This window comes from Vigna unguiculata, chromosome 11, assembly GCF_004118075.2.
Source record: "Vigna unguiculata cultivar IT97K-499-35 chromosome 11, ASM411807v1, whole genome shotgun sequence".
NCBI lineage: Eukaryota > Viridiplantae > Streptophyta > Magnoliopsida > Fabales > Fabaceae > Vigna > Vigna unguiculata.
In genome coordinates this window covers 2,007,941-2,080,029 of record NC_040289.1, presented here as the reverse complement: position 1 = coordinate 2,080,029, position 72,089 = coordinate 2,007,941, and the positions used below count along the sequence as shown (strand labels likewise).

The 72,089-nt window shown below is 31.1% G+C and overlaps 5 protein-coding genes and 1 pseudogene across 5 annotated transcripts; 2 read left to right on the top strand and 4 right to left on the bottom strand.

Moving 5' to 3' along the window:
• The first annotated feature begins 1,173 nt into the window (after positions 1-1,173).
• Positions 1,174-2,183, top strand: LOC114170486 (annotated as a pseudogene).
• A 3,055-nt stretch (positions 2,184-5,238) lies between these two features.
• LOC114170488 (cytosolic sulfotransferase 15-like) lies at positions 5,239-6,355 on the bottom strand. Its single transcript, XM_028055975.1, has one exon. It carries the CDS (start codon positions 6,351-6,353, stop codon positions 5,373-5,375), a length of 981 nt encoding a protein of 326 aa, XP_027911776.1. The 5' UTR covers positions 6,354-6,355; the 3' UTR covers positions 5,239-5,372.
• A 16,033-nt stretch (positions 6,356-22,388) lies between these two features.
• LOC114169407 lies at positions 22,389-40,160 on the bottom strand. The gene is made up of 7 exons (XM_028054549.1): positions 39,963-40,160; positions 39,561-39,872; positions 39,203-39,449; positions 31,579-31,696; positions 29,796-29,830; positions 29,443-29,488; positions 22,389-23,358 (listed from the first exon to the last, which is right to left on the bottom strand). The coding sequence occupies exons 1-7, from the start codon at positions 40,158-40,160 to the stop codon at positions 22,389-22,391; spliced, it is 1,926 nt and encodes a 641-aa protein (XP_027910350.1).
• Positions 40,161-50,547: 10,387 nt separating this feature from the next.
• Positions 50,548-51,661, top strand: LOC114170619 (cytosolic sulfotransferase 15-like). Its single transcript, XM_028056134.1, has one exon. It carries the CDS (start codon positions 50,605-50,607, stop codon positions 51,577-51,579), a length of 975 nt encoding a protein of 324 aa, XP_027911935.1. The 5' UTR covers positions 50,548-50,604; the 3' UTR covers positions 51,580-51,661.
• A 3,247-nt stretch (positions 51,662-54,908) lies between these two features.
• Positions 54,909-55,952, bottom strand: LOC114168119 (cytosolic sulfotransferase 15-like). The gene is made up of 2 exons (XM_028052841.1): positions 55,746-55,952; positions 54,909-55,337 (listed from the first exon to the last, which is right to left on the bottom strand). The coding sequence occupies exons 1-2, from the start codon at positions 55,948-55,950 to the stop codon at positions 54,970-54,972; spliced, it is 573 nt and encodes a 190-aa protein (XP_027908642.1). The 5' UTR covers positions 55,951-55,952; the 3' UTR covers positions 54,909-54,969.
• Positions 55,953-64,741: 8,789 nt separating this feature from the next.
• LOC114169403 (protein FAR1-RELATED SEQUENCE 5-like) lies at positions 64,742-67,239 on the bottom strand. Its single transcript, XM_028054546.1, has 3 exons — positions 65,044-67,239; positions 64,912-64,971; positions 64,742-64,834 (listed from the first exon to the last, which is right to left on the bottom strand). Exons 1-3 carry the CDS (start codon positions 67,237-67,239, stop codon positions 64,742-64,744), a joined length of 2,349 nt encoding a protein of 782 aa, XP_027910347.1.
• Positions 67,240-72,089: the final 4,850 nt, after the last annotated feature.

Below are 72,089 nucleotides of genomic sequence, written 5' to 3'. Positions count from 1 at the left end.
TAAATGATATTTATACTGTGAACTGTATGATTTTCCCTTATTTCAGTTAGCTTACCCTTCTTGTTTATGTTTGTTTTTCTCGTGTGTTCTCCTTTGCAATGATCACCTACGGTTGGTGTGAGCAGAGCCGAATCCAAATGAAGACACCCCTCTCCTGGACAGGAGCTGATCTTGGCTTGGAAATTCAGTAGTGACTTTTTGAGTTAGGTTCCTTGGATTTTAAGTTGTATGAACTGACTTCTCCTTGTATAGACTGTATTTTTGTTGATAGGGACTTATATGGTTATTTTGGATGACTGTATCAGCACTCTATAACTGTTTATCCATACTATCTGCTTTATTTGATCATGGTGTTAATATTTTATTTAGTAGGGTGAAAACTATTAAATGAGATGTTACAATATGTTTATATTTAATTTTTTTATTAATCGAATAATATGATTTTTTTTTCATATGATATTGTGTAATTGTTTTTATGATTTAATAAATATTATGTTTTAATAAATATTATGTTTTTGTAATTAATATGAAATAATACCATGGTTTTATTTATTTTAAAAATTGCAAACGGTCCACTTCAAAACTTTGATTCCATTTGATTCATTTACTTTAAAAAAAAATGTGTTTCATTTCTAATAACGTTAAAGTTTATCATACGTGACAAACTACGTTTCACTTCATGTTACACAAACATAAACACATAAACCAGCAGTTAAAATCCACCGAGTATTATTCAACTAAAGATCTCTCTGTACAAATATATAAAATGAAACTAAAAGCTAACTAAGGCCCAATATAACAAGCAGCCAAACATAGCTGGCTAATAAACCCCTGAAGTGACGATGGGAGAAAGATATTTTCAATGCCCATCTGGGAGAGAATGGAAAGAAAGCTAGATCTAGCTAAGAATTTAGTAAATATGTAAGCCAACTGGCTGTGTTTGTGCACATGAATCACTCAAATCATGCCTTTTTCCACATGCTTCCGAATAGTACTTTGTTCATTTGTACTTCTATTAGTTGAACACATGAGATATCGTAGATTCTGCAAGCAAAAAAGCACATGGATGTGCGTAGAAAAAAAAAACCACTTCATCACTTTGAAACACTGATCAGGCTATAAATATATCCCATATTGAGCTAAATATCATCAAACTTTCACTGGTAAGTTATCATTCACCCAAATTCCTTAGTTATAGCTTCCAATGGTTTCAACAGAAGGCCTGCATGCATACGAAGAAGATAACCTCCTTCTGTCCCTTCCCAAAGAGAAGGGTTGGGCAGTACAACATCTCTATCTCTTTCAACACTTTTGGTGTCCATCAATTATTTTTCAAGGTGTAATCAATTTTCAAAAGCACTTTCAGGCAAAAGACAGTGATGTTATTGTTTCAAGCTTTCCAAAATCAGGTACTACATGGTTGAAAGCCCTAACTTTTGCTATTATCAACAGACAACGTTTCTCATTGTCTCATAATCATCCATTACTCACTTCCAATCTCATGAACTTGTTCCTTTCCTTGAATTCGTCTTTCATGTTGATAACATCCAAGACAAGCTTTCTCATCTCTCCAATATGACTGAACCAAGAGTTTTTGGTACTCACCTTCCATTCCCTTCCCTCCCCAAATCAATTAAGGAATCCAAATGTAAGATAGTTTATATCTGCAGAAATCCATTTGACACTTTTGTTTCACTTTGGATCTTCGCCAATAAAATTCACCCACACTCTATGCATGAACTAACAATCGAGGAAACTCTAGAAAAGTACTGCAAGGGAATAGTCGGGTTTGGTCCGACTTGGGAGCATATGTTAGGTTACTGGAAAGAGAGCATAACAAACCCTAACAAGGTGCTGTTCTTGAAGTATGAAGAACTCAAAGAAGATGTCAATTTTTACGTTAAAAGAGTTGCAGAATTCTTGGATTGTCCCTTCACAGAAGAAGAGGAAAGTAACGGAGTGATTGAAAGCATAATCAATTTATGCAGTTTTGAGAAAATGAAGAACCTAGAAGTCAATAAAGCTGGAACATTTTGTGGGAACTTTGAGAAAAAATACTTTTTTCGGAAGGGTGAAATAGGAGATTGGGTAAACTACTTTTCCCCAGCTATGATAGAAAAATTATTCAAAACAATGGAAGAAAAATTAGGGGATCTGGCCTTTCCTTTAAAACGTCTTCTTAAAATGTGTTTAATTTGTTACCTATGACTGTTACTTCTTCTTCGTGTTCTGATTGTGGGCACCTTTTTATTATTTGGATTTAGCCTCTGTTAAATTTAAGTTTCTTTTCGGTGTCATTAACGTTTGACTTCAATAATATTATTACCCAAATTTGGGAAATTATAAGATAATTCCAGATTCCTATTGTATTATTTGGAAGTGCAAAGCATTTGCTATAGGTCGTGTGCCGAAGAAAAAGGAATACTATATAATGTTTATATTAGGAAAATGATATTTTGATTATTAGATTTGGACAACTTTTTCGTACACCCTTAGATGTCATCTTCTAAGTGATTTTTTATTTTTCATTTTTCTCATTCTCAATTTTCCAAAACAAGTTAAAAGATGATACATTATGTTGTAAGGGAAAGTTGTCAAAATTTAGTAATTAAAATATCATTGTCCTTTATATTAACCCCGTAAGGTTAATAAGTAGGTTTAAAAAGAGTTAAATATGTTTTTAGTCTCTTAATTTTAAGTGAATATTTAAATTAGTTTTTTTTTTAATTTTGGATCAATTTAGACTTTAATATTTAATAATGCGTGAATTTAGTCTTTTTAACTAAATTTTGTTAAACTTATGTGACGCTGAAACACGTTTTTTAACTATATTTGAAATATGTCACACTGTGTAAACAACTTAAATGTTATAGTGAAACGCGTTAAAAATAAAATTTACATATTTTTAAAATTGGAAGACTAAATTAGACCAAAATTTTAAAATTGAATTAATTATAATTTTCATTGAAAATTAATTTAAAAAAGATATTTAACCCTTTATAAGATGAATGATGCATAAATTGTAACTATTTGATGCAATTTACAATTTTTTTTATCTTAAAAAAAAGACCGTGAAGTTAATGCTCACTGATAAAAATATTTGTTATTATTTTGATGAAAGCCAAAATCAGAATAATTTCCTATCGTTGAGATTTAATAACTAATATATATTTTTGTGCTACAAATTAAAAACCAGATGAAAAAATAGCAACAGTAAAATAGATGTGAACTTATAGGAAAGAGTTAGATAAACTATTTTTTTCTTTCATAATTGTTACGAGAACAGAAAATGATTGATAGATGCAATGGGACAGCCTCAAATTACACGGAATTTGTAATTACAAGGTTAACATGAAATAAATAGATTTCTTTTTGGTCAGTTTTTATTTAATTATGTTTTAAATTATTTTTAAATATGTAGTCAACTGGTGGTGTTTGTGCGCATGAATCTCTCGAACGATGCCTTTTTTCCACCTGTTTCTGAATAAAATATGAAAAATGATTTTTTAATGATTAAATTTTTACAAATTTCTCTTATAATTTAATGTGTTATTTTTTAAGTGATTTTTTATTTTTTTATATTTTGAAACTAACACGTCAACCTACGAATTTATCTTTGAAACCAACTGAAGTTGAAGACGAGAAACGTGAACGTTAAATGGTCAACATTCTTCTTCTCTCATTTGTTCAACACCTTCGGTGAATACGACATGTGGCCAATTTTTTAAAGATGGGGAAGAGTATAAAGTTTAACTACAACATGGTTGACGCTAAATTACATTAATAAAAAAATAATTTAAATATTAGTGACGACTTAGTGTAGTAAAAAAGTAATTTAAATATTAGTGAAGAGAGGAATTGGGTGGTCCTCTCAGCAAAGAGAGGAATTGGGTGGTCCTCTCAGCAGTAGATGAGTCAATACAAGCCCAAATGAAAAGGTGAGAGTAATAAAAATGTAGTAAAAAGTTATGTGGAATGTTAAAAATAGAGATGCAAAAAAATAAACTTCTTCATATTCCTATGTAGATTAAGTTGTTGTCCAAGGATATGTTGAGATCTAATATGGAGGTGGAACTTATGAGAAAGGAGTAAAAGTCAAGAAAATCAAGGGCTCTTTGTAACAAGATTTGACTGTGTTAGAAAACTAGCTTGTAAGGTGAGAATTGCACCCACTTATATTGGCCTTATCTCTAGTCAATGTTGGACTTCCAACACACCCCTCAAGAAAGCCTGCTAGGATAGACTCTAATTTGGCTCTGATACCATGTTAGAAGTAGATTTTAAGCCTAACTCAATCCCATAAAACTGGTTTGTAAGGTGAGGATTGCACCTACTTATATATTGTGAATTGGTCTTATCTCTAGTCAATGTGAGACTTCCAATAGACTGCTCTAAAATGTTCTACAAAACTAAAAGTTGGATCAGATATGTAGAGAATATGAAGGTTGAAGGTTATTCTTTTGGGTGATTACATATATGAACTCTTCAAATATATGTGTGGTGGTTTACTAAATTGTAATTGAAAATTTGCATGGTGGTTTTAAGATTTAGTACTCATGTCAACGTAATCTACTACTCATTAATGTTTTTGTCTTCTGATTATCGAGTTACATTATATTACCCAATTATATAGTCTCTTTGTAATCCTCTAAAAGAATTAGAACATCCCAAATGTCACGTTATATTTATTTAATTTTTTGTTATTAATAAAAAAAGTAAACCAACACTATTTAGAGTCAGTCCCAAAAAGTCACTGCTAACAAATTAGCATCTATGATCTTAGAGTGGCATGTACCTGCGACACAAATTTGATACTAAGAATTATTTTGCATCGATTTTTTCTTGGTAATTTGATTGTGATAACGAACAATGTTGCAAAATATTTAATTGATAATCCAATGAATAAATGAAACAATGATTTTACTTTAAGATTTCCAGAGTAATTACACATGACAGATAAAATAGTAATTTAACTGGAATAGTCGGAAAAAGAGATTATTAACACAAGATAAGTAATGAATCAGAAAAGGAGAAAATTATTTTTCATTTCTTATATTCCTATTTTACTCTCTATTGTATTTTCCGATTAATGGATTCTAAACTAGTTTCCAACTCAGGCCAATAGATTGAGTATATACTGGTAGTGGTAAAAGATTTCCTGACGAAGAAAAAAGAAGAAGTAAATCTATTAAGAAATCCAAAGAAAAAAACCTTGTCTTGAAACATTGAGATGCATTTTCCATTCAACTCGGATTGGATGGTTACAGGAAGGTAGCCACATTACATTATGACGACTCTTTATTCAGCAAAAGAAAAAGTGACGACAACATTTGAGCCAAAGACACAGCTACATGTGTTTGGCTCTTGAAGTTTTAAGCATACATTTTAAACGAAAGACCTGATCCACTCAACTTTTCTTCAATAACTTTGGATAATTTTGTTATCATAGATGGAGAAAAGTAATTTACCCAATCACCTATTTCACCCTTCCGAAAGAATAACTTATTGTCAATGAATTTGTCTAACTTTCCTGAAACGTTTACCTCCAAATCTTTCATTTTCTCAAAGCTACATAGCTTCATTATACTTTCAATGTCTCCATCACTTTCTTCTTCAGCACTGAAAGGACATCCCAAAAACTCTGCGATGCTTTTCACGTGAAAATTGACATTCTCCTTAAGATCCTCGTACTTTAAGAACAGAACCTTGTTTGGTCTGGCCAAGCTCTCCTTCCAATACCCTAACATATGACTCCACCAAGGGCCAAAGAGAACTCTTCCATCGCAAAACATTTCAAAAGCTTCCTCTAATTCTAATGCTGGTAAAGGTTTTAACATCAATTTGTTAAAGTAAATCCATGACGAAAGAAAAGTGTCAAATGGGTTCCTACAAATGTATATTATCTTAGCATTAGACTGAATGAGTGATTTAGGCAATGCAGTGAAAGGAGTGTGAGTACTGAAAAGTCTTGGCTCAAGCATATTGGATAGGTGAAGAAGTGGGTCATGGGTTTCATCACCGAAGAAGATCTTAGACTCAAGGGAAGACACAAGTGTATGAGGATTGGAAGTAAGTAATGGATGGTTCTGTGCAGAGAAGTGTTTGCGGTTGACAATGGCAAAAGTAAGGGCTATCAACCAAGTAGTACCTGTTTTTGGAAAGCTTGCAACAACAGCATCACTATCTTTTGCTTCAAAGCACTTTTGAAAACTTTTTACACCTTCTATAAAAAGATCTGGACACCAGAATTCTTGAAATAGGCAGAGATAAGTGGGTGCAAAACCCCTCTCTCTGCGAAGGGAGAAAACTGGCTCGTCTTCTACATTTGCATGTTTTCTATCAGTCGAAGCCATGGAAGTAGTTTACGACAGTAGTGTGTGGTCATTTTACTCACCTTGGAGTAGTATTTTATAGCATAAACCAGTGTGGTTTAAGAGGTTTTTTTATTTTTATTTTGGGGTTTGAAATTTGTATAAATGAGTTTGATAGGGTGGGACGAAATTGCAGATAAGATAAAGTCGTCTTCGATTCAATCGGTTTCTTTTTTTTTTCTTTTACAACCCAATATCGTCCGTATAGAGGACGTTTTGTGTGGGTGAAAAAAGTCAAGTCGTACTTTTATACGACGACTTCACCTTTCAATTTTTTTTAAAATAAATTTTGAAAAACTAAAAAATTTGAAAAAGAATGGAAACCGATAAATCTAAAAAATAATGAAATTTGAAATATTTGAAAAAAAAAGAAAAATAATGAAAAGTGAAAATTTTGAAAAAAAAATTAAAAATAATGAAAATTGAAAATTTTGAAAAAACAAACAAAAGTAAGTGAAAAGTGAAGTCATGTTAGAGGACGATTTTATTTTTCAATTCAACATAAGTCGTCCTCTTCAACAACGACATTATTTAAAAAAAAAACGAAACTCGTCAGGTAGAAGACTACTTCATCCTTAATATCGTCCTCTCCCATAACGACTTGATCCAATTTAAAAAAAAAAAAATCAATAAAATCTATTTTGTAATTTTGTGGCCAAACATATACCGAAATACAAAAAAAACAGTTTAAGATGAAGAAAATAAGTGAACATTTTAGTCCATGTTTTATAATATTATTATTATTATTTTGGCAATGACAACAGTAGCAGACATGTGTTGCGCATGCCACCAACTTTACTATTTTGGTAAGAAACACCTTTTATCTAAGGAGTATGATAACCTTTATCTAATGAAGTGTTTCACATAGAGGAACACGAGAACCCTTGGTCAAGAAGAATTTTCGTTGCCGGAGGGGTATGCAAATTGATTTTTTTTTCCTGTATCTAATAATCGATATAGATGATACCATCATGTACTTTTGATCTTGAATTAAAGAAGAAAGTTTTTATGGACATGTTGTATGAAACTAACAATTTTTTTTTTAAATCCTTTCAAAAGTAAAGATAATAATGAAAGAAAAATGAAACTATGATTCCCATAATAAAATGAGAGCATTCTAATTTTAATATGGTAATTGAATTTCAAAACTTTGTAAGATCAGCTAGATCTTATTAGAGATTTATTGAATGGTTCTAGAACAATAATGGGTGCGTCCGATAACGAATTGAACAATAATGAACTTAACAAATAATAAATTTTGTTGGAATAAGTTCTAGCTCGTGATTTTGATATAAGTATAGAAATGAACTTTAAGTTTAACAAAATACTATAAAATCGTTTTATCTCTAGTCGATGTGAGATCTATAATACACCTGCCTTCATGGCAAGACATTTATATCAAGCATTGGATAATAGGCCCAACAAACAATAAGAAGAAGACTTTAAGCCTAACTCAATTTCACAAAATCGGCTTGTAAGGTTTGGTTTGTAGCTACTTATATAATATGAAATCGTCTTATCTCTATTCGATGTGTGATCTTCAACAATAAAATCATGTTTGGGGTTGCTTAAGGTGATGGGGAGAATGTATTTGAAACTACTAGATTAAAAATAAAATTCAAAAAGCAACTTGAGGTCCTTCAAAATAAAGTATTACAAGTAAAAATGGGATAGGGTTTGATTTTGTGGAAGAGGATGATGGAGTTGGGTTTAGAAGAGAAAGTATTTTTTCAATGACCTTGTGAAGGTAACATACAATTCAATCATTGTGTTAATACGGAATTGAGATTTACAAATAATCATTTCTAAGACCTCATAATTTGTTACTATTTGAGAGCATCATATGAAATGACTCATGATTTATTGATTTGTAGGTCTTTGGAAATAGAACTTGTTAATAAATATGCTGGTTGGAATTTGTAGAGTTGTGCACACTTTTTCCTTGAAGAGGTTGAATGTGTAGTTCTATGATATGCAAAAGAACTTTAGATTTTAACATTGAAATTGTACACCATCTTCACATTCTGTGAATTCACCATCTGAAACAAGTCTTCATGTAAGAATTTGAATAGTTCTCTTCATTGTTAATGACTAAGTTGTTTATGTCAAATAAGTCGATGTATAGAGAGTAGTTCAATTTATTAGGAAGTGGTTGAATTTATTATGTAAAACAAATTGTGATAGGTTAGGAATGAAGCGTTCAAATCTCTATATATTAAAATCTTTTTACTTTTCTGATTATTATAACCTCAATTTTTTAAATAAAATTGTTCAAATCTTTATATTATACATTTATCTTTATAAATTAATTTTATTTTTTTAACTCATTAAGACAACTAATTTCCTAAATGAAAATACATTTAGAAAAAGCTTACCATATATATGTATATATGTATATATTTATTATTTATTTTTCTATTCATATTATTTTATAAAACTATGGAGAAGGTTGTGCTACATGGGAAAATAAAAAACCAAACCGTTATCTCAGAAAAAAAATCTCATTCTGCTCTATATCTTATGCTTTTAACCAAAACGAGGCAGAGTATTACCCCTATAGTTTTTTGCTATGTTTTCAGTTATATTGGTTACTCATCTAATTAACTTTCAATTATCAATATTGGTTTATTTTAAATATAAGACAGTAATACAAATCATCGATTAATATATATATATATATATATAAACTTTTAATTGAAAAAGAACGTAAAATAAAATAATAAATTAAATTTCTCTAGGGAGATATTTTTCTTAAAAAATTATAAAACTAACCTACAAATATAAAATTTTAATATATAATTATGTATATAACTTGTGATGGTGAGTGCTGGAAGTTTTATCGTGACTACTGGACCCTCACCTCTCACCTCCATGAAAGGCTGACCCTGGTCCAAGTTTTGGTCCACTGGCACCACACCAAGATCCTGAAAGTGTTTGTATTAAAAACAGAAATGGCCAAATACGGTTTTGTAAATGCAGATCCAATTCGATAAAGAAATAATAGGGAGAAAACTTTAGAAACTAATTTATAAATTATAAATTAAGATTACTTATATATAAACTTTTAATTTAAAAAGAACGAAAAATAAAATAATTAATTAAATTTATTTAGATAGAGATATTTTTTAAAAAAATTATAAAACTGACTTACAAATAACAAATTTTAATATATAATTATGTATATAAGTAGTGATGGTGTGTATGGGATGTTTTATCGTGACTACTGGACCCTCACCTCCATAAAAGGCTGACCCTGGTCCAGGTTTTGAAATAAAATATTGCTAGTAAACACGAGATAGTGATTGAGTTTGTGGAAGAGGACAATCGAGTTGGGTTTAGGAGAGAAAGTATATTTTCAATGACCTTGTCAAGGTAATATACAATTCAATTATTATATTAATACGAAATTGAGATTTACAAATAATCAGTTCTAAGACTTTACGATTTGCTATTATTGAGAGCATCATACATAATGAGTTATGGTTTATTCATTGTAGGTCTTTGGAAGTAAGACTTGTTGATAAATATGCTAGTTGAAATTGGTATAGTTGTGCACACTTTTTTCTTGAGAAGATTGAATGTGCAGTTGTATGGTATATAAAAAAATTTGGAATTTGGCATTGGAACTACACACCATTTTCACATTTTGTGATTTTCCAACTTGAAAACAAGTCTACCATCTAAGAATTTGAATAGTTCTCTTGGTCGTTAATCACAAAGTTGTCTATGACAAATAAGTCAATATATTAATGTATCTATAATAATATATAAATATATAAAGAGGATTATCTCTTTTGTGTCCACATTTCAAAATACCAATTTTATCCTTTAAAATATAATTATTTATTTAATTTTTGAAAATTGACCGTTATTTTTACAAATTTTTTCAATATTTATCAACAATTATTCTCTCATCTTTTCTTATATATTTCACTTTATTTTTAATAAATATGATTTTATTTAATATTTTCTCATCTTTTCTTATAAGAGGATTCTCTCCGATGTGTCCACATTTCAAAATATCAATTTTACTCTTTAAAATATAATTATTTATTAAATTTTTTAAAATTGACCGTTATTTTTACAAATTTTTTTCTCTATTTATCAACAATTATTCTCTCATTTTTTCTTATATATTTCACTTTATTTTTAATAAATATGATTTTATTTTATATATTAACTTAATAATATTATGTTATCATCACCTATTACAATAGGTTCAGAATAAAATTCTATCTGTGTTTGGTGGTGTGTTGCTTAAGTCTTATTTGGTTTTTGCATGGCAGGATAACGAGAATAATTATATTGACATGACTTATTTTTTTCTTCTGATTTTGGAATCTATAGTAGTGTGTGGTTTTATGCTTATGATTTTTTGCAAGATCTATACTGGCATTAAGAGTGGTAGATCAAGTTCATGTTCTAGTCTCCTTTTTTATTATATTTTTCTTGTAATTTGGTAAACAACAATTATGGAAGGGAAAGATCTATGGTTTAGATTTGTCGTTGTCGATTTTTTTCTTTTCCTTTTTCTTCCTTATTTATTTTTTTGTATTTGGGTTGAGACTACTTTATTGCTCTTATTAATATATTTTTTAGTGTTGATAAATATATATAAATATATATATATATATATATATATATATATATATTATTTATTTTTCTACTCATATTATTTTATAAAACTAGGAAGAAGAGTGTGCTACATGGGAAAATAAAAAAACCAAACCATGTTATGTCAGAAAAAAAAAAAATAATTCTGCTCTATATCTTATGCTTTTAACCAAACGAGGCAGAGTATTACCCCCTGCAAGCTTTTGCTATGTTTTCAGTTATATTGGTTACTCATCTAATTAACTTTCAATTATCAACATTGGTTTATTTTAAATATAAGACACTAGTACAAATTATCGATTAATATATTAATATATACACACTTATGTATAAACTTTTAATTTAAAAAGAACGTAAAATAAAATAATAAATTAAATTTCTCTAGGGAGATATTTTTCTTAAAAAATTATGAAACTAATATATATATATATATATATATATATATATATATATATATATATATATATATATATATATATATATATATATAAAACTTGTGATGGTGACTACCGGACCCTTCACCTCCATGAAAAGGCTGATCCTGATCCAGATTTTGTCCACTGTGATATTAAAATAATTTTTAAATTAATTTCTAAATTAATTATGTGAATTGATTTTTAATTTAATCATTAACATTAATTATCAAAGTTTTAATTATAAAAAAAATATTTTTAATTTGTATCTAAATTGATGATGAAACAAATTTAAAAATTAATTTATTATAATGATCAATTGAAAAACTATTTAAATTGTTAATAATTTTTAATTTATAAACTAATATTTGAATTAGCCATTAAAATAATTAATTATTTTTTATCTTTTAAAATTGGTCAATAATAAAAAAATTTCTTTTACCAAGTTGAAAACACATAATTTTTACGTGAGAAGAGTTACAAAATTCTTGGATTGTCTTTTTACAGAAGAAGAAGAAAGTAACGGAGTCATTGAAAACATAATCAAATGCAGTTTCGAAAAAATGAAGAATCTAGAAGTGAATAGATCCGGAACATTAGGCAGGAACATGGAGAAAAAGTACTTATCGAAAACAACGGAGGAAAAATTAAGTGGATCTAGTCTTTCCTTTAAAACGTGTTTATAAATTTTGTAGCCATTGTGTGGCACATAATGCGTCTGATTCTCACTTATCCTTTTCTTTGTGAAGACGTGTCATGGTTGTTTGTTTCTATCAAAAATCAATTGGATTGAGCATGTGCTTTAAAGTAAAGTTTTTTTTTCTTCTGGTTCTATCTGTGTAGGATGATATGAATGATTTATTTACTCATTCGGAATATCTAAGATAATTCCACCTTCCTATTTTATTATCTATTGTGTGAAACTAATGCTCATTGAAAAAACAAGTTTTTCTAAATTTTTTTTTTGTTTAAGTTTTTGGGCTGATCTTTTAACTATGTGTATAAACAAATCAAATCTAATAGTGTTGAGGCTAATATTTGAAAACTAAATTGATGTTTTCTTAGTGACATGAAATTAGGAATAATCTTAAGAACAGCTATTTTGTTGTTGTGTAGTGTGTAACCTGTGTCCTCTATAAAGAACATGTGTATAATCAACACAACATTTATTATTCGAATCTAGGATGTCAACGGGACTACCCGTACCCTACCCGCTATACCAATATTTGACATCCCTATTCGAATCTAAGGTTTGCATCCTCGTATGGAACCAGTTTTATATAACCAAATTACGTATGGATATTGATTATAGGAGATTACAAGAGATTGTGGTTATATATATATATATATATATATATATATATATATATATATATATATACACACACAAGTCATTTGACATCACCTTAACCCACAACCTAATGGAATTATGATCTTTTATTCTTATATAGTGTTTAACATTGTCTATTTTATCCAATGTGGGACTTTGACTCACACTTGGACTATTCTAACATTTTAGGACTACAAAACTTTAAAGTTTGGATCAGGGTAGAGCTATCAAAATGGATTGGAACCCGCGAGCCAACTCAGCTCACCACGAGTTCGGGTTAGGGTTGGGTTGAAATTTGTTTACAAATTTCAATACGGGTTGATTTTTGACCAAGCTCACCTAGAACCCAGCTCATCCAGGTTGAACCCGTGGTGAGCCGGGTTGGCTCACCAACCCGCAAATAAAGGGTCACACAAATATTTTTTGTTAAGTTGGACTTTGGGTCATGTTAGTTTTTTTTTCAGCCAACACATAAATAATTTGTATTTTTGTAAGTTTGGTTTGCATTTGGATTGTATTAAAGTTTATTTAGATTTTAATTAGAATTATAATCTAGTTTTGACTCAAAAATTAAATAAAAAAATTGTATTTTTTAATTAAGTGAGCCAGTGAGTTAACCTATTTAACCCACCAACTCACGGTGGGTCAGATCAAATTAGAAGTTTTTTGATTCACTAATAAATGAACCAGGTTAGATTGACTTATAAGTGATCAATCCATGGGTTAGATTACCCGTTTTGACATAGCTCTAGATCAGGGTAAAATCAAAATTCATAAAGCAACTTTCTCTTACTTTCATACAAGTGCATCTATGCAAAATATGCATCACAATTTACAAAAGTAATATGTTAGAAGCAATGATTCTAAAGAAAGGTTTATTATAAATATAATCTTTATTATATTTATTATAAATATACGTTTATTATAATATAAGACACTAATACAATATCTAAATATAAAATATTATTTAAATCTCAAATTAAAATATTAAACAACAATTAAATAATTATATAAAAGAATAGACAATTATTATACATAATTAAATTTTTTTGACAATCAAAATATTTACTCGTTTTATAAATATCGACTAATATCACTATCAACTCTGTATAAAAAAAAATAGAAAAGTTAGATATAAGAAATACGAATGAAAAGTTTCGTTATTAGAATATAACATACTTTCATCATAAAATTCATTTTCACTCGTTAAAATATTTTTCTTTCAATTATTTAGAAATTATAAACATCAAAATAGAATAATAAAAATTATAATACATTAATTTAATGAAGTCACACAAACAAAAATTAAATTAATAATAATCAAATTTAGACAATGTTGTTAAAAATATTTATCGTAATAAATTAATATATTTTGGCCAATAAAACATTTTTTTTTTGACGTTTCATTTAATAAAATAACTCTTATAAATAAAATATCACATATCATAATAAAATAGAACAAATAACAAAAAGTATATCAGAATTTAACTATTACAATCATCCCAAAATGTACTTAAAAGAGAAGTATCATAGACACAAAACAACGTTATAAACATGTCTTAAAACATAAAACATAAAACAAATAGGCAAAAGATTGCTCAATAGAGCAATGAATTACATAAGACCAGTTTTTCAAAAGATGCTCAACAAAGCAATAACCAATACACCTAAATTACACAACAGCATCTTCACTGTCGTAATGATCACCAGGGGTCTCCATATCTGCTCACACCAACATTTGGTGATCATTGCAAAAAGGAAAACACAACAAGGAAACAAACACGGAAAGAAAGAAGGGTAGCCTAGTGTATTCAAGCATTCACACATAAATATAGTTACATAAGTACATCACCCAAGAAACACATATATGGAGAAAAGAAACATTAACTCACAAAATTTTCACTCAATTAAACACCACAGTGGCTCTTGACTTGATATCTGGATTATGCGCTTGATATAGAATTCTAAGGAAGTATGCACCTGCATTGATTTCTAAACTGTGCAGAATCTAGCCACAAGGGGTTATCACCCAATCAATCACAAGGTAAATCCCAATATGTCTCAAGCTCAAACACCTCCCAAGACTAGGATATCCAGGCACTCTCTCCACATAATCACTCTACTCTACGTGAGCGTGAGTGATTATTAGAGTTCATAATACCTTCATTATCTAGACATCTCCTATATAAAGGCATACACTAACCACGTTGTCACCAAGAATTTCTCTTCAAACTCTTTTATCATCAACATTTCACATATTATCTCAGAATAATTATCATCCAAAGTTAAACATATCAAGTATAGGTCAAAAAAATGCCACATCATTCATGCATAGCTTCATACATAATGTTTTTAACATTAACTCAAACAATCACAAGTTAAAATAAGGAATTAAAATTCTGCAGCAATTCTCGCTTAAGCAAGACTAATCTCGCTTAAGCTAGAAATTCTCACTTAACCTAAAATTCGAACAGAGAGCAAAGAGGAAATCTGCTATTCTGGATTAAGGTAGATTTTCTCACTTGGGCTAGACTGATCTCGTTTAAGCTAGAAATTCTCACTTAAGCTAAACTGATATCGTTTAGGCTAGAAATTCTCGCTTAAGCTAAAATAGTAGGTTTTCACTGATTTCAGCATTCAAAAATCAAAAATCCCAAACAACACAGAAAAAAAACCAACCACAAACATTAATCCAGCATTTTAAGCACGATTTAAGACAAAAAACATGCAAGACACTTAAAAAAGTTTTAAAGCACTAGTTTCCCTTACCTCAAAACTGAAAGTGAAACTACGGGGAGAGAGTCCTAACGGAACAAGCACTGCAGCTCCAGAAACAAACTAAAGAGCTAAAAAACATGAGCACAAGAACGAAAATGAGACTCTTGTACAAAACTCCAAACTAGAAACAAAGATACGAGACAAGGATTTGAAATTTTCGACTTACATAAAGAGGAAGACGTTCGCTCAATTCTGTGGGAAACTCTACAATGACCATTCTCAACTTCTGTTTCAAGGAGAGAAGAGAGTAAGAAGGGCAAAAGAACAATGGCTTGGAAGAGTGAAGAAAGTTGAGAGAAGAAAATAGAGTGAAAAAACTGAAAGATTTTTCTGAAATGAGTAAATAAGTGGGTTGGCTTGTGCCTTTTTACTAAAGCAGGACCCCTAATCCTGAAATAAAAATGAGCTTTATATTTTTTATACAATTGTATATTGAAATTATACTTATGAAAAAATATTACAAAATTTAAATAATTTAAAAGTGAGTTATATAAAATCATAAACAACTCTATTGTTTTATCAAAAATTAAGAGTACATTTCTATACAAAAAAAAAGTAAATAATAAATTAAAATATCGAAAAATAATTAAAAACATTCAAACATTCTCCCTATAAATCATTTCGTGTATTGTTTGAATGAAATCTCACAAATTAAAAGAAAATATAATAAAGGCTTTGATTAAAGAAAAATTATCTTGGAAATTCAACTTGATAAATACGAGAAATAATGAAAATACTTTTAGTAAAACAAAAAAAAAATTATGTAAAACAAAAGTTAAAGGTAAAGAAAATAAAAAAAAAAATAAGTTTTTACATTAAGAATTTGTACGATTGAACATTGAACTTGATAAAAAAATTAAATAATAAAATAAAAATAATAAATAGGAGTACAAATAATTAAATGTGATTCTTAAACTATTTGATTCAATAATATGTATTTTTTATGCACATAAACTATTTTTCATTATAAATATGTGACAATGAGAATTAATCTTATACCTAATTTTCACTGCTTTAAATCAGCACTATAACAAAAATGGTAACACTGAATTAGAACTCACAACAAATGTAATCTTTATCTTAAAAATTGCAACAGTCAAAACCTGTTTTGAAAATGTGTTGAGAACAAGTCAATTATGCGAGTATACTGATTTATTTCTTTTTCTCATTTATTTATATATTTGTCCTACTCAATTAAATACTAAGTTTTAATTTTGATTTTTCATCTCCGAACCAACGACTGCATCAAGATATCAGTTATTACAAAACATAACACAATTATAACCATTAACTTGTGAACTTTCAACTCTAAAATTGCAAAACGGCTGTTATATAAACTACTCGTTTAAATTTATGCAACAAAACTCTCACGTACAATTAAATGCTTCTTAGCCTATACCCACCCACAGGTAATAACAACAACCATGATAGTTTACAGTTGATGGATGGGAAAAATAAGGAATATATAGTTAAATCAGCATATGATAGTTTACAGTTGATGGAAGGAAAAAATAAGGAATATATAGTTAAATCAGCATATGAAAAGGTGCATGGCATCTGCAATGGAGAACAACTTCCATTCTTTCAAAGCCTATGGAAGGTTAAAGTTATTCCATCAGCAATTTTTTTTTCATGGCGCGTTATGTTAAAGGGAGTAACTACAAAGGTAAACCTTAGACGTAAAAGAGTTTGATTGAATAATTATGGTCACTGGCAGATCTTGACCTATACCTTTGGAGGAACCAAAATAATACATTCAAAATTTGTATTATTAATACAATAAAACATGAGTATAATTGTAACTATAAAAGAAAATTCACACACATACATAAAATATATAAGTATATACATGATTGATTGTTCTTAGTTCCTTAAAATCTTTCACTAATAATTAAGTTTCTTAAAATCTTTCATCAATAATTAAAACAAAACTAAAAGTAATTGAATCAGAGTTAAAATTGTCTACAAGAAATTTATCTTTAATTTTATTTTGCATTATATATATATATATATATATATATATATATATATATATATATATATATATATATATATGTGTGTGTGTGTGTGTGTGTGTGTGTGTGTGTGTGTGTGTATGTAAATTTAAGACTTAAAAATAATTTATCATAATTTAATAAAATATTAAAAGACGTAATTATAAAAAAGAAAATATATAATAATCAAGTCACAATTAAAAATTTGTTATGAAAAAACACATAATACATTACTTTTTTCTTCTATATCATAAACAATGAATATACCAAAGACTTATATTTTTTCAAGTGAGACAAGATGCTTACCTTTTTTTCTTAAAGAATGGAAGAGAACAAAGGAAAGAGATGAGAGTGAAAATAATGAGTTTGTGTATAATTTTCTTTTTTCATAAACAAAAGAAAAAAACACGAGTAAGGAGAGAGATGAAGCAAAAATAATGAGTTTGTGTCTAATTTCATTTATTTTTTCATAAACAAAAGAAAAAAAATACACAAGTGAGTGTGAGAAATCACTACAATATATAAAAAATTAAAAAATAATTGGACAAAAAAATTTAATATTTTTTATTCTTTATTATATTTAATTTATGTTTTATTATTTATTAATATTAATATACTTTATAAAATAAATAAAATTATACTTAATTAAAATTTCATGAATTTTCAAATTTTTTAATATATATAATACATAATTTAAAAAATTTTAAAATAAAATACATAATTAATTTTTTTTTAAATAAAATACATAACTAAAAAATTAAAAAAAAAATTAGGGGGGTCGTGGTCCCTGCTAATAAAACCGCCGCTGATTATGGTTATGCCCTTTGTGGAGAGCAAGAAGAAAGCGTAAGTCATTTGTTCTTTGATTGTAAAGTTGCCTATAAAGTCTGGAACATGTGCAACAAATGGGTAAAGATCTTGAATGTCCACTATAATCAGCCTTACGAAAGCTTTCTACATTTTCATGTATTGGAACTCAACCATAAAGGGAATGAAATTTGGAAGGGGATATGGGTGGCTGTCATGTGGAGTATATGGAAACATAGGAACAATGTTGTGTTTAGGAACGCCATATCTGATGTAGAAGAAATATTTTGTATGGCTCAACTAAGAGTGTGGGCATGGATGAAACATAAAAGCACTAAGGTAAGCTTCTCTTTTTCGGATTGGTGCATAGGTCCTATACACTCCATCAGATCTATAACATAGCAAACCATAGAAATATTAGACTACAACGGTAAGAACATTTGTGGGGTGGGTGGTTAGATGGAAGGCGGGAGGGAGGGGGAGGGGTTGAATTTTAACAAATATATTCCAGGTTTGTTTGGATACAAGTGTGGATATAAAGGGCAGAAGGGACTGGAAGAATGGGCAATCGAAAACTACCCAAAACAAGGAGAAGGCATGCTATTACAATGTCAAAATGTGATTGCTAAAACACTCACAACTGGGATGAACACAGGTCGAAGGCATAATCAGAAAAACAACAAGCAATGAACGAGGGATATTGATGTGACGAAAGAAATATGCAATGTGTTTCCAAGAGCACCATGTGAAATCTCTATATGGAAACAAAGACAGTTGAATAATTTGATCAAAGTCCTGGAATCATAGCTAAGAGAAAGTGATGAATGGTAAACCAACCACAGAAATTATAGGTGTGGAAATATGTAGGGAGTATAGCAACACAATTCTTGTATGCTTTATTGAATATGCTTCCCTAATGCACACATAAATCTATTTTGCTTTATGAGTTATAGATGTGATAGAAAACACCTTTATTTATTTGGTTGGTAGGGATCTTTGATACCAAATGTACATGTCATTAACCTTGATATATAAAGGTAGAATGATTGGGAACACTTTATATATATATATATATATATATATATATATATATATATATATATATATATATATATTTTGTATACGGGTTGGAGTACCCCGAGTACTCCACTATATATATAGACACTTATACTTTGCCGATAAAAAAAAAATCCATGAGCACGTCACCACCCACATTGCACAAATCCTTATTACAATGGATTCTAGTAACACTTTGTAGGGATTATATGCATTATCATGTAGAGTTGTCAAAATGGTCACCATGTTCGGCCCGACCTGATCCACCATGGATTGGCCACTAAGTGGACAAACCCAACCCGACTCACTTATAAGTAAGCCAAAAATTTCGAATCCGACTCGGTCCACCACAGGTTGTTTGATTAAACGGGTTGGCTCACTAGTCCACTTAATTAAAATAAAATATTTTTTTTCTTAAGTCATAAATTATAATTTGGATTAAAATTTAAATAAACTTCAATACAATTTAAATACAATCCAAAATGATGTTAAACTCCAATACAAACCAAAATTAAAAAGAAACAAATTACTATTTAAGATCAAGGTATTCTTGTTACTTATTCAACTATAATATTATAGTCTTGAATGGATAAATCCACAATATTTTCATCTCTTAAACATCTTCTTTATCCCCATCTATTTGGAGTTGAAACTAGGTTTCCATTTGCCAACCCACTAATGTGTTTGGTTAAAAAAACAGTCCAACATTACAAAACCCAACATAATGTATGTGACCATACGGGTTGATGAGCCAATCCAGCTCACCATGTGTTTAACCCGGGTGAGCTGGGTTCTTGGTGAACCGAGTCAAAAATTAACTCGTACTAACATTTATAAAAAAAAAAACTCAACTCAACCCGACCCAGACTTGTGATGAACTGGATTGACCCATAGATTCTGACCCACTTTAATAACTCTACTATCATGGATGTACATAAATTAGAGAGAGGACAAAAATGTAAAGTCAATTTTCATATCAACCCATCCTCTCGCTTTTTCGTTAGTGCATTACAAATTAATACAACCAAAGTGACTTCAAATTCTGTACTTATTTTTTTGGTATTTTGAAATTATTCTCAGTTAAACATTAAAAATATATTATGTTAATATTTTAAATATCTTATTAATATATTTTAAAATGTCAAAATTAATAATAACCAATATATTTTGAAAATACAATAAAAAATAACAAAAAATATCCAACAAAAATATCCAAATCCCAATCAAACAAGACAAATCCGTGCCTTTTATTTTATTTTATTTTCTTGCTGAACAGTGTTTAAGCAGAACCAACCACAACATTAAAGTTTGTGCTTTGTTGCAAAATTTTCATGATTCCACCTCACGGGTCTATGCATGTATTTAAACTGATCATAGGTAATCGAAAAGAATAATTGCTAGAAAATAAAACAAAAGAGTGGTGATGATTTATGTCAGAGACAGGTGATATGTTGCGCAGAGCGTGATGATGGAGTACTATTGTTGAAATTTCTAAGGATCTAATAATGTGTAAAAATTGTTACTATTATTGGTGGAAGAAATTCTATTAGAAATATCTCATTTTTTTAATTTATTTACAGATATGTATGTGTACTTAAAAGTTAAAGATGACACTGGATTGGATGGATCATATCTTTTCACTTATTCCATTTTAACCTCTTTAATTTCTACTTATGTGACCAAATGCCACCAAATGGAAAGTATACATAATTAAAAGTTATAACTTACTTTTGTATCACAATTTTTGTTTTTTTAATATAACAATCTAAATATCATTGGATTGTGACTTTACATACTTTAAATTACATTAAAAAAAAGAAATAAAATAAACATTTTATCTAATAGTCTATATATATATATATATATATATATATATATATATATATATATGATGATATTGTTTAAATATTTAATAGATTCTAAATATTTATAGTTTTTATTTAATTTTTTAAAATAGAATATTTTCCAATGGATATAATTTTAATTTTACTTATAATGATTACACATATAATCCTAATACTAAATGTAATTTTTTAATTAAATGTCATTATTGTATATTGTAAAATTTAGTACATTTTATATGATACAAAATTAACTTAAAAGATTTTTTAAAATTATTACAATATCCAATTTGTAAAACTTTATTGAAACCATATTATTTCATAAAATATTCATCCAATTTCCGATCATAAATAATAAAAAATAATATTTATATAAATATTAAGAATAATATGTTATAAAAAATGATTGTTTAGGTCAAAGTCAATATTTACAAATGTTACGCATTATCTTAGCACGGTTTCAAATTAAGGTACACATTATAGCAAAAAAAAATGTTTCAATAAATCTTATTCATATTATAATTATAACTACTATTTTTATTACCAGCAATAACAAATATAAAACTGAAGAACACTTAGAGTATTCCAACCATTTTACAAAAAGATACATAAAAACTCAACATAAGAGAGATGTCTTGATGCTCAATTAATGATTTTTCTGTGAATTGTGTTTTTTTCCCAATTTCATGTCTTTTTGTTTTTTGTTTTACTGATTATGTATTAATAGAGTTTTTATTTTTATTTTTGACAATTGTTGATTGAAACAATCTATTCACCCATTTAATTATATGATGTCCTTTTCTTTTATCGTTCCCCCTAGCCCTCTTCAATTTGAAATTATGATTTTATCTCACATGGTTTCCGATTAATGTAAGAAGCTGTGTGTAAAATAATTAATACTGGTCCAAACTCACGTTAAAGTATGCACTAAATAACGGAAAATTTGTTTCTTCTCTTTCTATATGGGGACGCTGTAAACGAAGGTATAATATTTACTGAGCAAACTCTTAATACAAAACTAGAGTGATGGTTGAAAGGATAGTAACAGACATGAAATTGGAACATAGATAAACATAGTTCTTATTCATTAAAAGCATCAAAACACAACCTTATTTAGCAAAAGCAAAGATCCCAACATCAATTGTTCAACACAGTACAACATTATGTAGTCACATCATTGAAATCTAGGAATGCACTTTAAATGATAGACCTGATCTACTTAACTTTTCTTCAATGATTGTGGACAACTTTTCTATCATTGAAGGAGAAAAGTAATTTTTCCAATCTCCTATTTTACCCTTCCGAAAGAAATTTTTCTTCTCTGCAATATTGTGTATATATCCTGATTTATTCACTTCCAAATCCTTCATCTTCTCAAATCTGCATAAATTGATTATGTTTTCAATCGCTGTGGTGCCCTCTCCTTCTTGAGTGATAGGAGAGTCCAAGAACTCTACAATTCTTTTCACATGAAACACTGTATCCTCTTTAAGATCTTCATACTTTAAGAACAAAACTTTGTCTGGTTTAGTTATGCTCTCATTCCAGTAACCTAACATATGACTCCACCATGGACCAAACCCTGTTATTCCATTGCAATACTTTTCAAATGCTTCCTCGAATGTTAATGCAGGTGAAGAAGACACTGACTTTATTTTAGTAGAAAATTCCCATGCTGAAACAAAAGTATCAAATGGATTTCTGCATATATAAATGATCTTGCACTTGGACTCTGTCATTGTTTTAGGTAATGCAGAAAATGGTAAGTGAGTAGAAAAAAGTCTTGGGTCACTCATGTTGGAGAGGGAAAGAATTTGGTCATGCAAATCATGAGACAAGATGAATTCAGGGGAAGACACAAGTTCATGAGGATTGGAAGAAAGTAATGGATGGTTCTCAAAAGAGGAAAAACGTTGATGGTTTAAAATGAGAAAAGTAAGGGCTTTCAACCAGGTAGTACCTGATTTTGGAAAGCTGGCAACAAAAACATCACTGTCTTTTGCATGAAAATGTTTTTGAAAGTTGATCACTCCTTGAAAATAAAATGATGGACACCAAAAATCTTGAAAAAGATGGAGATAGGGGCCTGCATTCAAACCCATCTCCTTGGGAAGGGAGAGCATTAGCTCATTCTCTTCATTTGTTTGTTTGTCACTTGCCAAAGCCATTGGAGTAGCTAGAATATGAATGGTGACTTGTGAGTAGAATGGGATGAAACATACGTTACCGCGAGATAGCTTTTATACCAGTGCTTGGTGATGTGTTTGTTTCTGAGGATAAATTATTAATTATGAAAATATAAAGCTAGCAATATAAAAAATTTAATTTAATAGATGTTTTTGCTTGCTTCTTGGTAGAAAGAGATATTTCAAGAGATATTTTATGTTAAAAAAAGTTGTAGGCAATGATGGATCTAAGATCCTAAGTTAGTAGAAACAAGTCAAGCAGTTTATTTGTACACTCTAAACTACACTACACACAAATCTATCATAGTCTATCATAGAGCTTGCGATCAACAGATTCAAATATACCTAGGTCTGCCACTAATTGTAGGCATAAAAGATATAAAGGATATTTTTCTCTTAAAAAAAATTGTTATATAAAATTATATTATTTTAAATAGTAAAGTTAATTATTTCGACATAACATAAGAAAATCAATAATAATTAATTATAACTTATCTCAGAACACTAGTTAATTAGCATTAATAATTATGATGACTATTAATATTATTATTATTATCATAATAATAACTATTATTATTATTAATGTTATAATTATTATAATTATTAATTATTTTAGAACCTTAAAGAATAATTTTATTATTATTATTTTTTAATAGTTTTAATGTTACAATTAATATTATTATTATTGGAATTAAAAAAAAAAAGTTATGGGTTGCTTTAGGATATATTCTTTGAAGATGGATTTGAGTGTTGTAGGTAGTGTTTGGTCCTAGTTGATTTAGGAGGATGAATTTGAACCCAAAGTCTCGTCTCCTCCTTCGCAAGGAGAGAAAGATATCTCATGCGTTTTTACATTTTTATCCGTAACTTTTACATATATATTTTTTTTTTAATTTTATATATGCTTTTACAACTTATATATAATTTTATCCTTTACTATGCTATTGAAAAAAAAATAATTATTATTATTATTAACCATTGTAAATAATTAATAATAATAACAATAGTAATAGTATATATTGATAATATTATTATTATTATTATAATATTAAGAGTTAAATATTTTTTAGTCTATGAACATTAAGTAAAAATTGAAATTAGTCTTTTCTCGAAACTTTGACCAAATTTAATCCTTCAACTGTAGTACTACGTAGATTCAGTCATTCTAATCAAATATTGTTTGGTTTATTTGATGTTCTGAAAATACTTTTTATGATAACATTTGAATTGTTTACACCGTTTACACATTTTTGCTTCAATATTAGTTGAATATTAGTTGAAAAACATATTCGAAACATTAAATAACTTAACAAAATCTGGTTAAAAAGATTAAAGTCATGTATTTCTAAAGTTCGGGAACTAAATTGGGTTAAAGTTTCGAAAAAATAATTTTAATTTTCACTAAAAGTTCACTGACAAAATTTAACCCCAATATTAATAATAATAATAATTACATTTTATTTTATATTAATTTTTTATTAAAATATTTTTTTATTTATTATATTAATCAAATTTTGATAAATTTTATTTTTAAATATCTTCACTTCCATTTTTCAGTACGTACTTAAAGAAACAATTTCATTTTTTCTTTTTAATTCCTTAAATCCATCTACTAGTTCTCCTTAATTTCGTCCGCAAAAGTAGACACGATGAACCAAATAAAGATACGTGTATGCATGCAACATGCATGGTTTTTTGTTTAAATAAGTGCAGAAATCATTAATTTCACTAATTTTCTTTTTCTCTCTTAATTATCTTTTAAGTTTCTAAGTTTTTTTTTTTTGTTATAAATTGGAGAACCTTCAATTGAGTCCCATATAAATCTATAAGGTTTATCGAATACTTAATATATTTAAATTGTAAATTTTTTCAATTAAGTGCCCTTGGTTAACTTTTTTTTTTTAATCTAATAATGTGATTCTTAAGTGGATTATGTAATTATTATTTTGTCATATTAAATTGTTGATATATCGTCACATATGATTTTATTACATTTTTATTTTAAAGTTTTATAAAAGTAAAAATTTATAAACCCTTAAAATTACAAAATTATAAAATAAGAAAATTAGAAAATTCTAAAATTATAAAACTAGAAAATTATAAAACAATTAAACTAGAAAATTGTAAAACTATAAAATCATAAAACCATTAAATTATAAAGTTATAAAGTATACAATTACGAAACTATTAAACTATAAAATTATAAAACTATAAAACTATAAAATTATAAAACTATCTTAACTATATAACAATAAAATTATAAAACTATAAAATTATGTATAATTATAAAATTATAATTCTAGAAGACTATAATACTATAACACTATAAAATTATAAAACTGTAAAACAATTAAACTAAAAAATTATTAAGTTATAAAACTATAAAATTATCAAACTATAAAACTATTAATAAAATTATAAATCTATAAAACTTTTAAAATATTAATAAAATAATAAAACTAACGAATTATCACATTATTAAACTATTAGACTATAAAAATATAAATCTATAAAAGTATTAAATTAAACTACAAAACGATAAAATTATAAAACGATAATATTATAAACATAGAAAACTATAAAACCATAACACTATAAAACTATTTAACTTACAAAAATTATAAAACTCTAAAATTATGAAACAATAAATCTATTAAACTATAAGACTCTTAAATTATTAAAATTTTAATAAAATTTCAAAACAATATAACTATTAAACTATAAAACTACTATAAAAGTAATCAATTATAAAACTATAAAATTAAACTATAAAATTCTACAAATATTAAACTATAAAATTATAAAACTATAAAATTATTAAATAATAAAACTATTAATAAAATTATAAAACTATAAAATTGTAAAACTATAAAACTGTTAAACTATACAACACCAAAACTATTAAATTATTAATAAAATGATAAAACAATAGAACTATTAAATTATTAATTAAACTATAAAAGTATAAAAGTATTCAATTATACTATGAAACGATATTATAAAATTATAAAACTATGTAATTATCAAACTATTAAACTTTTAAATTATTAAATTTTTGAATTATAAAACTATAAAACTATTAATAAAATTATAGAATTATAAAACTATTAAACTATTAAACTATAACACACTACAAAAATAATTGTTTTTAATGGGGTTATATTTGGCGTTTCTGGAGGTTTTAACCCCCACTAATGATTTTACCAAGGGTTTGAAATTTTCCCGGAAGAGCAAGCGTGGCTAACGGATTACTAGGGGTTTTTAGCAACTCCTGAAAGTAGCGCAACTTACTGGGGGTTTCGAAAACCCCCGTTAATACCCGGGGTTTCCGAAAACCTCCATTAATGTCTGGGGTTCCAAAAACCCCCTTAATGCTTGGGGTTCTGAAAACCCTCAGTAATGCATGGGGTTCTGAAAACCCCCAGTAATGCATGGGATTCTGAAAACTCCCAGTAATGCATGGGATTCTGAAAACTCCCGTTAATTACTCGAAAACCCCTATTAATACAAAAAAGTTAGTGCTCATATTATTATGACATTGCTATAATGCTAAAGTTGTACTTTCTTGATAATTGATTTGTTTAGTTAATTATTTGAGTACGAAAAGAACCTTATTCTATGAAATTTCCTATTTATTGTTTAACATTTTGGTACCAATCAATACAAATAAACAAAAACTTCAAGGCCACTTCAAAATAAGCAATTAATACAAATATTCATTCAAATGGTACCAATAGTGGACTAGCAGTCATAATGCTCTTAATATAATAAGTGTTGGAGATGTAGTATTTGAATGATAGTAACATAATAAGCAGTGCACTATCTATCTACAATAAACCAAAATGTGAAAGGAAATTAGAGTTGTTCCCCATTAGCATAATTAACCAAAAGTTTCCTAGAAGCATATTTGTTGACAAATTCCAAAAGTAAACAAAAAATATCATCTAATGCGGTGTTGGATGTTGATCATTTGTTTCTTCGTTAGAAACACTTCCTTGATCAGATACCTAACATATAAAAAATAATGATAATTAATAACTTTCCGAATAATAATATCAAACATATATTATTCTGAATCTTCTTTAGATGACTCATCATCATTTTCTTGATACTCCTGATGTTGATTGAGTTTTTTTACATGAGTGAACAGATTTACTTACAAATTAGGTAAATGAACAAGTAGTGGTCAAGATTCATGACAAGTTAATATCGAAAAAATGACTTTAATGTTAGTGAAAAAAAAGTAAATCCTGCATGAGTCATGGTTTAGTAATTTATGGACAAATATGTTCATGTAAAGAAAGTATATGAGTACTTTTATAGTGAAAGAATTGGACTAAGTTTTTTTTTTATGAAAAATGATCGGTTTTTTCCATTATACCAGTTTCTCTATGATGAAACCTGAGTAACGTAGTGTTATGTGAGAGTTGCAAAAACCACAAATAATGACACTGATACAAATTTTGTTAACTATAAGTCTAACAATATAAATTGTGAAACCTACGAAATATTTAGACAATCTTTTCTTACCAATCTCCTGTTAACATATCCTGTTTGAGGTGCTTCTCTAATGTATTCTTCCATAGTTGCAAGGAAAGAGGGTGGTGGCTGTTCATCATATATAGTAAAAAAAATTGTTACATTTTTCCTTACATAGTATCATATGACTTAAACAAACAAAAGAACTTGTCTCAGTGTTGGAAATTGGAAATTCCTAGCAAGTTCCAAGCCCTTGCAATATTCATAGAAGTCAGCAAAATTCTCAGCCTGCATAATGTTCATAAAAGAACATCAACACCTTATAAACATAAAACTTTATGTCTATTAGACATCAATTATGATGTGTTTGAAAAAATGTCATTGTAAACCTGTTGACCAACTCTTTTATAAATGTTTAGAGCCTTCACTGTGTCATGCCTTGTCATATCAAAGAACTATGATTTTCACTAGTTAGTGGAATTTGAATATCAAATAAAATGATCAAGTGGTAAATTAAATCATGATAATTAAGTTGAATAATTAATTGGTCTTGTAATGGAAAAATGTTGAATAAGAAAAAGGGCCAAGATGTTAAAAATAGTTAATTATAAGAAATTTATCTGCATAACTGATTAATTTACCTTGAGGGCTTGAATCATCTTTGAAATTGGATATTTGGAGAACATGTCCCCTGCATGAGTAATTAAGCATTTCTTCTCTAAAGGTAGGATCACCCTCTCTCAAAGTCCTATGAATCACTATTAATGTCTTTATAGCAACCTGTCATTTTTTAAGACCCGCAAAATTTAATTAATTAAATAATTAATTAATTAATAAATGTGGCTCATGGAAACCTTTATGGCATTTTATAGTGATTGATATGATGTGGAAAATACTAGCTCAAATGGTGGAGAGTACTTTATTGTGTGAAAGGACTTGTGTTCGAGTCTTATGTATGTCAATTGTGTGTTATTTAATTATTAGTATTTTTAGTAATATGCGTGATCATGTTAAGTGATAATGCCAAGGGAGGCTGGCGGGGAAAACTCATGGGAATTATCTTTATTATGAAATAAATTATTTGAAATTTCCTGCATTTTTGGGAAATGAATTTATAATTAATGCGTTTTTATTTTCTTATTTTATTTTTTTTTGTTTAAACCCGTAATATCCTAATGGGATGTTACAATTTTCATTCAATTACATGTGAATTTTATACAATCATAAAAATTTCATAATGATTTGATTCACAACGATTTCAAAAGAAGATGTATATGAATATGAATAAAACATTTACTATCCAGCTTCGTGTTTTGGAAAGTCTCTTAGAATAATATCAACCCAGGTGCTAAATAATCAATTCATTCAATTCAAACCATTCGCCATGGGAATGCCGAATGCATATAAAAAATAAATAAATAAATTCAACTCAACCAAATCCCTAACATCTCTACTCAATTACCTCATCATGCCAGATCTCTCTGTCTCCAATCCAAGAATAATAAGAAAATAGCATTAAGCCCCATGTCAGAAAGAATCACAAGCCAATTATTTCCCATTCCCCATTCACAACCTGGTTGTCTCACCACCATCCTTAGATTCACTACAATCTTGTTTGTCTTATCTCACCAAAGGACTCATAAAGTAGACAAGAATCTTTGGCATCCAGACAGCAGAGATAGATCTGCAAACTTGTTCATTTGACTAGTACAATCACACACAACCACAAACACAGACACATTTTTTTAAAGCAAGCAAGAAACAATAGCCATATCCGTAGTATAACTGCATATTGTGGTGCATTGTTTCAAAATTTAATAGCCTCTTGCCACATCGATTATAACATTCATACTTTCATACAATAAGACTGTAATTAGTCCAAGATCATGCTTGTTTTTCTCTATTGTTATACATTGAAATACTTGCCTACGATCTCCCCCAACTGCAAGTTGTCCTCAATCCTAAAACCGCAAAATTTGACAACCAGACAGAAGCACATGGGGCACTATTAAATTTGTAAATGATGACTGAAACAAACTCATTCCTTCCCCAACTCCACCTAGGAAGTCACATTAATATACTCAGATTGAGCCACATTAATATATTCAAACTCAGATTGTTATATTAATACCTTTATGGTGATACAAACTTGATATCTCTATTGCAGAGAGAGATATAAGGACAAACTTCCTATTTTACAGAATACAACATTCACATACACTCTACTTCTTCATGGGACTGCACCTCCCAAAGACCCAAGGCATATTCTCTTGCAAATTATAAGATATCCCTCCCTCTTCACCTCTCTTCTTATTTACGGGCAACATGCTTAAATGAAACTATCTTACAAAACTAACTAAAACTATAACTAACAAATACATAACTGATGCATCTGCATTGCCTAACATACAAACTTTTAACATACGATCATATGACAAACTTCCAACAGTGTTCTCATCAATTGTACATCCTCAAAAACACAACTTAGTATATTTACACTTTTAGAGCCCTGAAATTTAATAGATAAAAAATATAAGCAAAATAAAAAATAGATATGTAAGTAGAAAACTGGAGAGAAAATTCCAAAATTCATACTCTCAACAAATGCATGAAAAATTCATTTTTCTAGGCTGACATTAAAGGAACTACGTTAATTGGGTACCTTCCCTGAAAGTCATTGATGTTTTCTTAGTATTAATTGTCATGTTCAGTACCTATCCTATAGCAATAAACAATTTACTTGTCAACATATTGACCCCAATCTTAAGTTCAAGCCATCCCTGCAACCACAGATATCCTAATTTGTCAGAATAATGAATCCCCCTTACAATTTTGAAGCTAAAAGATGAAATTGCAGTTTTTAAAGTGCTATAATAAAAATTTTCCTTGGTTTACATTTCATGAAGATTATTCACTCTCCCATTGAATACATGTAATCCCTTACATTATCACTCTTCATAGATATAATTCATATATAAGAGAAACTTTTTGTTTACTTCTTTGAATAAAAATAACCCAGACTACATTACACTTGAGATTTAACAAAATTAATCTCAACTTCCCTCTTCAATTTTTCTTTTCCAGTCATATATACCATTCATATACAAAGGATAAAAGAGAGTAAGCGTAATTTCTGAAGAAAGATGAGAGGTGAGTGTAAATTTGCAAATCTTGGAGGATGTTTAATATTGTGAACATTGTGTGTATCCTAATTTTCCTATATAATATAGAACAAAGCATTTTCAATAGTTTTACGAATAAGCATGCAATTTCAGGATTGATTTATTGTTCAAAGCCTATGAGCAATCAATCTAACAAGTACCTCAGCTACATTGTTGAATTAAGGGAAATAATTTCCACTGTTGTATGTCACTTTGACTAGTTCATCCATGGTGTAACCATATAGTATGGCATCCTTCGCTAACTGTTTATTCAACCCTTCTATAACGTATTATTCCTTTCAACGAATACTACTGTTTAAATTGATTTGAAGAGACGGATTAAAATATAAAAGATGACACCATCAACGCCTCTAGTCATGGCAACGCGACGTGATGATGGCGGTTCAACCTCCAGTGACGACGACGCTCTCACGGCAAATGCGACGACTGGCGGTGGCAAAACTCATCGGAGAAGGAGGAGTGGTGGCTCTATTGGACGTAGCAAGAGTTTCCTATTTTAGGAATTTGGAAGAAGGGGATCAACGAACTTGCGTGTTGGGGACGAAGATGAAGATGGAGAGGCATTGGTGGCACCGAATTCGGAGATGCGTTTCAATGATAACAGTGGGTGGCAGCGAAGGTTCTCTTGTCTTCCATAGCCAAAATCTAGAATTCACATCACAAAAAACTTCATAGCACAGAATGCCAGACAGAAAATGAAAATGAGTTAAGTCACATAGAGACACGAGAGAATGAGAATGAGCTAAGTGGGAAAGAGAAGACGAATATATAAAAAAGTTTAAATCAATAAATTTTACTGGGGTTTGTTGGAAACCCCTGACACTTTCCGAGGGTTTCTTGAAAAACCCTTGACACTTCCCAGAGGTTATTAGAACCTCCATTATGTTTATGTTTACTTGGGTTTTTTATAACCTCCAACAATAAGCCTCCGTTAAAATTAAATATTTTGGTAGTGACACTCGAACAACAAAACTATAAAATTGTAAAACTATTAAAAGTATAGAACTACTCAACTATAAAATTTTAGAACTATAAAAGTATAAAATTATATGTATTATAGGTTGTATATGTAAAATATGTTTTTGAACATATTATAGGGTTTTTTGAACATAATATATGTTTTTTGTTAAGGTTGTGCACGTAATATATGTTCTGTACATATTATAAGGTTGTGTACGTAATATATATTTTTGTACGTACTATAAAGTTGTATTTGTAATATATGTTTTTTTATGTACTATAACTATTTTACGCAGTTTAAGTTTTGGTACATATTGTAAAGTTGTATATGTAATATATGTTTTTGTATGTATTATAAAGTTTTGTACGTAATATATATTTTTATACGTACCATAAGATTGTTTATATGTAATATATGTTTTTGTACGTACTTTAAAGTTGTGTACATAATATATGTTTTTGTGTGTATTATGAGGCTTTATATGAAATATATGTAATATATGTTGTATATTTAATTTATATAATGAATATTGTTTTTATTTTGTTTGTATTATAAATAATGTTGATGTAAATATTTATTTGTTTGAAATTCTTGAAAGATAAAATATAATAGTTTTATGGTTATATGAGTGTAATTGAGTAAGACTTTAGCCCACAAATAAATTTTATGTCATTATATTCATTCATTAATATTAAATTATATATCTCAAAAAATAGCAATTGAGAAAAGGAGATAGTATAATAGTTTTATCATTTAGCTGTATGAGTCTAATTGAATAAGAATTTAACCTACATGTAAGTTTTATGTCACTAGGTTCATTCATTAAGACCTATGTTGGCATCGGTAAAACATAATAGTTTTATCATTTGGTTATATGAATATAATTGAGTAAGACTTTAGCCAATAAACAAGTTTTATGCCACCAAATGTATTGATTAAGAAGTGGTGATGCATGAGTAAAACATAATAGTTTTATCATTTGATTATATAAGTCTAATTAGGTAAGATTTTAGGCCACACGCATGTTTTATGTCACTATATTCCTTCAATAAGACGTTTGTTTGTGTGATTAAAACATGATAGTTATGTGTCTAATTGAGTAAGATTTTAGCTCACAAACAAGTTTTATGTCACTACTTCGTTATTACATTTTTGAATTTGTAAAACTTTGTAAAATATGATGTTTGGTATAGTCTCAATTTATGATAACGAGAATGTATTTTAAAAGTTTGCACTTTCTCAATCTGTGAATGTTTCTAATAACCATTATATTTTGATAACAAAAATTTAAGGGATCTAAATTACATACTCAAAATTTATATATTTAATTATTGTCACTAATATAACAAAAGTATATATAATTTAGTATTGAAATATCTTTCCATATTTTTCTTTACAAAAATGATAGTTTTAAAATTTTATTTGATATGAAACTCATTTTAAATATGTTTTTTAATTTGATCTCTCTTCATCGGATATAGATATCAATTTGATCTCTCCCTCAAAGAAGATGTCAATTTTTACGTTAAAAGAGTTGCAGAATTCCTGGATTGTGCCTTCACATAAGAAGAGGAAAGTAATTGAGTCATAATCAATTTATGCGGTTTGGAGAAAATGAAGAACCTAGAAGTCAATAAAGCTGCAACATTTTGCGGGAACTTTGAGAAAAAAATACTTGTTTCGGAAGGGTGAAATAGGAGATTGGGTAAACTACTTTTCCCCAGCTATGATAGAAAAATTATCCAAAACAATGGAAGAAAAATTAGAGGGATCTGGTCTTTCCTTTCAAACGTCTCCTTAAAATGTAGTGATTGTGGGTACCTTTTTATTATTTGGATTTAGCCTGTGTTAAGTTTCTTTTATGTGTCATTAACGTTTGTCTTCAATAATATTATTTCCCAAATTTTGGGAAATTCTAAGATAATTGCAGATTCCTATTGTATTATTTGGAGGTGCAAAGTATTTGCTTGTTCCGAAGAAAAAGGAATACTATCATGTTTATATTAACACCGTAACGTAAGTTTAAAAAGGGTTAAACTAGTCTTTAGTCTTAATTTTATTTTTAAATGAATATTTGAATTAGTTTCTTTTAAAATTTTCAGATCAATTAAGACTTTCATCTATCAAAATATTGAATTTAATTTTTTAACTAAATTTTATTAAACTTATTTAATGTTTAAACGTGTTTTTTAACTATTTTTGAAACGAATATGTGTCGCATAGTATAAAAAACTTAATCGTGAGTGCCGGATATCTTATGCTTTTAACTCAAGGAGGCAGAGTATTACCCCTATAGCTTTTGCTATATTTTCGTTACTCATCTAATTAACTTTCAATTATCAATATTGGTTTATTTTAAATATAAGACACTAATACAAATTATCGATATATATATATATACACTTTTATGTATAAACTTTTAATTTAAAAAAATGTAAAATAAAATAATAAATTAAATTTCTCTAGAGAGATATCTTTTTCTTAAAAAAATTATAAAACTAATCTACAAATATAAAATTTTAATATATAATTACGTATATAACTTGTGATGGTGAGTGCTGGATGTTTTATGGTGACTACTGGACCATCACCTCCATGAAAGGCTGACCCTGGTCTAGGTTTTGTCCACTGTGACATTAACAAAATAGTCTGCGGCGCAACAAAATACTGACACTAAATTAAAAGGAATTTTTTATACACCTTCAAAATTTGTTAAAATTTTAAAAATACCTTTTAACTATTTGAACGAAATCACGTAGATCATACCTTCATAATTATTTTTGGATATCGACTTTCGGTGAAAAATATTTCTGGAAGTAAAAATATATAACTGGAAGTCGATTTTCGAAAGTCAAAATATACTACCGGAAGCCAACTTTCGAAAGTCAAAATATATTACTGGAAGTCAACTCCTGGAAGTCAAAATATATAACTGAAAATCAACTTCCGAAAGTCAAAATATATCACCGGAAGTCAACTTCTGGAAGTCAAAATTTTACCGGTAAAATAAGTCAACAATTTCATCATCACCTTTACTGACGGCGGTAAAATCAAGAGTATGATCCGTCGACAAATCCATTGGAAAGTGATCATTACCGATGAAAGAAAATTCGTCGGGAAAAGGTCATCGGTAATAAGGCTTTTTCTTGTAGTGATCTGCTAACAACTCTAGTACCATGGACATTCCCTTATTAACTATTTTGCACAAACATTTGATGTGATAAAATTTGATCAAGAAAGAAAGTTTAGAATATTTCTCACACCCTACATATAAACTCTCTTGACCATCTTGCATCAATTAAAAAGAAATCATCAAGATCCTCATTCATATTATGGCTTGACTCTGCACCGTTTCCCTATCATCCATCATGCCATCGTTGTATTGATGATACCCAATGCATCATTAATCATGTAACACATTGGATTATTATTGGGAATTATTTCATCATTTTCTTGCGACATTACATGTATTTCATCTATTATATTTGATCCTTTTCTCTCCTTATCTGGAAGCCACATTATATATCTTTTTAGAAAATGTTTGATAATCAAGTATTCATATACTAGTTCACAATAATATCACTTGTTAAAGTTGCCTTCCAGACATTGACACACTATTTCCCCCATCACACTACTATTAGTAAATGAAAAGTACAAAAATGTGTTCGATCCTTCCATATATGGAGGTGTAATTGTTGGCATCTCTATCAAAGATTTGTTTATTAAGAATGGAGTTTGTTCGAGTCAAGAAATTGATACATCATTTCAAACCAAGAATAACATCCACATTAAAATATATATTTGTTTTTTACGTCACATCTAAATCAAATGATAAAGTGTTCAATTACTTGTAGAGATAAAAGAATTAAATAACAACATATGAATGCATAACCACAAGTTTTAATAATAACATGATGAAAATAATTTAATATGTGTAAATACGCTTTCAACTTAAATATATTTTCTCAATAAAGGAAAATTAATTTATTGGAAATGAATAAACTCATGTTCAAAATGTTGATATTTAACAACCTCAAACCATACACTACTAAAAAAAAAGCCATTTAGCCATTGAATTAAAGTGGTCGCAAATTATGACTGAAATAGCCATCTATTCACATCACTATCAAATTAGTCATCGAAAAAGCCACTGAATGGTTTCTTACTGATATTTGTTCATATAGCAACTGAAATAGTGACAAAAGATATTAGTGGTTAAAATTCAGTTACTAAATCAGTGACTATGAGTTGTAGAATAAATTGTTTGTTTTAGCCTCCGAATTAGTCACCGAATAAAATTTTTTATTAGTGACCGAATTGTTGCGTTGACTAAATAATGATCGAATGTGTTTTGGTGGCTAAACATAAATATAATTTCTCACTTACACAAATTTTGATATTTCTGTAGCGAATGTATTTCGGTGGCTAAATTAATTTAGGTGTTTACCTCCATTATTTTCAACTTATCCCCAAATTAAATAACTTTGAGTTTACCTCCAAATCCCATTTCATTTCACACTTTCGACACTTGCAGGGTTTGAACCACATCACCTACTCACAACTTCCATCACTTGCTGGGTTTGAACCGCAAGTTACTTGCTTCTATTTGAACCACAATGCATTGGGTTTCTTTATATTGCTTACACAAGTTTTTTCTCATTTTTAGCACCCCTGTTTTCATTTCTCTATTGCGATTTAATTTATTTTTTGATGTACACATGAAATTGCTTGTTTTTATAATTGCATAACTTTAGCTCGAGGAGATGTCGAAATGGAGTAGTAGAATGTAAGTTTTTCCTTAACTATATGGTTTTCATTTGGGTGTCACTATACGAATTTGTCTTCCTTTCATTTCTTCTTATCATTTGGATCACTAATTTATTGGACCCACACTGATTTAATTAAGAAAAATAAAATAGGTATTTTATTTTTATGTGCTTCCGGCTCATTATGGAATTTAATATGCAATTGTTGCATCAGGTTTGTTATGGGAGAAAATAGAGTGAGAAACATAGAGACAGAAAGTTGTGAGTGCCTCCAATGAGAAGCCATCAAAGGGAGTGAAGAAGAAATAGAGCAACTAGTTTATCCTATGCAAGTCTGTGTAGAGAAATTACCTTGAAGAAAATGTTTTATTCATCTTTTTATATATTGAGATTCCCTCTAATGTTAATTTAAATTACCCATTGGGATTTTTATTCATCTTGTTGGCGAAGAGAATAGTGCTCTGTTTATTCTTGGAACTTCCAAGAAAACTTATCGTGTACCCATTAATTACTATTAGTGGAAGACTTTACTTTACTAGGTCCCGCGAATTTTTCCTTCATATTAAGATTTTTCCACGTTAAAAGTTTTAGTGTGTACTGGTTTCTCCATTCTCCTCTGTTTTATGCATTTTATTATTTATTTAGGAAAAATTTAATATGAGTTTTGCTTCCGCTTGGTTATTTGTTTGTTTTTTTAGATCTTCCCAACACTTCTCTTCCTTGGCATCGTGAAAATTTGTCACCAATGTGTTTTATATTTCGTTTGGATTACTTATGATATACAACTTTGTTCTCCATCTCTAGGGCTTCTACTTTTGTAATTCAAATAAGTAGCTAGAAAAATAGGTAAATGTTTTTTATATGTGTATTACCTTTCTTTGGTTACTGACATTTCTTGTATATTTCTTTTTTGGAGCAGCAGTTACAGAACAACAAATGCTACCTAGTTTTGCCAATGACAGTAGAGCCAATAACGTTGGTTGCTACCTAGTTTTGATATTCTGCCCCTGTTTCTCTGGTGATTGGGTTAATATCAAGGAGTATCAAATATAACGTAAGACATTGATATTTTTAATAAAGTTTCAGGCAGCACCAGGGTGGTTAGGGATGCAATCAATTGCAGAGGCAAAGTTGAAGATTGAGCATCCAGTGATGTGATTTTTAAGATAGGAAAAGGTGTTGCTTATGTGGAGGGAGTTGAAACAAAACTGTGGCAAGTATGTAAACATTTTTCATTTTCATTTCAACAAAAAGTGCTCATTTATGCCACCACTTTTTCCAGCTCATTATGTCATTATGTGGTGATATGAAAAAAATACTTTCAATTTCATTATATATATATATATATATATATATATATATATATATATATATATATATATATATATATATTCATATGGGTTATGGTTATGGTCATTGAGAGATTTGGTTCCATATGGTTATATGATATTAGTCTTACACTTATAAGGCATTTGACACCAGTTTTACACCAAAACCTTAAGGCAATGATGTTGTGGGCCTTTATTCTTATATAGTGTTTAACTTTGTCTATTATATCCAATGTGGGACTTTGACTCACACTTAGACTATTCCAATAATCTCCCCTTAAGGGCGAGTCCCTTATTTTTTTTTTCTTTTCATATGATATATTTCCCTTCAGGTGTATGAGTGACCCCTTTTTGGTTATGGTTATGCAGTCAATCACTTAGGTGATCCCTTTTTTGTTATGGTTATGGTTATACGTTCAGTCACTCTGAACCATTGGCTCTAATACCACTAATGGGTTTATGTATATATATTTTTTCATATGGGTTATGGTTATGGTCATTGAGAGATTGTGGTTCCATATGGTTATATGACATTAGTCTTACACTTATAAGGCATTTGACACCAGTTGTTGTTGGGATTTTTAGGGCTTTTGAAAATATGAGAGATATGAGATATATAAAAGATATATGTGATATGTTATATGGAAGAACATATTTTTGTATTTTATCGATATACTCTATTTATAGAGCAAAATATAACAAATATCAAGTATAAAATATTTAGAATATCTCACTCCTAATCTAAAATAATAACCAATTTCTAAAACTGAAACATATCTCTAAAATTGAAATATTTTCTAAAAACTAATTTAAATAAAAAAAGATATTAAGTAATATTTTAAACATTCTTCCTTGCTTGTAGCAAATTTCTCCTTCATAAAATTCAGCACAAATCTTTTGTCTTTCATGTGGACTTTGAATACTTCTATGTTGTTAGCATTTTTAATCACACATACTTTATTTTCAAAGGAGACCTTATAATCTTTCTCTAACAATTGAGCAACACTTAACAAAGTTTGGGTAATCTCAGGAACATATAAGACATCAAAAATTAATTTGATACTTGAATGAGTTTTAATTGAAATTGTTCATGTACCTTTTACAACAAGTTGTTCTCCATTCCCAATTCTTAACTTGGAAATATTTGATTCATTGAACTCCTTGAACATTTCTCTATCATGAGTCATGTGGTTTGTGCAACCACTATCTATAACCCAATCTTTTGAAGATTCGTTGGTTGTGACACATGATGTTGTAAGAAGTAGATCCTCCTCTGATTTATCTTCATCTGATTTATTCTCCACAATCTTAACATCTTCTTGAGAAACTTTAGATTTGCATACCTTTTCCACATGTCCCAATTAACCGCATTTGTGACTTTTGACATCTGGCCTCCACCAACACCAGTTGGTTTGATGACCTTTTCTCTTGCAATGGGGACAAGATGGAAAAACCTGTGTGTTTTTGTATTTGCTCCTTATATTTTTCTTGACTATGAGAGCATTCTCTTCAGTGTAGTTTAAATTACCTTCAACTGCCTCATCTTTTGTGTTTTCTAAGGAAGCAATAGATCCCTCGTATCTTTCTGGCACCGTGGAATTTGCAAACTCCTTTCCCAACAATTTTATCCAGTTGACAATATCCAACAATTTGTTTGAGTATTCTTTAATCATCTTCGACTCTTTCATTCTTTGCATCTCAAACTCCCTTATCAATTTCAAAACTTTCATGCCTCGAATCTTCTTGTTCCCTTCATATTCTGCTTTCTAGTATTTCCAAATTTCTTGGGGAGGCTTTAGAGTCATGATCCTGGTCATAATCATTTGTGAAACACCTATGAACAAACATGATTTTGCCTTTGCCTTTCTCGTTTTCCTGTCTTCATGCGCTTTCATTTGAGCCACGGGGGAATTTTCAGACAAGGGAACATCATCTTGCTCCACAACTTCCCATAGATCTAGTTCCTCTAGATATGTTTGCATCTTTATCGCCCATAGATCATAGCTTTCACCATCAAAGAGTGGGATAGCGACATGTGACATATTTCCTTCCATTCTATCGGCAGTAAGAACAATGACTCTTGATACTAGTTGTTGGAAATTTTAGGGCTTTTGAAAGTAGAAGAGATATGAGATATATGAGAGATATATGTGATATGTTATACGGAGGATCATATTTTTGTATTTTATTGATATATCCTATATATAAAGCAAAATATAACAAATATCAAGTATAAAATATTTAGAATATCTCATTCCTAATCTAAAATAATAACTAATTTATAAAACTGAAAGATATATCTAATATTGAAATATTTAAATAAAAAAATACATTAATACTTTCAACACTTTTTTTGAGCAACAGTTACATAACAACAAATGCGACCTAGTTTTGCCTACCGATAAGGTTGGTTGCTACCTAGTTTTGATATTCTGCCCCTGTTTCTCTGGTGATTGGGTTAATATCATCCAGGGAGTATAAAACATAACGTAACACTATAATTTTCCTTTTTTTGGTAAGAAATGAATTGATTAAACTGTAATGCCTCCAGCGGCTATGGTGAAATAGGTGAACAATTGGTGAAAATGAAACAGAGGTTGATTTTGCAAGTGCTTGAGATTGGGATAAATTTTCACTTTTACTGTAGAGTAAGCTAGACTACTAACTGGTTCATTTAATTTTATTGGCCTAAACTATTACTCTATTTTATATGCCTCTGACGCACCTCAACTAAGCAATGTCAACCTTAGCTACTTAACTGATTCTCTTGTCATTGTTGCATATAAGGACTTCATCAATTTTCTAATATTGTACCGGTACCCTAAATTGGATGTATACATAGTTGAATATGATCTTGACTAACAAACAATAGGTTGTGTTTTTTTATTTTTGATTCATCATGCATTAACTTTGTACTTTAAATTTAGTCCATAAGAAGCATACATCCTTTGATTTTCCAGAATTTCACTACCAGTTTATTTATGTATTTATCTAGTTAAAAATAAATTTTCTCTTATGAAACTTATGTATCTTTGTTGTTTGGGTTGTGTAAATGGCTATCAATTGTTTTTTTTTTTCCTCTCATCAAGCTTGCTAATTTTCTTTACATTTTGTCTCTTGTAGGTTGAGTAAATAGCTGAGAAATTATGTGGATATGTGGCAGCAAGTCTAGAAGGCAAATTGAATAGTGTATTTTATGATGAGTAGTGTATTTTTTTAATATTTTGATAGAAAATGAATAATATCTGGAAATAAATATTTATTTGTTATTGGTTGAAATACCTTTATAATAATCTACTATTTTTTTATTCTAATTGACATCGACATACGTTTTAGTTATCTATCTCACATTTAGTACATTACATTGTTTGGTTTCCATCAATCATGAGAAAACAAATACTTGTCAAAGTAAGACTACAAAAACAAAATAATATGCCAAATCATATTTTTAGTTCATTCATATCTTTATTCTCATGATTTCTTTATGGTTTTAAATTTGTATGTTTTGTTTACTTTATATTATAGTTCAATTCAATTTTAAATTTGTTATATTCATTTATAGTATACTGAAAAATAGTTTATTTAATTAAAATATAAAATATTTTACTGAAAAATAGTTCATTTAATTAAAATATAAACTATGTCAATATGTATAGAATTTAAATTTGGATAAAATTACAATTAAAAACTATATAAATATTAAAATAACAATACTAGGTTTTGAAGAGAATTATATATTTTTTAATTTATTATAGAAAGTTCTTGCGGAATTTTCTGCAATAAAATAAAAAGATATACTTACAAATTCAAATTCGCAAGAAAAGTTCCTTGGGAATTCTTTTGCAAGAAATTACTTTTGAATTTAAAATACACAAGAAAATTACTTGCAAAATTTGAATTTGTAGGAAAAAGTACCTGCTGATTTTCAAATTAATTTTTTTGCAAAAAAAATTGTTGTAGTTTTTTTTTGTAAGAGAATTTGCTGTGAATACTTTTCATAAAAAAATTTGCAAAAAATTTCCTGCGAATTTTCAAATTCCACGGTAACTAATTATCTATGAAGATATTATCTGTCAATCAAAATTTGTAGAAAAAATGGTAGAAAACACTTTTCCTGCCAATTTTTGTAAAAGAATCGCAAGAAAATCTCTATGAAATATGGAAAATTCTAGTAGTGATTAGATCCTCTATTAATTATAATGATGCTAAACAACATGATTTACACAACTTTAGTCATATCAAGTACTTTTTTAAATGACCATGATGAAATGGCCACCTAAAAATTTCTCTCAATATGGCAGTTTTTTTTATATGAAATTCAAAAGTTTTAGTTTCTTTCTTATTTTTAATCGGTGTTTGTACCATTTAAAATATTTTGTTTATATTATATCTTCAAGATTGAAAAGCTAACTCCATTATATTTATTTACTCCTTTAATACCAGTCAAGCTTCAATGTATCATCAAATAGAGGAAATGCATGAAACTATTCAGAAATGGTGAATTGAAAGTTAAGGACAAGACATTTGAAGAAAAGATGATGCAGTTGATACAAGATAATGAACAACAGAAGGAACACATACGTCAACAAGAATAGCATATGAAACTTGTTTTACAACACATTCAGTTGAAAAATCTTATGTCAGACTCTTTCGATCCTCCTAGCAATGGAGATAATGTAATAAATCATTTTGGTGATAGTAGTTCACATGAACATTAGTTAAGTTTAATTATATAATGACTTTTAGATGTGCAGCTTTTTAGAACTATTTTCATTTTGGTTTTATGTTCGATGATATATTACACAACTTTTTATTACATTATATATTAAAGTTTATTGTTATTTAGTATTATTAAAAATGCAACATTTATAAATAATTAGAAAATTTAATATAAACAAATTGATTTAGCCACCAATATAACCACCAATGTAGTCACCAATTAACGACCGAAAAACATTTCATTAAATTACACCCTTATTAGTGACCGAATTTGCCACCAAAAGTGTAGTTACTAAATTGGTTTCCAATACTTCAAGGTGACCAAATTTATACTAACCAATTAGCGATTGAAATTTTGGTGATTATTTAGCCAGCTATTTCAAAATCTGTGGTTAACTGTTTTGATACTAGGATTTTCGTAACTATTTATTTTTGGTGACTAAGGATTTTAGTCACCAATTTTAACTATTTAGTTACAGATTTCGTCGGTGGCTAAAATGATTTTTTAGTAGTGATATCTTACGCCAAATTAATTAATAAATTAATAAATATTGAACGTCAAACATCAAAAAACCATAATTAAATAAATAATAATATTATCATAAATAGTAAAATGTCACTTAAAAATTCTTAATGTCAGAAGATATACTACGATGTGAACGTGATGCTTTTATGAGGCTAAGTTGGTCCCTCATCTATGGCGCAGCTGTGGATCATATTATCAAATCCGACTGTAAGATAGTTTATATCTGCAGAAATCCATTTGACACTTTTGTTTCACTTTGGATCTTCGCCAATAAAATTAACCCACACTCTATGCATCAACTAACAATCGAGGAAACTTTAGAAAAGTACTCAAAGGGAATAGTCGGCTTTGGTCCGACTTAGGAACATATGTTAGGTTACTGGAAAGAGAGCATAGCAAACCCTAACAAGGTTCTGTTCTTGAAGTATATGAAGAACTCAAAATTGAATTAATTGTAATTTTCATTGAAAATTATTTTAAAATTTTTTTGAAAGCAAAATATTCTCTCTATAAGGCTAAGTAATCCACTTCAATTACTAAGTCTGAGATGCAAGTTCATGTCAGCTAGAAACTTATAATATTAGTATATTCGTATATTCAGCTAGAAAAAACTCATTAATCTTATAGTTCAGACATTAATATTGTGAAACTAAGTAACATAATTAAGTAAGATAATTAGAGAACAAATCAAACTAATTATTACGACGTCACTAATATATATATATATATATATATATATATATATATATATATATATATATAATTTTATTTATGCTACGTTAAATATATTATATATTTTTTAATTTTAATGAATATATTATATATATATTTTTTTTATTATTATCAAATATTATATATTATAATGATATATTAAGTTTTATTTTTTATAAAATATTGTGTTTTATATATTGAACAAGTTCTCGTAAGTTAATATAAAAAATAAATAAAAAATTCTTTAAGTTAATTTTCATCAAATATCTTTTATGCATGTTTTTTTCTTCTCGTGACTTGTATATCTAACATGATGTGTGTAAATCTCAGTGCCATATGTCTGTTGTCCTTTTTTTTCAACTATAGGTTGAGTGGATGCTTTTATGAGGCCAAGTTGGTCCCTCATCTATGGCGCAGCTATGGATCTATATCATCAAATACAACAGATCCAGACTCTAACATCGTACATCATAACTTTTCAAAGTTTACCTTTGTGAGGATTTCTTTTTTATTTTTACTTTGTTCATGTGTACTTACACGTAAATATTGTAGATAGTGCAGGCAAAAAAGCAGAAATCATGGATGTGCGCAAACAAAAAACGCTTAATCACTTTGAAGTAATTAAGTAAATGACCAAAAACATGGGAATATCACCGGCCTTTTGGCAGCGGTTATTTTTTATATTCTGCACCGGTTCCCGGACCAAGGCATATTGGGGCGAGGTCAAAGGAGGATAGTCTTTGGTCTCGGTTGCAACCCGAGGCCATAGAGTCCCTCTTCTGCCTCGGTTCCAATGTACCCGAAGCCATAGAGCCCCTCTTCTGCCTCGGTTTCAACCTAACCGAAGTCATATGTGCTCACGTTTTTACATTTTTTAAAAATTCGCTCACGTTTTGGCTTCGGTTAGAGTAGTACCCGAGGCCATATGTCACTTTTAGGCCACGGTTGGTGTAGTACCCGAGGCCATATGTCACTTTTAGGCCTCGGTTGGAGTAGTACCCGAGGCCATATGTCACTTTTTTGGCCTCGGTTGGAGTATTACTCGAGGCCATATGTCACTTTTTTGCCTCGGTTCTAGTATGAACCAAGGCCTAATATGTTGTTTTTTTTAATACGATTTCTGTTTTGGTGTTATTCCCACATTTAAACCTGCAAATTTTATTCAACACCCAGCACAGACCAGAATAGAGCAGAACATGATATTTTATAATGCATCCACAATTCAAATTCATTTAAAAGACAATTACAAATCATTTACAATCAAGATAGATGTCCTAATCAATAGTATTGTACATTTCAATTATATATTTGGCACATGCTATCCTACCAAACTTGATGGACTTTGCAGGAATTGCTGCAGGACTCTTGAATGTCTACAAAATAATAAATTAAGTTAAGTTAGTATATAAAAAGGAAATATTGCAAAGTATTCGTTTTAATTCAAATATATATTACCGTTTTTCAATTTGTTGTAATACGAGCACGCATAGTGGTTGTCATCCATTGCATTATATAGTAACCGCACTCATATGAGACGGTTTGTCTATTACACTACATTATATCAACAACGTTACAATTAATTAAGGAAGAAAATCAAACAAACAATTATAAAGATATGAATAGAAATATCAAACCTGGAGAGAACACCATACAAGACCTTTTGCCTTAGCCGTTGATCTCCCTAACAACATGTTATGTGCAGCAATTGAACTATGATATAGGGAATAAGTTAGGATATTTTTATATAACATGTCATATTCATAAGATTGATATTGAGGTTCTTACCAATCTATCACTTGTCTAAGATGGTTGGGGGGAGGGCGATGCAAAGAGCAAAACCACACAGTAAGGTTCTCCCTTAGGGAAACCACAAGTAACTGCCAATGACGCCTGATAAGAAAATAAATTCATTGTTATGCATTAAAATGACTGATTATATTCATAAGTTAACAAAAATGACTTACCCAGCAACATAAGGGACAAAATAAATTTCTTTTCCACGTTGAAAGCATTTGGTCACATATGCTTGGCTGTCATCAAACTTGTTGCCTTCATGGGTGAGTTGGGGGTCTATAAATCCATATAGATCATTCAGCCCCATAGTTTCAGTGACACCAGACAGATACCTAAACCAAAAATTGATTTGATATAAGTAAATAGATAAATATATCAAATAACTATATATAATGACTAAAAGACTTACATCATCCATAACTGAATAATGGTACTATTGAGTTCCTCTTGTCCCCGTGCAAGCTCCAATACATCTTGGGAATGCAAGTAAAGTGGCATGTCTGTATCTCTCCCAAAAATGTTAGCATCCCAAGGAACCTGCATCGGCTTATCAACTATGATTTCTGCAAGTTGGAGCAATGCACCAAGAGGATCGTCCAAAGAGAGAAGAATCTTCTTTGATTGAGGTTTTTCCTATATTGATGCAATTTCAGTTAAAATGGAATATAATTTAAGTTTGAATATAATAAACATGTAAACTTAAAAATGTAGTATATTTGTGGGTTTAAGAGTCTGTACCGGGGGATCTGTAACAACCAAATCTCTAGGCCAGGTGAGGAAACACTGCAATGCCTGTGCCACAGTATACACCTCATCTGTTGGCACAGGAACTAAAGCAAACAGCATGCAATTCAACGCGTTCGAAAGCTACAAGAGATAACAAAAAACACAAGAGAAAGTCATAAGTAACAAATAAAAGCAAAAACAACAATTTCCTTAACATCATATATTACTTATTTAATTATAGTGTTTTTACAATTCTCTTAAATTCAGACTTAATGCTCTACATCTGAAGACACAATGCTCTTAAATTGAGACTCAATCCTTTCACAAAATTAATCAAAACACTCCAAACAATTTCAATCTCAATCCAAATTAACACTCACAATAACTAAAATTTAAAATTAACATACACAAAAACAGAAAATCAAACAAAAACGCGTTGGAAATTTACCTTAAAGAAAACCGCGGAGCGACAATTGCGGCAAAAGAACGAAAATTTTCGCGTGGTGGTGGAGGGACGCCAGAACACTTGCAGAGAGACAGAGAGAGGGACGACTGGCCGGAGCAGCGTGGCCGGACGCGAGACGAGACGACGGCAGGGGGCTCGCGTGGTGGTGGACGGACGCGAGACGAGACTACGGCAGGGTGCTCGCGTGGTGGTCTCGCGTGGTGGTGGCTGGACGCGAGACGAGATGGCGGTGGCAGGAGGCTCGCGTGGTGGTCTCGGGTGGTGGGCTCGCCGGAAGTCGCGGAGAGAAGAGGAGACAGCGACGACGGCAGTGCAACAGTGGTAGTGGCAGTGGCAGCACGAGAGGCGGTGGCAGTGGCAGCACGAGAGGCAGTGGTAGTGGCAGCACAGAGCTCGTGTTGTTGGAGTGGTCGGAACTTGCAGAGAGTGGTCGGAATTTGCAGAGAGAAATGGAGGAGCAGCTGGCGCGCACGAGGAAGAAAGGGGTTCTATTTTTGAGCCCTAATTAAACCATATGGCCTCGGTTCAATTTAGAACCGAGGCATATAACCCCTATTTGGCCCCGGTTCCCTAACACCCGAGGCATATAAACCCTTTGGCACCGGCTTTTCCCCAACCGAAGCCTATAGGTCCCAACGTCAATGGCATTTTTGAAATTTCTGGCAACCTTTTTGGCTTCGGACCTCCTTAACCGAGGCCTATAACTGCTTTTGGCACCGGTTTTTTTTGAATCGAGGCCTATAACTGCTTTTGGCACCGGTTTTTGTGTGAACCGAGGCCTATAAGTTGCCTTTAATTTCAAAATTGCCACCGCACCGTTATATGCTTCAGTTCCTCGCCAACCGAAGCCTATAAGGCGAGGTAAAAACGCAATTCTGCACTAGTGTATGCTAACATCTCTCCTCAAATTCACAATACAGTCAAAGACATCGAGAGTTTGTCAAATAAAAAATGGAAGTGTAAAATAGAGTACGATTTAGTAAATATATATGTAATTTGTAAAGTTGAAGGAACAAATGGTAAAGATATAGTGCCAAGTTGAAGATGATGACAAGTAAAATGATAATCTGTTTTAAAATGCTTGGTTCACTCTTCAAAAATAGTTGTGAGTAATATGAATAGCACTTTTATTGTCATAATCTAAAGGTGTAGGATCTTTCAAATAGACACATATCTACAAGTAACTAAAGTAGCCAAATAATCTTACAAGTAGTCAAAGTCATAGTGTGATACTAAGCTTCTATGGACAATTGAGATGCACCATCTTGTTTCTTACTCTTTCATGATATAAGTGAATCACCATGAAAAATACATCACCAATAATGGATTTTCAATCATTAGGATCATTCAAATCCGCATCACAATAGGCACACAAGTTTAAAGACAATGTAGAACAAAGCAAAAGAGATTGAAATTGAGTGTCCAGAAGATACTTGATAATACGAAGAATAGCACCCCAATGAACTATTCTAGGAGCTAAAACAAACTGATTAACAACATGAACAACATGTGTAGTGTCTACACGAGTCAGAGTAAGATAAACCAAACTCCAATAATAGTTCGGTATAAAGTAGAATCAGTTAAAGAAATATCATTTGATGGGAAATATCGTACACTTATCTAGGAGTATCAACAATCTTGTTGTTCGTAAGCTGAGTATGCTCAAATAGGTCAACAATATACTTTGACTAAGACAAAAAGATAACCTTTGAAAGAAGAAACAACCTCAATACCCAAAAAATAATGTAGTACACCTAAATCTTTCATTGCAAAATGATGAGATAATGCAATATTTAAGGATGTAATTCCCTCAAAATCATCACCAATAATAATTATATCATCAACATATAAGAATAACAAAATATGTCCTGCTGGTTTTCCTGAAAAATAATGCAGAATCATGATGACTATCAACAAAACCTAGAGAGACCATTACTGTAGAAAACTTCTAAAACCAAGCACAAAGTGCTTGTTTAAGACCAATGAGGGCTTTCTAAAGTTTGCAAACTTCACCAGATCTGTGAGAGACACTTGGGGGTGGAATCATGTAGACTTCCTCATGTAGATTCCCATTCAAAAAGACATTCTTCACATCCATTTGAAAAATATCCATTGAAAAATAGAAGCGACAACAATCAATGTATGAACAACAGTGATTTTTGCCATAATTCTAACTTTATACCTTTTAACGGAGTCATTTGATTTTGTCTTTATTTTTTATACCCAACAAGATCCAACGGGACGTTTTGCTTATGGTAGTGAACTATATCCCATATATAAGTCTAATATAGAGTAGTAAGTTTTTCAACCATAACATTTTGTCAAAGTGGATCATAAACATTCTCTCTACAATAAAAGCAGCAAATGAACCATAATAAGAGAAATAAACAAAATATGTCGCTAATCAGTTGATAAATGTTGTTATTCTGTCGGTAATGGATATCTTGGTAAAGTGTTCAATTACGTGTAGAAATAAAATATTTAAATAACAATATATGAATGCATAATCACAAATTTTAATGATAACATAATGAAAATAATTTAATACGTGTAAATATGATTTCAACTTAAATATATTTTCTCAATAAAGGAAAATTAATTTATCAAAAATAAATAAACTCATGTTCAAAATGTTGATATTTAATAACCTCAAACCATATCTTACGCCAAATTAATTAATAAATATTGAACGTCAAATATCAGAAAACCATAATTGAATAAATAATAATATCATCATAAATAGTAAAATGTCACTCAAATGTTTGAAGATATATTATAATATATATATATATATATATATATATATTAATAAATTATTTGTGGAATTTAATTAGTTCTTATTAAAGTTTTCTAATTTATTGTATGTTGAAAATTTTTATAATTTTTTAATTAAGTTCTTATTATTTAATTTTTTGATTAATCAATATAAGACACTAAACATATTAATTAAGAAACTAATCAATCATTGTTTTCATTAAAAAATATGGTAAGAAAACGGCAGTTTTTTAGCTTTTGGTATGTGTGGTGTTTGATTTAGAGAAATGTTAGTTTTTATAGAAATTATTGGTTTATGTGTGATCTCTCTGATATGAGATCTCATGTAGTTTTGAAATGTAGTTGGGACTTGGGAGGCCCAATGTAGTGACATAAACTGGGGGCAAGCCTTTAGAAGTTCTGGACCACCATGGCCCAAATTGTTGAAGAAATTATTGAATGCAGAAAGGGATATCATCTATGAGGCTAAGTTGGTCCCTCATCTATGGATCTATATCATCAAATACAACAGATCAGACTCCAACATCGTACATCATAACATTTCAAAGTTTACCCGTGAGGGTTTATTTTTTATTTTTACTTGTTCATGTGTACTTCTATTAATTCAACACGTGTAGATACTGCAAGCAAAAAAGCAGAAATCATGAATGTGCGTAAAAAAAAGCACTTAATCACTTTGAAGCAGTGATCAGGCTATAAATATATCCTATATTGAGCTAAATATCATCAACCTTTCATTGGTAAGTTATCATTCACACACATTCCATAGCTATAGCTTCCAATGGCTTCAACAGAAGACCTGCAAGCATACGAAGAAGAGAATCTCCTTCTGTCCCTTCCCAAAGAGAAGGGTTGGGTAGCACAACATCTCTATCTCTTTCAAGACTTTTGGTATCCATCAAATTTTATTGAAGGTGTAATCAATTTTCAAAAGCACTTTCAGGCAAAAGACAGTGATGTTATTGTTGCCACCGTTCCAAAATCAGGTACTACTTGGTTGAAAGCCCTTACTTTTTCTATTATCAACAGACAACGTTTCTCATCTTCTCATAATCATCCATTACTCACTTCCAATTCTCATGAACTTGTTCCTCCCCTTGAATTCATCTTTCATGTTGATAACATCCCAGACAAGCTTTCTGACCTCTCCAATATGACTGAACCAAGAGTTTTTGGTACTCACGTTCCATTCCCTTCCCTCCCCAAATCAATTAAGGAATCCAACTGTAAGATAGTTTATATCTGCAGAAATCCATTTGACACTATTGTTTCACTTTGGATCTTCGCCAATAAAAATAACCCTCTGAATGAACTAACAATCGAGGAAACTCTAGAAAAGTACTGCAAGGGAATACTCGGCTTTGGTCCGACTTGGGAGCATATGTTAGGTTACTGGAAAGAGAGCATAGCAAACCCTAACAAGGTTCTGTTCTTGAAGTATGAAGAACTCAAAGAAAATGCAAATTTTTACGTGAAAAGAGTTGCAGAATTCCTGGATTGTCCCTTCACTGAAGAAGAGGAAAGTAACGGAGTGATTGAAAGCATAATCAATTTATGCAGTTTGGAGAAAATGAAGAACCTAGAAGTCAATAAAGCTGGAACATTTTGCGGGAACTTTGAGAAAAAATACTTGTTTCGGAAGGGTGAAATAGGAGATTGGGTAAACTACTTTTCCCAAGCTATGATAGAAAAATTATCCAAAACAATGGAAGAAAAATTAGGGGGATCTGGTCTTTCCTTTAAAACGTCTTCTTAAAATTTGTTGTTATATTTGTTACCTGTGACTGTTACTTCTGCTTCGTGTTCTGATTGTAGGTACCTTTTTATTATTTGGATTTAGCCTGTGTTAAATTTAAGTTTCTTTTCTGTGTCATTAATATTATTACCCAAATTTGGGAAATTCTAAGATAATTCCAAATTCCTATTGTATTATTTGGAAGTGCAAAGCATTTGCTATAGGTCTTGTGCCGAAGAAAAAGGAATACTATATAATGTTTATATTAAAAAAAATGATATTTTGACTATTAAATTTTGACAACTTTTTCTTACACTCTTAGGTGTCATCTTCTAAGTGATTTTTCATTTTTCATTTTTCTTATTCTCAATCTTTCAAAACAATTTAAAAGGTGATACATTATATTGTAAGAGAAAGTTGTCAAAATTTAGTATTTAAAATATCATTGTCCTTTATATTAACACCGTAAGTTTAATAAGTAGGTTTAAAAAGAGTTAAATACGTTTTTAGTCTCTTAATTTTAAGTGAATATTTAAATTAGTTTTTCTTAAAAAATTTTGGATCAATTTAGACTTTCATATTTAATAATGCATGAATTTAGTTTTTTTAACTAAATTTTTTTAAATTTATATGATGCTGAAACACGTTTTTCAACTATCTTTGAAACGAATATGTATAAACAACTTAAATATTATAGTGAAACGCGTTAAAAATTAAATTAACATATTTTTAAAATTGGAAGACTAAATTAGACCAAAAATTTTAAAATTGAATTAATTATAATTTTCATTGAAAATATATTTAAAAAAGATATTTAACCCTTTATAAGATGAATGATGCATAAATTGTAACTATTTGATGCAATTTACAATATTTTTTTATCTTAAAAAAAAAACCGTGAAGTTAATGCTCACTGATAAAAATATTGTTATTATTTTGATGAAAGCCAAAATCAGAATAATTTCCTATCGTTGAGATTTAATAACTAATATATATTTTTGTGCTACAAATTAAAAACCAGATGAAAAAATAGCAACAGTAAAATAGATGTGAACTTATAGGAAAGAGTTAGATAAACTATTTTTTCTTTTATAATTGTTTTGAGAACAGAAAATGATTGATAGATGATGCAATGAGACAGCCTCAAATTTAAAGGTTAACATGAAATAAATAGATTTCTTTTTAGACAGTTTTTATTTTATTATGTTTTAAATTATTTGTAAATATGTCAGTCAACTGGCGTGTTTGTGCGCATGAATCTGTGATGCCTTTTTTCACATGCTTCCGAATAAAATATGAAAAATAATTTTTTAATGATTAAATTTTTATAATTTCTTTTATAATTTAATGTGCCATTTTTTAAATTCATTTTTTATTTTAAGTTATAAGAGAAGGTTAAAATTTAATTTTCTAATATTATTCATTATCAAAAATAAATCACAGCACATGCAAAAGAAAAAAGAAAATCAGTTAGTAGATTATACTTGAGTGATTAACTCCCAAACTTTTTCACTATCCCACTTTTCGTTTGATTGCTCTGTAACAATGGTTATTATTCTCCCAATTCCGTGCTCTCAAAAAATCACGTCAACCTACGAATTTATCTTTGAAACCAACTGAGGTTGAAGACGAGAAACGTGAACGTTAAATGGTCAACATTCTTCTTCTCTCATTTGTTCAACGCCTTCGGTGAATACGACATGTGGACAATTTTTTAAAGATGGGGAAGAGTATAAAGTTTAACTACAACATGGTTGACGCTAAATTACATTAATAAAAATATAATTTAAATATTAGTGACGAGTTAGTGTAGTAAAAAAGTAATTTAAATATTAGTGAAGAGAGGAATTGGGTGGTCCTCTCAGCAAGCACTAGATGATTCAATACAAGCCCAAATGGAAAGGTGGGAGTAATAAAAATGTAGTAAAAAGTTATATGGAATGTTAAAAATAGAGATGAAAAAAAATAAACTTCTTCGTATTCCTATGTAGATTAAGTTGTTGTCCAAGCATATGTTGAGATCTAATATGGAGGTGGAACTTATGAGAAAGGAGTAAAAGTCAAGAAAATCAAGGGTTCTTTGTAACAAGATCTTTGTTAGAAGTAGACTTTAAGCCTAACTCAACTCCATAAAACCGGCTTGTAAGGTGAGGATTGCACCCACTTATATATTGTGAATTGGTCTTATCTTTAGTCATTGTGGAACATCCAACACACCCCTCACGCCGAAATATATTCATCTCGTGCGTGGGACGAGGAATTAGTGGTTGTCCGTTAGCAGTCCGATATTTTGGCTCTGATATCATGTTAGAAGCAGACTTTAAGCTTAACTCAACCCCACAAAATTGGCTTGTAAGGTGAGGAGTACACCCACTTATATATTGTGAATTGACCATATCTCTAGTCAATGTGAGACTTCCAATAGACTGCTCTAAAATGTCCTATAAAACTAAAAGTTGGAACAAATATATAGAGAATATGAAGGTCGAAGGTTATTCTTTTGGGTAATTACATATATGAACTCTTCAAATATATGTGTGGTGGTTTACTAAATTGTAATTGAAAATTTGCATGGTGGTTTTAAGATTTAGTACTCATGTCAACGTAATCTACTACTCATTAATGTTTTTAATCTTCTGATTATCGAGTTACATTATATTACCCAATTATATAGTCTCTTTGTAATCTTGTAAAAGAATTAGAACATCTCAAATGTCACGTTATATTTATTTAATTTTTTGTTATTAATAAAAAAAGTGACAATTTAGTGTTGACTTAACCAACACTATTTAGAGTCAGTCCCAAAAAGTCAATGCTAACAAATTAGCATCTATGATCTTAGAGTGGCATGTACCTGCGACACAAATTTGATACTAAGAATTATTTTGCATCGATTTTTTCTTGGTAATTTGATTGTGATAACGAACAATGTTGCAAAATATTTAATTGATAATCCAATGAACAAATGAAACAATGATTTTACTTTAAGATTTCCAGAGTAATTACACATGACAGATAAAATAGTAATTTAACCGGCATAGTCGGAAAAAGAGATTATTAACACAAGATATAAGTAAGGAATCAGAAAAGGAGAAAATTATTTTTCATTTCTTATATTCCTATTTTACTCTCTATTGTATTTTCCGATTAATGGATTCTAAACAAGTTTCGAACTCAGGCCAATAGATTGAGTATATACTGGTATTGGTAAAAGATTTCCTGACGAAGAAAAAAAAGAAGTAAATCTATGAAGAACCAAAGGAAAAAACTGTCTTGAAACATTAAGATGCATTTTCCATTCAACTCAGATTGGATGGTTACAGTTTATGACGACTCTTTATTCAGCAAAAGAAAAAGTGACGACAACATTTGAGCCAAAGACACAGCTACATGTGTTTGGCTCTTGAAGTTTTAAGCATACATTTTAAACGAAAGACCTGATCCACTCAACTTTTCTTCAATAACTTTGGATAATTTTGTTATCATAGATGGAGAAAAGTAATTTACCCAATCACCTATTTCACCCTTCCGAAAGAATAACTTATTGTCAATGAATTTGTCTAACTTTCCTGAAACGTTTACCTCCAAATCTTTCATTTTCTCAAAGCTACATAGCTTCATTATACTTTCAATGTCTCCATCACTTTCTTCTTCAGCACTGAAAGGACATCCCAAAAACTCTGCGATGCTTTTCACGTGAAAATTGACATTCTCCTTAAGATCCTCGTACTTTAAGAACAGAACCTTGTTTGGTCTGGCCAAGCTCTCCTTCCAATACCCTAACATATGACTCCACCAAGGGCCAAAGAGAACTCTTCCATCGCAAAACATTTCAAAAGCTTCCTCTAATTCTAATGCTGGTAAAGGTTTTAACATCAATTTGTTAAAGTAAATCCATGACGAAAGAAAAGTGTCAAATGGGTTCCTACAAATGTATATTATCTTAGCATTAGACTGAATGAGTGATTTAGGCAATGCAGTGAAAGGAGTGTGAGTACTGAAAAGTCTTGGCTCAAGCATATTGGATAGGTGAAGAAGTGGGTCATGGGTTTCATCACCGAAGAAGATCTTAGACTCAAGGCAAGACACAAGTGTATGAGGATTGGAAATAAGTAATGGATGGTTCTCTGCAGAGAAGTGTTTGCGGTTGACAATGGCAAAAGTAAGGGCTATCAACCAAGTAGTACCTGTTTTTGGAAAGCTTGCAACAACAACATCACTATCTTTTGCTTCAAAGCACTTTTGAAAACTTTTTACACCTTCTATAAAAAGATCTGGGCACCAGAATTCTTGAAATAGGCAGAGATAAGTGGGTGCCAAACCCCTCTCTCTGCGAATGGGGAAAACTGGCTCGTCTTCTACATTTGCATGTTTTCTATCAGTCGAAGCCATGGAAGTAGTTTACGACAGTAGTGTGTGTGGTCATTTTTCTCACCTTGGAGTAGTTTTTTATAGCATCAACCAGTGTGATTTAAGATGAAGAAAATAAGTGAACATTTTAGTGCATGTTTACAGTATTATTATTATTATTTTTTTGGCAATGGCAACAGTAGCAGACATGGTTGCGCATGCCACCAACCTTACTATTTTGGTAAGAAACACCTTTTATCTAATGAAGTGTTTCACAGAGAGGAACACGAGAACCCTTGGTCAAGAAGAACTTTCGTTGCCGGTGGGGTATGCAAATTGATTTTTCTTTCCTGTATCTAATAATTGATATGGAAAATGTTACAGTAACATTCTGACAACTTATCTCATAACGGGTATTCAATAATTCATGTTCGTCTTCAACCGTCATCCTTCATCTTCAATTCTTATTTTTTCTACAAACTCCTCTTTCTTCTTCGTAGTTACAACAATGTAGGTTTACCCATTGAACGAAAGCTTTGACGGTTCGACGTTCGTATCCATTGGAGTGGAAAGGAGGAATTTTTGTTGTTGTTTGTAGTGCCGTCATCGTTGTAGTGGCGTAAGTTTGTGGGTTTCGTCTTTGTGGTTGAATCTAATCGAGGTCACTTCTTCAAAAGGTGCATGATGGTAAATTGTATTTATTTTGTGCATATTGCTTGTGATTATTTTTTGTTTAAAAAGCAAGAACGAAGATGGGTTTTTGTTTTGAACGTGGGTTGTTGAAGTTAGAGTTAAGATTTTGTGTTTTTATTTTGGTTGTTGTTTCTGAAATGTTTCCACTTACATTTTTTCTTAGATTTAGTCTGTAAACTGTAAATCCACATATATGTTTATTTAAGACTTAATATATGTGAACCCATGCTGTATGATTTGCACATTAGATATCCATGATAGTTATAGTAGAGCAAGAGTGATTTTGCATTTGTTGACTTATTGAGTAAACTGTAAATTCACACTTAAGATATAATCACTGCGAACACTTGCCCTATAATTTGCACATTAGATATCCATGTTAGTTATAGTTGAGCAGTAATGATATTCATTCATTAGTTTACTAGTACACTGTAAATTCAAATATGTACTTACTTAAGAGTTCATAACTACAAACCCATGATCTATAATTTACATATTGATTATCATGTTAGTTATAGTTGAGCAGAAATACTTTACATTCCAGTTCAGAATTCGAATTCTGAACTTGGATTTACCATTCTTGCACCCGAAGACAGGCCCGATCCAGTTCTCAACTGAATTTTGAGTTGACTTTTTTTTTCAAAATTACAGGGAAGAAATAAGAAATTTATTAGATGAAATAATATTTATATTTCTGGTTAAATTTTGTGAAATTAAAATTTTTAAGGTATTATTTTATGTTTTTGAATTATTAAAGAATAGGAGATGGAAAATAATATTTATAAGTCTAAGGTAATTTAGTAATAATTTGTAATTGTAAATCTTTGAGATAATATTATTGGAAAATGTATAAGTATATGGTTAAATAATTTAAGTTTATTATTATTTTGCTGTTGAAACTTTAAAAAGTAGGAATGGATGAGTAGGTCATTGTATTTAAAATTACAAAAATTAAATTAAATGTATAAGTTATTAAAATTATAGTTTAAAAATAAAGAAAAAAATATTTGATTAAAAAATTGTTGTTTAATAAAAAACTTATTAATTTGAATTCACTTAAGAGAACTTTTTTGCATTAAATTTAATAAATGTATATTTATATGATTAAAGAATAATTTATAATGAAATTACTTTTAAACCAAACGAAAATGTATTTAAAATCGAAATGGAAATGGATAACAATTTGGAAAGCAAATAAACCTGACAAAGTGGACATATTCAAAATGAAATAAAATAACTAAATCATAACATTTGTCGAAATCTTATACCCCTTTTTTTATATAGTTCCAAGGTTTGATATCTTCATACTTCTCGGCAGGTGGTGATGTGCGTATATCTCTTATTTAGATGAATAGTTCAATGTTTTGCTAAGTGTGGAGACATAGAATCGATAGGTCTATATGTTGAATTTGTTTTCAAATATTGATATTATCAAATTTGATATTAATTGTATATCCTGTAGAAGGTGGTTATTAAGTACCTTCACCGAACAAAGGTAGTTAATTTTTGTGACTCTTTTACAATCTTCAAATTGTACTTTTGGATTAATTTTTGTAAAAGCTCATCGAAAGTGAAATCGTGTCAAATTGACATGGTGACAGGAGTGTCTGATGTAAATGTAAGATTGTAAATATGTGGACTTTTCATGATGATTGTCTGTTTGAGATGTCCTTCGAAATAAAGTATTGTTAGTAAACACATGATAGTGTTTGAATTTGTGAAAGGGGATGATGGAGTTGAGTTTAGGAGAAAAAGTATTTTTTGGGTGTTCTTGTGAAAGTAACATACAATTCAATTATTATGTTAATACGAAATTGAGATTCTATGACTTCACAATTTATTACTATTTGAGAGCATCATAGATAATGACTCATGGTTTATTTATTGTAGGTCTTCGAAAGTACAACTTGTTGATAAATCTGCTAGTTGGAATTTGTATAGTTTAGCACACTTTTTCCTTAAGGAGGTTGAATGTTATATGATATACAAAAGAATTTGAAATTTGGCATTGGAACTAAATACCATCTTCACATTTTGTGATTTCCCCGCTTGAAAACAAGTCTGCCATGTAAGAATTTGAATAGTTATCTTTGTTTGATAATCACAAAGTTGTCTATGTCAAATAAGTCAATGTATTGATGTACAGAGAGTAAAGAGAGTGGTTGAATTTATTAGGAAGTTGTTGAATTTATTATGAAAAAAAAAACTGTGGTAGGTTAGGATTGAAGTGTTCAAATCTTTATATTAAAATCGTTTTTACCTTTCTGATTATTATTACCTCAATTTTTTAAATAAAATTGTTCAAAATCTTTATATTATACATTCATCTTTATAAATTAATTTTATTATTTAAACTCATTAAGACAACTAATTTCCTAAATGAAAATACATTAAAAAAAACTTACAAAATATAAGTATTATTTCATCTTTATTTATATATATATATATATATATATATATATATATATATATATATATATAACTCTTCTATTTAAGTTGGTGGTGGACTCATTTCTTATTCCTATATTAGTGGACTGTTATATTATTTGATGGAGTGGGGATATGAAGGTAATATTCTTTGTTTACAATAGGTTCAAAATGAAATTCTATCTCTATTTGGTGTTGTGTTGTTTAAGTCTTATTTGATTTTTACATGGTAAGAACCTACTAGGATAACAAGAATAATTATATTGACATGACTTTTTTTTTCTAGTTTTGGAATCTATACTGGTGTGTGGTTTTGTGTTTTTGATTCTGTGTAGGATCCATCTGACATTAAGAGTGGTAGATTAAGTTCATGTTCTATAGTCTTCTTTTTTATTATACTTTCTTCTTGTAATTTGGTGGGCAACAATTATAAAAGATAAAGATATATAATTTAGATTTGTTCTTGTTGTTTTTTATTTCTTTTCCTTTTTCTTCCTTATTTGTTTTTTTCTTTTTATTTGGGTTGGGGCAACCCTGTTGCTCTTATTAATATATGGATAATGATACTCTGACCTTGTTTTTTTGACCTTTTTTAACCTGCCTACGTGGCAGTCTTACGTGGTAAATGAAATGGTTTTTGAATAAAAGAAAATGAAGGGACGAGGTGACGGTTGTGTCAGTTTTCTGATGGGTGCAGTGGAGAGAGAAGACGTCCTGCGGTGCGCGTGAGGAGCCAACACGAACTCTCGAAGTCACCCAAAGTTTCCATTTTTTTCACTCACCACTCACTCGGCGCTTTTCTCTCTCTACCCGAACCACTTCTGAACCCACTCGAAGCGGTGCGGTGCGGTGCCGTCGCCGTTGTTCAAGCGGAGATTTTTTTGCACTCAACCAGTTGGTGTGCGTTGTTCGTGTGCCTGCTCAAAGGTGGAGGAAGGAACTCCTACAAAAAATCCGAACTTGGGAAGGGAAGTAGCCGTAGATCGAGGTTGACGTCCGCGGTGAGTTTTGAAGGTTCTGTTTTGTTTTCGCTTAAAGCAATCGCGTTCGTGCATGATGTGATTTCATGAAATGAGTTTTATATTGTCAATCTAGGGTTTGGAGGAATATGTTTTCATGTCCAAAACTGACCGTTGTGTTTTTTTTTATCAATGCAGAGCAATCACCCGGGATATCTGTAGTTGTGGTACCCTTGCATTCATTTAGGTATATCTGTAGTTGTTTTATTGTTTGTTGGATGTGTGTTGCAATGTTTTGATTTGATACCTTTAATTAGTTACTTCATTATTTTTTTGAGAAGACATGAGTGACGATAGTGGTCCAAGTAAACATAACAATGGTAGTGATGATAGTGAAGGTGGTGATGTTGGAGAGTTCAGTGATAGTACCGAGGTAAGTTGTTCACATACAACAATGGTAACAATGTTTACTCACATTGATTTCAAACAATATGTTGTTAATTGTGGTCTAATGTTCTTTTTGTTCTGCAGATTATGTTCAGGCATTCTTGTAGGACCACATATCTGTCGTTATTGAATAAGAACTTAAGTGAGGAACAAAAGCTTTGCATTCAAAGAACACCATTCTGGTGGTTCACTTTGTTGAATGATTCTGTTAAGATAAGTAGAAACGTTCTTGGTGTTTTGTGCAAGTTGTGGGTAGAAAGAAGAGGTGGTTTTTTACTTAACTCTACAATTGTGCCATTCAAGTTATTAGATGTTTGTTTAGGCTTAGGATTGAGGATTGTCGGAGATGTAGTGGATTTGGATGATGTCGTTATTGAAAGTGTATGTAGGAACATTTTTAGTGAGAAGAAGGTTACTGTTGGGGTGATATATAACTATCTCTTGAACCACTCGGAATGTGTTGCTGTAGATGATTTTTGCAGGTTATACATCCTAATAGGCATATCCGAGTTTCTTTTGCCTAATAGAAATGCAACCGTATTCCCCATACTTTTCAAGATTGTTGATGACTTGAAAAGTTTATGCCAATATAACTGGGGTCGTGTAGTTTACGAGTACCTAGTTGGGAGTTTGTGCAATGCTTCATTGCTTTTGAAGATGGAAAGCCATAGGAAACACTTTCATGTTGTGGGTTGTGTTTATTTATTACAGGTAAATTATATTTAGTTACATCATGATTTCAAAAGCATTGATGAGTAATTGTTAATGTTAGCTTACATTTGCTTTATGTGTGGACTTTCAGCTTTGGTGTTTTGATCACTTTGTATTTGTGAGAAGAAAGGGTGCACGCATTGGCAATGAATTTCCAAGGTTGTTGCGTAGGATGAATATTAAAGTGGGTGACGGTGCTTTAAAGAGTAGTTTGGAGAAGAATGTGGTAATTGTTTTCATTGTGTATTACTTAGATTGTTGTTTTTTTGTAGATGCACCTCTTTTTAGTTTGAATATTGTTAATGTATTTCACAGATAGTTGCTGATCTTTGTGTGTCAAAGGAAGAACTTCTTCACGCAGAAGTTAGAGAAGCTTACGAATTGTTTGGTCATGATGTTAGTCAAAGTAAGAGGCCAACTGGAGGAGTAGATTTCAGAAGAAGGAAGGTTGAAGTTGAGGTTCTAATTGAAAAGCAAGAACGTGAAATAGGTGAACTTCGGCAATGTTTATCCCTTTTAGAAGGAGTTGTTCATGACAGGAAGACGGAAAGAACCAAGGACTGCAATCCTGTTACTCCTTCTACCAATGTTGAGAAGGACAGAGGTAAAACATTTGAAGACCAATTTTATAGCCAAGGTGGACTTCAATCACATGAAGCATGGAGCCCACTGCATTCTACTGTTAAGCGTAGTGTTGGTGTCAAAGTCGGAGAAGTTAATATGGACACTCCACATGGAAGTAATGAAGAGTTGTCAAAAAATGTTAGCCATGTACAGGAACCAAATCCACCACATAGTAATATGTATGACAGAATGAAGCATCATGGGCGGGTACGGATTAAAAGTCGCGCACTACGTACCCCTTACACTGGGAATGCCCCTAAAAAACATGGTTCGCAAAAATTTTTGTTGTTGTGAGATACATGAAGCTTTATTTTTTGGTATGATGTGTGAAGGCATTGATGATATCTTGTTTGTCGCCATTGTGAAACTGGACATAGCTATTTTGTACCACAGATGGAAAGAAAGGTTGGAATGTGTGTTCTTTGGTTGTATGTTGTTCAAATATTGTGTATGAAGAAGACATATATTGTGACATTAAATTGTTGTTGGTGTTGTTGCTGTTATTAGCTTATGTATGACTAATAAGTTATCCTTGGATTGTATGTCAATTAGCTGTTGTAATGTTGTTATTTGTTTAAGGATGTGATATTGTTGTCAATTAGGAAGTCATATATTGTATAATAAAAGAATTTGTACCGAAAGAATGCTGTAAAAACACATTTATTATGTCACAGAAAGGCAGTTACTGGGTAACCTAGTTCCTTGTAATATGTTAGTGTTTGGAAATCATTATACTTGGTTCAAGGACAGTGAAGTAAAAACAAATATACCGTATCTGAAAGAGTATGTTCCTTAAAAAATTTTGAAGGTGCCTTTGTGCTGTAATGTGACTCTTGGGAGGCACACGAATTGGTACAAAAAGAATGCTGTAAAAACACATTTATTATTTCACAGAAAGACAGTTACTGGGTAACCTTGTACCTTGTAATATGTTAGTGTTTGGAAATCATTATACTTGGTTCAAGGACAGTGAAGTAAAAACAAATATACCGTATCTGAAAGAGTATGTTCCTTAAAAAATTTTGAAGGTGCCTTTGTGCTGTAATGTGACTCTTGGGAGGCACACGAATTGGTACAAAAAGAATGCTGTAAAAACACATTTATTATTTCACAGAAAGACAGTTACTGGGTAACCTTGTACCTTGTAATATGTTAGTGTTTGGAAATCATTATACTTGGTTCAAGGACAGTGAAGTAAAAACAAATATACCGTATCTGAAAGAGTATGTTCCTTAAAAAATTATGAAGGTGCCTTTGTGCTGTAATGTGACTCTTGGGAGGCACACGAATTGGTACAAAAAGAATGCTGTAAAAAGACATTTATTATTTCACAGAAAGACAGCTACTGGGTAACCTTGTTCCTTGTAATATGTTAGTGTTTGGAAATCATTATACTTGGTTCAAGGACAGTGAAGTAAAAACAAATATACCGTATCTGAAAGAGTATGTTCCTTAAAAAATTTTGAAGGTGCCTTTGTGCTGTAATGTGACTCTTGGGAGGCACCCGAATTGGTACAAAAAGAATGCTGTAAAAAACATTTATTATTTCACAGAAAGACAGTTACTGGGTAACCTTGTACCTTGTAATATGTTAGTGTTTGGAAATCATTATACTTGGTTCAAGGACAGTGAAGTAAAAACAAATATACCGTATCTGAAAGAGTATGTTCCTTAAAAAATTTGAAGGTGCCTTTGTGCTGTAATGTGACTCTTGGGAGGCACACGAATTGGTACAAAAAGAATGCTGTAAAAAGACATTTATTATTTCACAGAAAGACAGCTACTGGGTAACCTTGTTCCTTGTAATATGTTAGTGTTTGGAAATCATTATACTTGGTTCAAGGACAGTGAAGTAAAAACAAATATACCGTATCTGAAAGAGTATGTTCCTTAAAAAATTTGAAGGTGCCTTTGTGCTGTAATGTGACTCTTGGGAGGCACCCGAATTGGTACAAAAAGAATGCTGTAAAAACACATTTATTATTTCACAGAAAGACAGTTACTGGGTAACCTTGTACCTTGTAATATGTTAGTGTTTGGAAATCATTATACTTGGTTCAAGGACAGTGAAGTAAAAACAAATATACCGTATCTGAAAGAGTATGTTCCTTAAAAAATTTTGAAGGTGCCTTTGTGCTGTAATGTGACTCTTGGGAGGCACACGAATTGGTACAAAAAGAATGCTGTAAAAACACATTTATTATTTCACAGAAAGACAGTTACTGGGTAACCTTGTACCTTGTAATATGTTAGTGTTTGGAAATCATTATACTTGGTTCAAGGACAGTGAAGTAAAAACAAATATACCGTATCTGAAAGAGTATGTTCCTTAAAAAATTATGAAGGTGCCTTTGTGCTGTAATGTGACTCTTGGGAGGCACACGAATTGGTACAAAAAGAATGCTGTAAAAAGACATTTATTATTTCACAGAAAGACAGCTACTGGGTAACCTTGTTCCTTGTAATATGTTAGTGTTTGGAAATCATTATACTTGGTTCAAGGACAGTGAAGTAAACATGGAACAAACATATTGTAGTAAAAGCACAAATATTGTATCATACAAAGGCAGTTACTGCACGCATAATCACTTATCTAATGCAACTGATTGGGTACAAAAAGTACAATATAAACAAAAATATTATGTCAATGTTATCGAATGCACCAGACTTGCTTCAAAATGTGCAATGAAAAATACATATGTTGTATACAAAAAAGGCGGTTACTGCTACACCGACTCCCAAAAAATACTTTGGTGGTATAATGTCATCGACAAACAACGACTTCAGAAAGACCTGTTGTTTGGCAATGTCATCATGTATCCAACTACCCAAAGCTCCCATCCACTCAAAATATATGCATTGTGATGTACGTTGTTGTCCCTGCGGAATTTGAATACAATCATTACATTGAAGTGCCTTTAAGTGGATGTAATTTGGACATTAGAAATTATTTGACTTCGAACAGCACCTTTTTAGTCGGCTATATTGGAACTAGTTGTGCCACCGACTTTGCTCTGTACGGTGGAATTGAATGAAACATCACGGACTACTGCCGCATTGAAGTCCTGCAAATTGGATTTTAATACTCAGTTGTCTGTATGCAAATTGTTTAGACCATACTCCACATTTAACGTAATCATACCCATTCTATATGACGATGAACATCTGCCATGGCATTCCCCACCTGGTCGTTAAGTGTTAGCTACAAAAACCCAAATTACATGATTCAAATGCACGGCCAGATTATTGTGATAATAATAGGAGATTAACTTACGGTGTTGTTGGTGTATATTTCAGTCATCTTTACCACCGACTTCTTTTTCTTTGTAATTTGTTCCACTTTGGATTTCAACCGTAGAGTACGAGGCCTTCCCTTTCGCTTTACTGCATTTGGGCTGCGGACAATGGATGCCTGACACGAATCCGGCGGTGGGAAGGAAGACGTCATCCTGGTGTCAACATAACGACCATCACCGCACGAAGTGAACTCCACCGGGTTTCTGCCACACCTCAATTGCTTAAACAGTTGTTCCGTTCCAGCATCAGATTCGCATGCAACATCGGCAATCTGAAAAAATTCCTTGCACAATGCCCGGTACCTCTGCATTTTCGGGTCCTTGCTATGGGTGTTGTAAGCTGCTCTCATTGAAGTATATCTCCTTCGTATAAGTTTGCTCCATCGAGGAATGATATACTTCGTCGATATTGTTGTTGCTTCCTCTTGGCCAAGGACAGTGAAACAGTGTCGGCAGACGATACCACGAAACTCAAAAAGCTGGCACGAACATGATATTATGCCGCTTTTGGCATCATAATGCACATCATAATATTTGTTTGCAGATTTCCCATCCCACAATAATTCTTGGAGCACGACGTAGTTGCATCCCGATGGAGTAACATCCACCATTTTGATTGCACAATTCATCTTCGCGCGGAATTCCATTTGTATTTCTGCAAACTTCGAATGTGTGTAGGCTTGCTGATATTGACGTTCAATAAGGGACTGGGTGGCACATGGGATTGTTGTGTTCAAAGAAGCAAAGTCCGCCTCGCATTCCTTTTCAGCTTTGTGACGTAGCGCATTTTCGTACTGTACTACAAACTGCTGTAACGTTGTCGTTGAATTGATGAATCCATCAAAGAAGGCATTCAGTCCCTCGCTTCGTTGTGTGGTGGACATACCCGCCCAAAAATTTCCTCTCAAATAGCAAGGCACCCACCGTTGTCTTTCTTCGTATAGTGTGCCCAACCACTCATTCTTATCCAACTCGTGATCATTTATTAATTGTTGCCACCCGGTCTCAAATTGGTGAACATTGACGGTCTCGTAAACCAATGTCTTCAACTTGTTTTTGATAGTCTTGTAATGAGTATATCCTTGCAACTTTTCCGGGATCTTTTTCATTATATGCCATAAGCACCACCGGTGACGAGTATTTGGAAAAACAATCTCAATTGCATTTTGCATGGCCCTACACTGATCAGTTAGAATGCCATCAGGTGACTTGTATGACATGCAATTATGCCAACAGTTAAAAAGCCACACAAAGGTTTCTGTATCTTCAGCTGACAACAAACCGCATCCTAATAATATAGACTGACCATGGTGATTGACTCCAACAAATGGTGCAAAGGGCATATCATATTTGTTGGTTAGATATGTAGTGTCAAAGGAGACAACATCTCCAAATTCTGCGCATGCTGCCCTACTACGTGCGTCGGCCCAAAATACATTTGATATTCTATTGTTATCATCGAAGTCAATTTCAAAGTAGAATTCATCGTTCATTTGTCTCATGTGAGAGAAGTGTGCCATCAATGCTTGGCCGTCTCCTTCCTTACCTAGTGCCCTTCTTTGTCGTCCTATATAATTCCTAACATCACGCTCCACAAAAGGAAGGTTCTCAAATCCGCCAACTTCACAAACTAGTGATTGGAAGCTTTTGTTAATGCGGACGCCGGCTTCATCATTCATATCGAGTGTTCGCTTCACTTGCATGTTCAATTTTTTGTTGCCGCGCATCATTCTTGACTTCATAGGGCTTAGGTCATGATTGTGATGAAGTATCACATTCTTTATGTGCCACTGACCTCCTTTTTTAAATGCTGTTATCCTTGCACCACAGTTCTTGGTTTTTGTTGGTTGGCTTTTCAACTCTGGAGGGATGGTGGACACGTACTTTCCTTCGCGGCTACAGACCAATTTCACAAAACATAATTCGTTGTCTTCTCCTTTACTTGAACTTCTCACACGGACACCAAATCCACATCTGATGGCGTATTGCTTGTAAAAGTCTTTAACCTTGTCCACTGTTTCAAAAATCATTCCAACCGTAGGTACCTCATCTAATTCATCCTCTTGGGTATGCGAAGGCATAGAATGAGGTAATGCTTCCGACTGCTCTATTTCGTTGTTGCATAAACTTATTTCTTCAAGAGAAATGGGGTTAAGTACGTCGGATGCCCACATTTCGGTTAGTTTGCCCTACATTATTTAAAAAAAAAATACAACATTTGCATTTTAGACAACAGAATATTAATATTGTCCGATGTCTAAATCGTTTTGGCAGAATAACAAACACATACAAACTATATGGCTTCATCCCTTAATCAATATATAGCTAAAGTAAAATAAATGGTGTGATATGTTGTCATAAATGTTAAACAAGTCAAGTTCCAAACTTATAACAATGGAAAAGTGGACTGTTACAGTAAAATGCATTTTTAGTGGAGTAGAGTAATATGTTATAAATGAGGACCTTTACCTTTCACCCCCAAGGTCTTTGCGCATTCATTTCGGTTGGTATGAGCTGTAGACACAGATTAACTTCATTGCCGTCGGTGCGCCAGAGTAATGAAGACTTGTGTAATGATGTTTAGGTAGGTGGAAGAAGAAGTAAAAAGGTAAGGCTTGGCATTCAATGTAACAGGGTACATTCGGTTTGCTTCTTCAATACGTTAAATAAGGGCAATTTGGTCCATTCGAATTTTCGTACATTATATTAATTTTTTATTGTCCATAAATACCAGTGCTCAATTGCAGCTTCATCGTGCTCGTGTGCGTTTAATACATAGGTATGTAAGGAACTTTTTTTTTCATATCAATATACAGCTGTGTTGATTTGACGCCTTAATTTTCTTATCTTTTCTCGCAGTCGGCGTACAAGACGACAAGGGAATATGCAAGCATACGGTGCCGGTGGAAGTGTGTACAATGTGGGGAATTCATATCTAGCCGCCATTTTCAAGGACGGCAAAATGAAGGAGTACCGTGACGGGGTCCGCTTCGAAGGTTCCATTCCTAGTTTGTTCCGCATCCCATATTCTTGTACGATGCATCTTTTAACTGATCTGGTTATGAAGAGTTTGGACTTGAAGTCCGATAACCATGTTAACAAGTTATACTTCAGGCAGCCCATCATGAATGAAAATGGACTTCTGATGTATCGGGCAACTGAATTATCATGTGATGACGATGTCATTTACATGCTTAAGTGTAAGCCAGAGTTTCCAATTAACTGCATTATAGAACTTTTTGTAACATTCACACGCTCGCCGACCGAAATACTGGAACTGTTACAAAGAAGTCATACTTCAACGGATGGAAGGCCAATGTGTATAGAAAGATGTGATTTGTTAATTTATTTTGGAGGAAGGCTTCGCCGAGCCACAGTTGTAGAGTGCCCTTACGGTCATGGGTTAAAGTTTAAATCTCACGCAGTGGTTAGAATGTCCATGCGCCAGAACATCACATTCGTTGACCTTGTTGACAAGTTATCGCATGGAATACGTTGTGGAGATCGAAAAGTCATCACAGAAATTAGTTATAGACGAGGAGTTAAAGTTTTAAACAACAAACTTTACCACGACCTTGTTGAAATCAAGTGCGACACTGATATTACCCAAATGATCCAACGATGGAAAGATGTTCAAAAAATTAGGAGAAAAGTAATTACTCCTCCAACTGCAGGTTATATCGAGCTTTTTTTACAAACCAAAGATATCCGGCCACCCACCCCAGAAGAATCGTACCAAGACATCAAGCCATGGTTGTATACCACCCCTTCGGGAGGTTTGGGCATCAAAAGCATGTGGGATTTAAATTGGTGATTGCACAAAACAGACAAATGTTGTTGCTTTCTTTGCTTTCGATTCCGCAAATGTTTGTCCCTTAATTATTATGGTAAGTCGAAGGAAGTTTGGGCAAATATGAGTAAAGACATTGCAGTGTATTTATTACATGCTATTGAAAAAAGGAAGTTTGCAATCCGACAGGTTGGTGTAATTTAATGACATTGAATTCGTGTAATTAATTTCTACCAAACCTCGTAACCCTTATGCACATGTGCGGTAACCGCCGGTGCATATTACCCCCTGCCATTTAATGCAATGAGGAGTTGGGACTGTTGTAGCGATCCGACTTTCCCTATTTAATGCTGCTCATTTGCCAAAATAACACACATTCACTAACGTTCACAACACCCTTCACGGCTTGAACTAGGGTTTCTTGACGTGATCAAACATCGAGATGGCGGCCTCCGCAAGCAACCAACCGAGCAACTTTCTATGGACATTCACCACGCTGAACATCGAAAATAGGGTAATTTTGTCCTTGCTTCCCCCTCCCACCACTATCGTCTGCCATATTTTCTGACTTTTTTTGCTTCCATCTTTTTCCCCTTTGAAAAACACCGTGAATGGATGCTGCAGAATTTTGGCTATGTTGATAGGCATTTTGCTGTTGCCTATGCCGATGAACTCAGCGACAAATGGATGTGTGTGGACAGCAATGGGCAACTACACAAGTTGAGGTACAACCAGGATCCACGTTCGCCGAGACTCACCAAAGGTTGGGCCAAACTCAGGACAACGTTCAATATCCAAGGGAACGTTCATGTGCAACTTAGATATTTAGGTAGCAACCAATTTGAAATTACCGTCTTCACAGGAAATTGCTCTGATCTAAGCATGGAGCGTTACCTGCATCTTGCGACAACAGAGAACGACAACTACATCCACTGCGTGAAGTTGACGAATGAGCAGGCAACCGGGGATCATTTGGTATGTTCGTCCAACACTTCAAAATTGCACCGCATATTTTTAACACACAGTGCATCTAATTTGGTTATCATTTTCTTCCAGGATTTGAACGGTGATATAACTGGGTTGATCCGTAACAAGAACATTCAGAACCTGATGTTAATCGGGCAAAAAACTGTTGTTACCTGCAAAATACTTAATTTAGAAGCATCATACGCGACAAGGATCCTTGATGGTTGGAAGGAATTTTGCATTGACCATGGACTGAAAGAGGGTGATATAGTGTTCTTTGAGATGGAGATGGCAGGAGATGATGAAGATGTTGAAGTTTTTGTCAATGAATGCATGTGTGATTTTTATCCATCCTACAAGCCAATTGTCATCGACAGCCCTTGAAGTAGTTCTTAGTTGGGTAAACTTTTTTTTGTTATGAACTAATGGAATAGTCGTACCAGATGTCATGTTTTGAGGTTTAGTATGTTTTTTGTGTGTATGAAATGGGTCTTATTTTGGACATCTAACATCATGTATGACGATGAAGGTAGTACAACTAAATAATAACAAAAGGCTTTATTTGGTTGTATGTATGTGTATTTACATTCAGAACTCTACTAACTGTGTTTTTATTCACAAATAAGTGCTTAGCAGTGCTAATGTTTTTGGACAACCTTAATTCTTAACTCCGAAGAATACAACTGGCTTGTTCTATTCGAATAACTGGAGTGTTAAGTTACGTTAAATGCACACATGAACAACAACAAGCCACTTCTACAATAAATCAATCTACTAACTGCATTTTTATTCACACATAACTGCTTGGCTGGGGTAAAGTTTTTGTACATTTAGTTTAAATCCACGATCGTGTTATGAAGCACCCCGCAAATAGTGTAAATTCATAACTTTCACCCATTACGGTTTCCTCTCTTTGGTTTCATTTGGCTTTCCCACCAACCTTGTATTCTTAACTCCGAAGAATACAACTGTCTTGTTCTATTCGAATAACTGGAGTGTTACGTTACGTTAAATGCACACATGAACAACAACAAGCGACTTCAACAATAAATCAATCTACTAACTGCGTTTTTATTCACACATAACTGCTTGGCTGGGGTAAAGTTTTTGTACATTTAGTTTAAATCCACGATCGTGTTATGAAGCACCCCGCAAATAGTGTAAATTCATAACTTTCACCCATTACGGTTTCCTCTCTTTGGTTTCATTTGGCTTTCCCACCAACCTTGTATTCTTAACTCCGAAGAATACAACTGCCTTGTTCTATTCGAATAACTGGAGTGTTACGTTACGTTAAATGCACACATGAACAACAACAAGCGACTTCAACAATAAATCAATCTACTAACTGCGTTTTTATTCACACATAACTGCTTGGCTGAGGTAAAGTTTTTGTACATTTAGTTTAAATCCACAATCGTGTTATGAAGCACCCCGCAAATAGTGTAAATTCATAACTTTCACCCATTACGGTTTCCTCTCTTTGGTTTCATTTGGCTTTCCCACCAACCTTGTATTCTTAACTCCGAAGAATACAACTGCCTTGTTCTATTCGAATAACTGGAGTGTTACGTTACGTTAAATGCACACATGAACAACAACAAGCGACTTCAACAATAAATCAATCTACTAACTGCGTTTTTATTCACACATAACTGCTTGGCTGGGGTAAAGTTTTTGTACATTTAGTTTAAATCCACGATCGTGTTATGAAGCACCCCGCAAATAGTGTAAATTCATAACTTTCACCCATTACGGTTTCCTCTCTTTGGTTTCATTTGGCTTTCCCACCAACCTTGTATTCTTAACTCCGAAGAATACAACTGCCTTGTTCTATTCGAATAACTGGAGTGTTACGTTACGTTAAATGCACACATGAACAACAACAAGCGACTTCAACAATAAATCAATCTACTAACTGCGTTTTTATTCACACATAACTGCTTGGCTGGGGTAAAGTTTTTGTACATTTAGTTTAAATCCACGATCGTGTTATGAAGCACCCCGCAAATAGTGTAAATTCATAACTTTCACCCATTACGGTTTCCTCTCTTTGGTTTCAATTGGCTTTCCCACCAACCTTAATTCTTAACTCCGAAGAATACAACTGCCTTGTTCTATTCGAATAACTGGAGTGTTACGTTACGTTAAATGCACACATGAACAACAACAAGCCACTTCTACAATAAATCAATCTACTAACTGCGTTTTTATTCACACATAACTGCTTGGCTGGGGTAAAGTTTTTGTACATTTAGTTTAAATCCA

Excerpts from the sequence above, each read along its gene's own strand:
- LOC114169403 (XM_028054546.1), bottom strand. The coding sequence starts at position 67,239 with ATGTGGGCATCCGACGTACTTAACCCCATTTCTCTTGAAGAAATAAGT. Across the intron at positions 64,972-65,043 it reads AAATATACACCAACAACACC|CTAACACTTAACGACCAGGT; the intron begins GTAAGTTAATCT and ends GGGTTTTTGTAG. Across the intron at positions 64,835-64,911 it reads TTCATCGTCATATAGAATGG|GACTTCAATGCGGCAGTAGT; the intron begins GTATGATTACGT and ends TCCAATTTGCAG.
- LOC114168119 (XM_028052841.1), bottom strand. The coding sequence starts at position 55,950 with ATGGCTTCGACTGATAGAAAACATGCAAATGTAGAAGACGAGCCAGTT. Across the intron at positions 55,338-55,745 it reads TGCAAGCTTTCCAAAAACAG|GGTATTGGAAGGAGAGCTTG; the intron begins GTACTACTTGGT and ends GTCATATGTTAG.
- LOC114169407 (XM_028054549.1), bottom strand. The coding sequence starts at position 40,160 with ATGGAAGGAAATATGTCACATGTCGCTATCCCACTCTTTGATGGTGAA. Across the intron at positions 29,489-29,795 it reads GCAGTTGGGGGAGATCGTAG|ACAAACAAGATTGTAGTGAA; the intron begins GCAAGTATTTCA and ends TGGTGAGATAAG. Across the intron at positions 23,359-29,442 it reads GATGGTGGTGAGACAACCAG|TGACAAACAAACAAATGAAG; the intron begins GTTGTGAATGGG and ends GGCTTTGGCAAG.
- LOC114170619 (XM_028056134.1), top strand. The coding sequence starts at position 50,605 with ATGGCTTCAACAGAAGACCTGCAAGCATACGAAGAAGAGAATCTCCTT.
- LOC114170488 (XM_028055975.1), bottom strand. The coding sequence starts at position 6,353 with ATGGCTTCGACTGATAGAAAACATGCAAATGTAGAAGACGAGCCAGTT.